Raw genomic sequence first — 72,089 nt, 5'->3', positions numbered from 1 at the left:
AGTGCATTTATAATTAATAAGGTATAACCGCCGGTTACGAGAATAACTCGCCGCGGGACTATACTATGTGGTGTGTCTATTAATCTTTAACCCGGCATGAACTGGGCAACCGAATGCATAACAAACATGTAATTCTTTTACAAGATTATATACAAATAATTATCCCAAGTTATAAAAATATTTTGTGCCATGTGCATTCAAATCAATTTTAAACATTTTCAAAATGAGTTAGTTAAATTGTATTTACCAGTGTAAACTGACGTATTTTCCCAAAAAGGCTAAGTGCAGGTACTACTCGTAATAGGCTTGTCTCTCCTAGCATCAAATAGAAGTCTCGCAAGCTTAGATGCCTGAAGTCTGTGAAAAAGTTTCCTTTTTATTCGATCCACATGTGGATCTGTTTCAACTGTTTGTGATGCTTAATATTACAATTTTATTCGGTTGAAATAAATCTTTCTTTTTGCTTCCGCTGTGCATTTAAATTTGTGTTGTTTGACTATGATGATATCAACTACGTCACGATACTCCCCACCGGGCCCATCGGTAATACGTGGAAATATCGAGGTGTGACAGATTGGTATCAGAGCCAACACTGAGTGAATTAAACACTAGCCTTTTTTGTGTTTAATCTCAGTTACACAAATTGCACATTCCTCGATCCTCGAGTCTAGACAAATAACATAGGACAAATTCTGTTTTTGTTTAATTTTGTCTTTTATCTTATATATATATATATATATATATATATATATATATATATATATATATATTCTTGTGTTATCTTTGTTTATGTTGACAGCTTTAACAATGCCGCCACGATTTAGAAAAGGGAGAGGCAAGGCCCCAGTGACGGGCCATGATCATGAAGTCGGGCCTTCTCACTGGTGCACACCCTCAATCACCATGAGCATCAGTCCCCAAGAGCCTTGGAGGACTTATGTTGAACCAGGGAGGCGATCCGTCTCCCTAAGCTCCTCACCATCCTACCTTCAATCTTTTGGGCCTCAGTCCGAAAACGAGCCCAACAACCCCCAACCTTCTTTCATACCTCTCCAGTGATCGAATTCGCACCACTATTTCGGCGACCCCACTCCTGCTTTTCAGAGCCGGTTCAACCCGGCTAACTACATTCAAGAACCCGTAGGTTTTAACCCATTGGGACCAGAGGATCATTTCTCCGGTGATCACGCCATGGATATGGACGAGGACACGGATCCCGTCGAACCAGCAACCGGGACCCCAAACCATCCCATCGAGATCTCTGATGGGTCCTCATTTCATGGATCGCCCTACCGCGGTCCGGATAGCTACCAGGCGAGATTCCCCCAGTATGAATGGTACTTTACACCTTCCTACCATTCATCACCTCACCAGCAGCAGCAGCAGTAACAAGAGGATCCCTCCGAGGATTCTCGTTTTGTGGCAGTCACTCCACCGCCACCACCACCAGTACAGCAGCTGCCTCCGGAGCCACCGAGGCGATGAAGATCGAATGCACGGATGTCCGTGCGAGGAGGTGTGCGTATCAGCACCCCTCAACCATCAAGTGGTAGTCACTACCCGCCACTCCAAGAAGAAGACCCGCAGATGGGGGGACCATCAAACCCCGTCTCGGAAGTAAACTATGCGCCCGTAGCGCCACCATTGGGTTTTGATAACCCAATCCGTGCATACGCCGGTTCAGCGGCGTATAATCCATTTAAGCAGCTGACCCACACCAACTACAACTATGCGGAGGTCGACCCGTATCAAGCAGCATGAGACTACAACGCTCTTCATCCAGAAGGGCCCTACGGTGGTCCATGGACCACTGGGTACCCACCTTATGTGTACCAGCACCCGCCACCTCCTCGACCTCTGTATCAGCAGCCGCCGCAGCCGCAACTGATCCCGACAGAACGCTGACAAGAGGTTCTCGATAGATTGGACCAAGTTGAGCGGGAACTTCAAGAAGACCGCAGGGAACGTCAAGGCTTCTTCAAGGGTTTGGCAGGCCTACTCAAGGGAAAGTCCAAGAGAAGGGATTTTTGAAGATCCTTGTTTATTTTATTTAGTTGTAATCAAGTCCCTGCGTGGACTTTTGTTTCTGTACTCAGCCCCTGCGTGGGCTTGTCTTTTTGTGTTCTGCCCCTGCATGGGCATGCTTTTTTGTTGACCTCTGCGTGGGTATGTTTGTTGTTTAAGCCCCTGCGTGGGCATGTTATTTCTTAAAAGTCCCGTATAGGGCAAAATTTGTACTGTTTGAATTGGTAATGGAATGGTTTAATTTTAATTTTCATATTTGTTTATTGTTAATTATATGCATAAACATAAAACATAAAATAAATGAAAATAACATTCCTATTAAAAGATCTACCATTATAATAAAATGGCAAAATCTAAAAAGGACAAGACCTAGCCATGTGTCATCCTAAGACAGGGCCAAGATGGTAGTTCCATAATTAGATTCAGATCCATATTAACATCTCAATTTAGGGTTGTTCTGCGTTTAATATTAAAAAGAATCTTAAAGGTAAAACCTAGCCACATGTCATTGCAGACATGGCCAAGATGGTAAAACCTGCACAAAAGATTCCAATTCTTGTTAACATCTGAAAGTGTGTTAACATTCTTGGCAAAATGTGATTCGATAAAATCGCATGAGTCATCTTTAAATTGGATTATCCCAAATTCCCTTATTTATATAATCATCCCTTAAGGATGAAGTGCCTACGGGCTATAATTAACGTCCTTTGGGACTAAAGACAGTGGTAGCCTACAACTCCCTGTCTAGAAAAGGTAATGAACTTTGATTCAAACCCTAATACCTCGATTCTGTGAAAATCCTGGTTATAAATTAAAACTGTCAATGTGACTAGGCTTTTATGCTAATATTAAATTGTAATATAGGATTGTAATAAAGGTCCTGAATATATAAATAATTAACAAATTAACCAAAAATGTCTATTAAAACCATGGTTAATAAATCATAAATGTTGTAAAACCTTTTAAATAAACCTTGTCCATTATTTCTTTTATGTAGCAAATAAAGCTACATGACTAGGTCAGAAGAGGTAAACAGTCATCCGATGGAAAACCATGATAACACTAAGATACATGTGACCGGGGCAGAACTGCAAGCGTTAATAGATAATGCTGTTACAAAAGCTATGGAGCGGCAGTATAGTGAATCTAGTGGGACTCGAAGTAGGACCCTATCCACACCGCCCTCTAAATCTGTTCCTAAAACCCATTCTGAAGCCCATAGCAAACCACCCTCTACCCAACCTAAGCCCAAGAAAGAGGATGTCCAACATTCCTCAAATCAGCACAACATTCCATCTAAGAGAATTGTGCTAAATCAAGAACCACGTGCTAAAGGTTGTACTTATAAATACTTTGTTTCTTGCAAACCCCGGGATTTCACTAGGGAGAAAGGGGCAGTGGATTGTATGACATGGTTGGATGAGATGGATACAGTGGTAGATATTAGTGGTTGTGCTGAAAGGGAAATTGTAAAGTTTGTATCTCAGTCTTTTAAGGGTGAGGCCCTAGCCTGGTGGAGATCGTTGATTTAAGCTACCGGGAAGATTCCGTTGTACAATATGACATGGGATCAATTCGTTACTCTCATCAAGGAGAACTACTGCCCTCAGCATGAGGTTGAAAAGATTGAGTCTGATTTCCTGGCATTGGTTATGAGAAACCTAGATTGCCAAGCTTACCTTACGAGCTTTAATACAATGTCAAGGTTGGTTCCTTATCTTGTGACCCCAGAACCCAAAAGAATAGCTCGTTTCTTTGGGGGATTAGCCCCAGAGATTAAGGCAAGTGTGAAGGCCTCTCGGCCAGCTACATTCAGGTCTACAGCTGATATATCCTTGTCCCTCACTCTGGACGTGGTCAGGCAAAGATCACTAAGAAACTCAGATGCTGAAAAGAGGAAGCGTGAGGATGACAACTCACGGCGTACGGATAAGAAAGACAAGGGAAATTCTGACCACAAAAAGGGTTCTGGATCTAAGAAGGATGGGCATCAATCGGGTGATAAGCCCAAGTGTAAAACCTGTAAGAAGCATCACTTCGGGAAATGCAGATATGAGTCAAAATCCCAGTCACAGCCAAAGGCATGTGGGATTTGCAAATCTTCTGAGCATAAGACTCTCGACTGCAAGAAAATAAAAGATGCAACGTGCTACAATTGCAACGAGAAGGGGCACATTAAGTCCAATTGCCCAAAGTTTGCGAAGAAGACTGAGGAGGGGAAGAAGACCAATGCTAGGGTCTTCCAGATGAATGCTCAGGAAGTTATTCAGAACGACAACGTGATAACAGGTACCTTCCTCATAAATGATGTTTATACAAGAGTAATATTTGATTCTGGTGCTGATAAGTCATTCGTAGACAATAAGTTTTGTGAATTGTTGAAATTGCCTGTTAAAGCCTTAAATGTGAAGTATGAGGTTAAGTTAGCCGATGGCACCATAGAAACAGCCTCAACCGTGTTAGATGGATGTGTAATATCCATTAGGAACCACTCCTTCCCGTTGTCCTTACTTCCCTTTAAGTTATCCGGTTTTGATATAGTAATAGGCATGGATTGGATATCGCATAACCAAGCCCAGATCGTCTGCAATAAGAAGCAAGTGGTGATCAAGACTCCGTCTGGTGAGCCACTTACCATTCAGGGAGATACCCAGTATGGACTGCCTGAGCAAGTATCTATGCTCAAGGCATCTAGATGCTTGAAGAAGGGTTGTGTCATTTATGTGGCACAGGTGACTATTTATGAGCAGAAGCCCAAGATTGAAGATATTCCAGTCATTTCTGAATACCCTGGAGTTTTCCCTGAAGAACTACCTGGTTTGCCACCAAATAGGCAAGTAGAATTCAGAATTGACATCATCCCCGGAGGAGCACCTGTTGCGAGAGCGCCTTATAGGTTGGCACCAACAGAGATGAAGGAATTAAGGACGCAGCTAGATGATTTGCTAGCCAAAGGTTTTATTAGACCTAGTTCGTCTCCTAGGGGAGCGCCAATCTTATTTGTAAAGAAGAAGGATGGATCAATGCGTCTATGCATTGATTACCGTGAACTTAATAAGGTTACTATCAAGAATAGGTATCCTTTGCCCAGGATCGACGATTTGTTCGATCAATTGCAAGGGGCAAGCTATTTTTCCAAGATTGATTTGAGGTCAGGCTATCATCAATTGAAGGTTAAAGATGAAGATGTACACAAGACTGCATTTAGGACTCGCTATGGTCATTACGAGTTCCTAGTGATGCCTTTTGGGCTCACAAATGCACCAGCCGCGTTCATGGACCTCATGAATCGAGTCTGCAAGCCTTATTTTGGATAAATTTGTCATCGTCTTCATCGATGACATTCTCATTTACTCGAAGAGCCAAGATGACCACGAGAAGCATCTCCGTTGCATTCTGAAACTACTTCATCAAGAAAAGCTCTATCCCAAATTTTCAAAGTGTGAATTTTGGCTTTGTGAAGTCCAATTTCTTGGACATGTTGTTAGTGAGCGTGGTATCCAAGTAGATTCCGCTAAGATTAAAGCTATTATGAACTGGCAAGAGCCGAAGACACCTACGGAGATTCGCAGCTTCCTAGGACTGGTAGGATACTACAGGCGATTTATTGAAAACTTCTCAAGAATTGCAGCACCCCTGACCTTACTCACTCGTAAGAATAGTAAATTTGACTGGGGGCCTAAGCAGTAAGAATCCTTCGACATTTTGAAGCAGAAGTTGAACAACGCTCCAGTGCTGACGTTGCCTGAAGGAATTGATGAGTTTGTAGTGTATTGTGATGCATCACACACCGGGATGGGGTGTGTGCTTATGTAAAAAGGCAAGGTCATTGCCTATGCTTCACGACAGTTAAAGGTGCACGAGAAGAACTACACCACCCATGACTTAGAGCTGGGTGCCGTTGTATTCGCACTAAAACTATGGAGGCATTACTTGTATGGAACTAAGTGTGTGATCTACTCTGATCACAAAAGCCTTCAACACTTGTTCAATCAGAAGGACTTGAACATGAGGCAGCGACGCTGGATGGGAAACTTTAAATGATTATGATTGTGAGATAAGATACCATCCTGGCAAGGCAAATGTAGTCGCTGATGCCTTAAGTAGAAAGGAGAGAGTGAAGCCTATAAGAATCAATGCCAAGAGCATTGAGATAAAGAATAGTTTGAATGAAAGGTTGTTAGCTGCACAGAAAAAAGCTGTTTTGGAAGCTAACTATCCTGAGGAAAATCTAGGAGTAACTGAAGAACAGTTATCCTATGGCAAGGACGGAATCCTGAGGTTAAATGGACGAATATGGGTTCCAGTTTATGGAGGACTTTGGGATGTCATCCTCCAGGAAGCCCACAGTTCCAAATATTTTGTTCATCCCAGAGCTGATAAGATGTACCAGGATCTGAAGGCAAATTATTGGTGGATAGGCTTGAAGAAGTCTATAGCTGCCGGTAGCTAAATGTTTGACGTGTGCGCAAGTCAAAGCTGAACATCAGAAGCCGTCAGGTTTGCTACAACAACCTGAAATTCCCACTTGGAAATGGGAAATGGTGACAATGGATTTCATCACCAAGTTACCAAAGACAAAGAAAGGAAATGATACTATATGGGTGATAGTAGATAGACTGACCAAGTCAGCACATTTCCTACCCATTAAGGAGACTCATAGCTCCGACATGTTAGCTCAATTGTACGTGGATAAGATTGTATCCCTTCATGGCGTACCAGTATCTATTATCTCTAACAGGGATACTAGGTACACATCTCATTTTTGGAAAAGTTTCCAACAATCTTTGGGCACACATTTAAGTTTTAGTACGGCTTACCATCCTCAGACGGATGGGCAAAGTGAGCGTACCATTCAAACTTTAGAAGACATGCTTCGTGCATGTGTAATTGATTTAGGTGGTAGTTGGGACAAGCACCTACCATTGGTCGAGTTCTCCTATAACAATAGCTACCATACCAGCATTCAGGCTGCGCCTTTTGAGGCATTATATGGTAGGAGATGTAGAACGCCTATTTGTTGGGCAGAAGTAGGGGAAACTCAATTATCAGGACCTGACATAGTCTTTGAAACAACGGACAAGATTGTCCAGATTTGTGACCGCCTGAAAGCTGCCAGGGATAGGCGAAAAAGTTATGCTGATAAAAGGCGGAAACCTCTAAAGTTTGAGGTTGGAGATAAGGTCTTGCTTAAAGTATCACCCTGGACGGGGGTAATGCGATTTGGTAAGAAAGGTAAGTTAAACCCAAGGTATATAGGACCATTCGAGATCACCGAATGTGTAGGAACGGTGGCTTATAAGTTAAACTTACTTGAAGAGCTCAGTGGTATTCATAATGTATTCCACATATGCAATCTGAAGAAATGTCTAGCTGATGAATCACTAGTCATACCACATACAGATATGCACATAGATGAGAGCTTAAAATTTGTGGAAAAACCTTTGTCGATTGAGGATCGACAGGTAAAGAAGCTTCGAAGGAAGCATGTACCTATTGTGAAGGTTAAATGCGATGCCCGTAGGGGTCCCGAGTACACGTGGGAGGTAGAGTCCACAATGAAAGAAAAATACCCTCATTTATTTCAGTAAATCTCGAGGTCGAGATTTCTTTTAAGGGGGTGAGGATGTAACACCTCGTAAATTTGTGTCCAATAATGTATCGACACGTGTCATGGACTTAAAACGTGTAAAGGAATACTTTAGAGGGACTAAAGTTGACAAACAAGGAAATTATGTGAATAAAAAGGGTTCAAAATGTCAACAATGGATAAATATACTTTAAAATAACCCTACATGATTCTTATACCCTTAAACGAATAGATCATGCATCATACGAAGCTAATTGTGAAAGAAAGTGAGGAATTACAAACTACAGGGGTTAAAAGTGTCAACATGTTTAAAATATACCTCTGAGTGACCTTTTAGCAAACCCGAAGATTTGTAATGATAAATTATACTCACTAGAATGTGTGATAAAAATTTCACAAAGTTTCGTTATCGTATGAGAAAGTTATGATAAAATTCGTATGCGAGGGGTTAAAAGCGTCAACGTTGAAATTTAAGGCCTTACGTGCCACACCCCCAAAATCCACTCGCGGAGTATCACCGCTTGGAGGCGTGACATGACCAGGATCAAGCCACCAATCATATTGAACATGTAAGTAATAAGTAAAAGTAAATGTAATTCAACCAAACCAATATGAAAGGTGTTCAAAACATAAGTGCAATATCAATGTTTAGCGGAAGCAAAAATATAAACCCAACATAAGTATGAGTATGAAATGTCATAATGTTTAATCAAAGCATTCGCGATCCTTGTCCACAACGACCGCGCCTCCCAGTGCAAGCTCCATGTATACCTAACGACCTGCAAGGCATGTAACAGAGAGTCAACAACTAGTTGAGCGAGTTCACAGTGGGTTGTTTAGTAATAGTGTTCATTTCGTAAAACGTTTGTTTGTTTAGTAACCCATGTATCGTTTATAATTACATCGCGGCCCTCCAGGCATGTTTGCGAAGATTAGTGGGGGTTTCCCATGTATTGTAGACTAGTTTTATTTGTATCGCGGCCCTCCAGGCATGTGTGCGAAGTTTAGTATCAGTATCGCGACCATTCCAGGCATGTGTGCGAAGATCAGTATCAGTATCGCGGCCATTACAGGCATGTGTGCGAATAGTAGTGGGGGCTTCCCCATGTATCACTAGTCTAGCAGTATCTATAAGTGACCTTTCCCAACCGAGGTCAGTAACTCATAATTCCCAATAACAACGTAAGTACAGATAATCATCCAATCCCATTCCCTACCCCGGGAATCCCATGCCTTGGTAAGAGTGTGAACTCACCTTGGTTTGCTCGGTTTGTTATTGTGCTTCTAGTGTTAATTAACGGTTAGGTCCGTTACACGCGACCTAAGGTACATTGCACATAAACTCAATGTAAGTGTTTACATTCAAATAAGGTTTACAATTCCCTGGTGTCCAAACAACTGTGTTCCGTGTGATAATTGTTTACAGATTGACATGGCATAGACTGCACATACATACAGTAACACACAGTGGCATGCAAGGTGTTCTTCATACAACTAAGAGGGTTTTAAACTTAGCATTATAAGCAAACTCGGATCCCTGGTGTTAACATTAAGCTCTAATACTTGTGTTTACAGTAAACTCGGGCACTTATATTTATATGAAACTCGGACTACACGCACACACATCAAACTTGGACTAAGCATCCTCTCATAAACTCAGACTCCCCTCTTGTCCATGTTACAAACTCGGTCCCCCCATGCTAACCATAAAACTCGGACATCTAGTCCTTGGGTGAAACTCGGACCAAGAAATCAACTAAAACTCGGACTAACAATCAACTAAAATTCGGACCAAACATCCTCTAAGTGAAACTCGGACCAAACAACCAAACAAAACTCGGACCAAACATCCTCTAGGTGAAACTCGGACCTCATAAGCAAATATCAAAACTCGGACCATGTGTGCATCAATAAAACTCGGACCATGTGTGCATCCATAAAACTCGGACCATGTGTGCATCCATAAAACTAGGACCATGTGTTTCTTTAATAAACTCGGAGGCAAGTGTCATGTTACAAACTCAGACTTGTGACTTCACAAAACCCTGACACTTAACTCCGAGTTAACAACATGCGTGATTTCCAAAACCAATTTACAGTTTTCAATGGAACAGTTACATTGCAGGTTACGATCAAAACCCTAATTTTCATACATTGGCAATGCTGTAATCTAATCAACAATCAAACACCTCTAATCATATCAGGCATCTTAATGTCAGACAAGTGATTACACAACTATTCACAAACCATTTCACAATAATCAGGGTGATCAATAAACACAGAACCATTGTTTGGAGAACTAGGGTTTGCATGAATCAAATAATCAATGATTAACAACAAATAATCATTAAACGTTTACCTTAGATTGATTCTAGATGGATTGGGAAATCAAGATTGATGCGAGAGAACTTGTGTAGCCAAGAATGATGAGAGAAATGGTTGTAGAGAGAATGATTTGAACTGCCGTAGAATGATTTGTGAGGAAGGTTTTAGGGTTAGGAGTTATTAAGGTTTCACTAACTACTCTACTCACCCCTAAGTATCATCTTTTACATAAAACACACACGCCACATATAATTTACAGTCAAGGCACAAAGTTCTCATGTAAGTCAAATAATGCATAAAGTAATGCATAGTTCCATGCAATGTTAAAAATTGTGCGACCAACTTAATTATGTTAAGTTAAAGCATTAACCTGAAGTTACGGGTTGTCACATTATCCCCAACTTGAAAGAAATTTCGTCCCGAAATTTAGCATGCGGTTACTGAGGAAGCTAGTTAAGTTGCATCGTTTATTAGTTTCCCTGGGGTGTCACATTACGAGTGATCACAAAGTTAACCGAGGACTTAACGGAGTTTGGTTAAGTCCTAAGACCCTTAAAAGTAAGGTTAGAAGGCTGAAAATGCAAATTTGGAGCTTAAAACCATGTTTACAAGGACCAGGGACCAAAAGTGCAAACTTGAAACTTGTTTGGCATGTTCTGGAAGGCCAGGCGGCCCGCGTAAGGATGCCCTATGGGCTTACGCGGCCCGCGAGAGCAGCACAGTGACAGAAACTTTGGACAGATGCCTGTTGAAGCTGTGTAATCGACTTTGGAGCCTGTAAGTTGATACCAGGGGCTGTGCAAATGGATTTTCATGCAATAGGGACAGTTGTGATGATCTGAATCCATGCATAGAGTTGTTTGGCATCATCTTGTTTCATCAATTTTGCTATATAAGCAACATTCTTATTGCAACACTTGTTCATTCATTTGCAAACTTTTCAAGACTCACTTCTGGAGCTCCTCTGATCAGCAACAAGGTTCCTTAGGCTTCCAAATCGTACTTAGGACTCTTGTAAGTGTCCTTAACCCTTTCTAATTTAGTTTAGCTTAGTTAATTAGCTAAAAGTCAAACCGTCGTAATTAAGGTTTGACTTCGAGATTTCTCATAATTTGTCCAGTCAAATCTCGAATTAAAAATACCCATGAGTAGGTAATTATGTGGGTAACAAACCCTTAAAAGGGTACTCTCTGATTCCCACTCTAACTATGTCAATTGTCGGGTCAAAGTTAACTTTAAAAAGTCAACAGAAAGCTTATTTTCAAATTAAGGAATAATTAGCAATGTAGAAGCCATGCAACCTGTTTTATCATTAATATACCTTGGTAATTAATGTAAGCACGTGTCTAAACATGTTCACCCCAACAATTTTCAGTTTAGGCTCGGTTTGGGACCGAAAGTCGCATAGTTTGACTTCTGCTTTGACTTTCAGTTCTGACCCGTTTAAGCATAGTTTAGAAATGCTTTAGAGCCTTAATAGGACCGGGTTTCATATAAGTATAACCCTCTGTGATTATACAACTTGGTTCATTAGATATCCGATTCATATGCATGTTTCCGTTATTTGCTTAAATGTTGACTATTATGCCCTTTTCACCTTAAAATGAGATTTTTTAAAAAGTAAAAGAGTAGAAACCTTCATTACTGATTTATAAACTTGTCCCTAAAATTTGACATCAGTTTGAGGTCTAGATTAGGAGTTATGCTCATTAGCGTAAATAAGAAGCTTTTTAGTAATTAAATGACATAATTAGCATATAGCATATCTAAACCCAATTTTTGATATCAAACTTTTTACCTACTGATATAAAATAACATTTTGGGATTTTTGGAGATTTTTATTTATTTTTAGGCTGAGCATAACATAGGGTTCTAAGCTTAATTCGGTTATTGCCGGTTTTGCCCTTTTTGGCTATAAAATGAGTTATACAAATCCTATTGATGCCAAACCTTTTTCTACTGATCTAATATGTTAAATAAAATATTTTGAGCCTTCTGGAAAAATAAAAATATTAGCTATTTATACAAAACCCGGAAATGGCTCCAAATCGCCTTTTTAAGCGTTTTTAACACATAATATGTATTAAAACTATTTTAAACCTATAAGGTTGACGCTTACTGATATTTTCAGTAAATTTTTATGTCTTGACAGTAAGCAAAAAGTTTTAAACTCAGATTCTCTGTTTTGCCCTTTTTAAGCCTATGTGAAATTACCAAAATGCCCCTATGGTGCATAGTATGGTTATAATTAATAAAATTCATATATGTATGATACCGTACTGTTATATTAAATTAAGTATATTTACTGATTTAATCAGACCTGTAACTCAGATTACTATTTAAACTCTTTTATAACCTTTAAAATGACCAAAATGCCCTTACAAGGCATAATTTGAGTTTAAAATCAGTTTGGGCATAATAGAAGATATCTTACTGATATCACAACATATTTAAGGCATATTAACTTAGGAAACCTGTATATGACTCTTATGGTTACCCGTTACGCATTATTCACGTCCGGTTCGGTTTATGTGACTAGTTTACATAAATTGACCAAAACGGGTCAAACCTTATCGTTTTTGTCTCAAAATCCAGAATGTGTTTAGTTTACCCATATTATACAAGTCCACAAACTTGTCGGGTCTAAATCACATTCTATTCCGGTTTTCGCTTATTCATGCGCGTGAACCATATCCTCCGTTAAAACTATCTGGTCTAAGCTTAGGCTAAATTAAAGACCCGTTAGGAATCTAATAGGTTATTAAAAACCTTCATTCCAGATTTAGGAGCCCAGTAAAAGCTATCTGTACTCGCTTGGTGGTATACGGCTGAGGTAAATTGTATAAATTTGCTTAGGTAAATACTTTTAACTTATTTTCCCTTATACGGGCTTGGGGTACGGTATATAAAATACCGCTTGGTCGGGCATTTGACTTTAATCGTTTGGTGGCTAAATATTATCAAGATTACCCGTTTAAAAAAATTGGTTTTGTTTGTTTAACGCCTTTGGGGGTTTAATGACCATGTCCCGGATATCCTTGGCATCATTCAAAGAATGGCCACGACCTTAGCACACGAGTGTAGGCGTACACCCGTCAGTGCATTTATAATTAATAAGGTATAACCACCGGTTACGAGAATAACTCGCCGCGGGACTATACTATGTGGTGTGTCTATTAATCTTTAACCCGACATGAACCGGGCAACTGAACACATAACAAACATGTAATTCTTTTACAAGATTATATACAAATAATTATCCCAAGTTATAAAAATCTTTTGTGCCATGTGCATTCAAATCAATTTTAAACATTTTCAAAATGAGTCAGTTAAATTGTATTTACCAGTGTAAACTGACGTATTTTCCCAAAAAGGCTAAGTGCAGATACTACTCGTAATAGGCTGGTCTCTCCTAGCATCAAATAGAAGTCTCGCAAGCTTAGATGCCTGAAGTCTGTGAAAAAGTTTCTTTTTTATTCGATCCGCCTGTGGATCTGTTTCAACTGTTTGTGATACTTAATATTACAATTTTATTCGGTTGAAATAAATCTATCTTTTTGCTTCCACTGTGCATTTAAATTTGTGTTGTTTGACTATGATGATATCAACTACGCCACGATACTCCCCATCGGGCCCACCAATAATACGTGGAAATATCGGGGTGTGACAATTTAATATAAATTAATTATTAATTTTACACTCATATCTTAACTTCATAAAAACAATTCGTATAGGAGATAATATAATATTTTGAAATTTTCATCAAATTTAATTATTTATCCTTGAAATTTAATATCATGTTATTCAATTAATATAAACATAATATAATCACAAATTTCAAATCACCGCTTATATTATTATTATTATTATTATTATTATTATTATTATTATTATCTAATCTAATTTTTTGTTAAAATAATATAAATATAAATATAATATTCAAACATGTATCATTATGTAATTTTATCTTCATACACGTGAATATTAGCCATAAACTATAAAAAAAAATTAATACCATAGTCCCATGTTAACATAAACATTGTGTATCCTCATTATTATTAATTTAGTTTTGGTATATAAAATTAGATTTATTCAACACGTGTAATGCACAAGGGTTTTTTTTAAAGATATAACTTCTTTTATATGTCACTCATGGTAACCATCTATTTTTAGTTTTCCCACCTAGGGCTGTTCACGAGCCGAGCCGAACCGAGCGGACCTTTGCTCGTGCTTGGCTCGTTTGCAAACCGAACCGAGCGGAGCGGCTCATTTAAAACCGAGCCTCAAATCAATCGAGCATTCTTCGAGCAATAAAAATTCCGAGCGAGCGTCGAGCGAAATTCGAGCGATTTGGACAACCGTGTCACCCGATTTAAATTTGCTAAGAGAGATAGTGACAATGTTGGGTCTCATGTTTTTATGTCTTTAAAAATATGCACATTTAATGGCACAATAGTTTTTCTTATTAGTAACAATGTTGTGGCCGACGAGGCGATGATCATATTGCACGAAAAATTACGTTGAGAGCAGCAGACGATCGACTTAGGGTAACGACATGAAACACTGAAGCGATGAACAAACTATCTTTTATCGGTTTATGGTTTAGCTTTTAGTTTTAATATTAATTTTTTTATTGGCGTGGTTGGGCTAGTATGTATAGATATAGTTGTAAGTTTGTATATCATTGACCAAAATCTAATAGAGTGGTACATATAAAACTATAAATTTAATTTATATTTAAGTATATATGTATGTGTAAGTGTGTGTATATATATAGGTGTGTGTATTATGTATAATTTATATTTGTGTATATATATATGTGTATATACATGTTTATATATGTATGTGTATGGGTATATGTATATGTATACTAATTAAAATAATAATTCGAGCCGAACCGAGCCGAGCGGACCTTTGCTCATGCTTGGCTCGTTTACAAACCGAACCGAGCAGAGCGGCTCGTTTACAACCGAGCGTCAAATCGAACGAGCATTTTCCGAGCAGTTTCCGAACGAGCGTCGAGCGAGCGACGAGCGACTAGCGATTTGAACGGCCCTATTCCCACCTATCTATTCTACTTAATTATCAATAATTAATTTAATTAAAAGATAATTATACAATTGAATTTAATATAAATTTAATTATTAATTTTACACTCATATCTTAACTTCATAAAAACAAGTCGTATAGGAGTTAATATAATATTTTGAAATTTTCATCAGATTTAATTATTTATCCTTGAAATCTAATATTATATGATTCAAATAATATAAACATAATATAATCACAAATTTCAAATCACCGTTTATATTATTGTTGTTGTTATTATTATTATTATTATTATTATTATTATTATTATTATTATCATTATTATCATTATTATTATTATTATTATTATTATTATTATTATTATTATTATCTAATCTAATATTTTGTTAAAATAATATAAATATAAATATAATATTCAAACATAGATCATTGTGTAATTTTATCATCATACACATGAATATTAGCCATAAACTATAAAAAAAATTAATACCATAGTCCCATATTAACATAAACATTGTGTATCCTCATTATTATTAATTGAATTTTGGTATATAAAATTAGATTTATTCAACACGTGTAATGCACAAGTTTTTTTAAAGATATAACTTCTTTTATTATTTACTATACAAAATTACATATATTAAATCCGTGTAATACATGTGAGTTTTAAAAATAAAAAATTTTATAAATATTATTTGGTGTATAAAATTAGTTTTATTAAACTTGTGAAATATACAGAGTTTTTAATCTTTCTATACTAATAAACAAAAATCATTTTTGGACACGTGTCATTCTCTGGTAATTGCTCACCCTTATTTTCTTATTCAGCTCTTTTATTAAATAATAATAATAATAATAATAATAATATTAAACATCAATTTAACTAAATCAATATTAAACATTAATTTAGCTAAATCTATTTATCTCTTTTGTTTAATTGATTTCTTTTTTAACTCTATAGTTTCAATCTTTAATAATTTTAAAAATCAATTTAACTAAATCAATTTATCTCTTTTGTTTAATTGATTTCTTTTTTAACTCTAAAGTTTCAGTGTTTGCCAATTTAAGTTTAAAGTTTCAATCTTTGGTATTTTAACCCATTTGATTAATTTGATTTTTCACTTCTAATTCAAAAGTTTTCATCTTTTGCAATTTAACCCATTTGATTAATTTGATTTTTCACTTCTAATTCAAAAAAACCGTTTTTTTGGGAAAAATCGGTTAAAACCGGTCCTAACCGGTTATACCGGTTATTGTTTTGGACCTCAAAAACCGGTTAGTAACTGGAACCGGTTATAAAAAAAAAACGATTTTTATTTTGGGTGAAAAAACCGAAACCAGTTTTTGAAAAAAACCGATTTGTACACCTCTAGGTCTGTTGCAACGTGCGAGTCAGATATCGACTTAGTTATTTTTTTCTCAGTTTTAAACACAGGCTCGTGGTCATGTGAAAAACATTTGTCTTTCATCTAACATGATATATAACTATAGAATCCTCCACCGCATTGCGACGGGTAGGGGTGTTCATCGGGTTAGTTCTTCGGTTATCGGGTTATTCGGGTCGGGTTCTTCGGGTTTCAGCGATGAAAATATATTATCCGATAACCAACCCAATTAACTATATCGGGTTCGGGTTTAACCGTTAATCGGGTTCGGGTTTATCGGGTCGGGTTTAATGGTTATCAGTTAACTTTTATCACCCAAATAGAAGAACGAAAACAAGGTTGTCCTTAAGGCTTAAATCATGATTCATGTTCTTCAATAAGTTCTAGATCGAACCATAGTTTAACACACATTGCATTGATACTTCAGATAACATTAAACCTCATTTGTTGCATACATAGTGTTTCATCACTTTGCAATTATTCTTATTAAAAGATTTACCCATTAAAAAGACCATGATTCAGATAAGAAAACGAGTGGCTGGCTGCCACTATCAACGATGAATTATTGAATAAAAACTATGCGCAAAATAACTATTATTTTATTAATTAAAATCGAAATAAAAAGAACAGGGAAAATGATTTGTGTAGAGGGAAAATATCTACAAGTGTTCCATCATCATTTAACGCGATTGTATAGTGTAATTTTATATACTTATTACTCTTGTAACAGAAAATTTCAAAATGATATGGGAATAAATAATAAAATACTAAGTGATGTAGCATAACATGTAGACTAGGGGTGTTCATCGGGTTAGTTATTCGGTTATTGGGTTATTCGGGTCGGGTTATTCGGGTTTTTCAGTGGTGAAAGTATTATCCAATAACTGACCCAATTAACTATATCGGGTTCGGGTTTAGCCGTTTCTTGGGTTCGGGTTAATCGGTTAAGCTAGTTCTGCGGGTCGGGTCACTTCAGGTCGGGTTCGGTTTTCGGTTATCGGTTAAAAAGAACACCCCTAGCGACGGGTGGTAAATCTAGTTATTTAATATACAAAATTATATTTATTAAACCCGTGTAATACACGAGGTTATAACCTAGTAAATAAATATAATAATTTAATTTTAGAAATACAGCAGGTGGGGACAAAGCATTAATTAATTAATTAACATTTAAAAAATGAAATAGTTTTGAATTTCAACGGAGAGAAGAATCAGTTCATAAACCCTTACCCTAGCAGCATAGCACCACACTTTGATCTTGTTGTCATCACTCACTGCTACTCATATCAACAACCCTTCTTCTTTCTTCGACCCATGGCTGCTCCCAACGGGTATGTTCTTAACCCCATCTCCAAGATTCAAACTTGATCATAGATTTCTGCTTTTCATTGGACTTACTACAAAACCCTAATTTCTTTTTTGGTATAGAATCAATTTATTCTCATCTTTCTTGATGTTGTTTTCTAGCTACATTTGTCGATTCGAATTTTGACCCTTTTCTTTTTACTGTTTATATATATTTTTTCAGTAACTAAGAGTAAAGTTTCATGCTTTATCTTAAAATAAATAAATTAACTTGAATTTGTTTAGTTTTGGTTGATCTGTAGGGTTTAGTTTGTCTGCTGCTTATAGATCCTCTGTGAAATGGTCATGCTTTCTGGGTGTGCTAAAAATATATATATTTTTTCTTAGAATATGTTGGAATATTTATTGTTGTTAAATGGGTTTGTGTCCTTTTTTTTTTTTTTTTTTTTTGCAATTTCTAGGAGAGGTCTCATGTTTAAATTTGCTTTCGCTGATTTACCTGATCCGGTTGGTTAGCAGGGTATTGGTGGGTCCCTAGAGTTCTAGTAACAGGTTCTCACGGTTACGAAAAAATGAGCTAGAGCTCTTCATTCTGTTGTACAATATCGGAATCTTTTATCTTTGAAATCAAACTGTAAATAAAATTTAAAATTGGGGCCTTTTGTCTTACTTTTTTGTGATTTATTTGATTCTTTATGGGTGTAGGACTGTAGGGCTACTTGGTTGAACTATTATATATTTCTTTAATCTGTATACTTTGTTGAATCATGAACAAATTGTTATATAAGATTTGAATTCACAAAGGTTGTAGAATCTACTGAAACTGTTGAGATCGGAGAAGAAAAGAGGCAAGGATCCGATCGATAACGTGATCTTCTTTTAAAGCTTAGTTTTTTATGGTATGTAGTGTATCTTTAGTTTTGGTCTGAATTTCCGATAAACATTTAAAATACATATAATTATAGTGTATAGTGTCACTACTTCAACTCAATGAGAAAATTGAAATAGAGAATTAACTAAGGACAGTCATTATTGCATTACCGCTCTAATATCTTTTCAAGTCGAGCGTGTCATTTAAAACATTCTTATGCCAGTACCATACTACCATGTATAAGACGTGACACGTTACAAAATGGAGAAAAGCGGAAAGTTGATGGAAATAGTTAGAAATCTAAGCAGTGTTACGAGGTGTTTCTTATCTATTTTCATTGCGATCTGTAATTGGATTTCATGAAGTTTTCTCAATTTGTGTATCTGACAACGACCCACCTATTCATTCCTATACGTGTGCATGCGCGTGTCCACACACACACACGCACGCACACTTGCATTTTGGAGATAATTGTTTGCTTATATGTTTCTCTCCTTTTTTCGTGATTATTAATCGGATTTTTCGAGGAGTTTAAACTTTTCTGGGGTGGTATGCAATCAGTTTAATTGTAGCAATTTTTGTAAAGTGAATTAAAAGTTGCTTGCTATAATCATCTAGCGTTTTCGTAATTGTTGTAGGCATTCGGTACTGTTGTCTATATTTGGTTATATATTATGAATTTGTAGTTGACATTATTTGTTTGCTGTTTCATGTGATATTAAACTCTGGTTGAAACGTTCTATTCCTAATGTACCAAAAATGTACTAAAAGAAATCATCTTATAAACTAATGATTTTTTAATTTGTTTTTGTTTTTTGGGTGGGTTGTTGCATACGTAATTTTACGTATATGGGATATATTAAAGAATCTGATATAGCATAAAAACATATGCGTATGATAAGTTGAAGTATAAAGTTTTTGTTTTAGCATTTCAATTGATGGAAGGAGGTTCATAGAGTTAATTGAGTCATTGGATGAATTCGTTTATCGTTACCACCTTGTAGCTTCCCATATAGTTCACATTGAGATCTATCTAAGATCTTCAGTTCATTTCCGCTATTTTAAAGTTTTATTTTTTCGTTTAATTAGTTTGAGAAGGCAAGTGGGTTCGGTTAGGTGATGTGAGGATAAATGATTACGGTACCTATAAGATCGATAATGGCGAATGGCGGACGTTGGTGTAGAAGAATGAAAAAGAACTATAAATGTTGTACCAAATAGGACACTCATTGCTAATTGCTATTTTCTTTTGTTCATTTAAGAAAGTAGTGTTCGCGCTAGCTATATTCTATTGCAATTGTTTTCTTTTATAGTATTAGCACTTGGGTTAGGGGTGAGCATGGGTCGGTTTTTAGGCCCTAACCGAACCATAAACGAAAGTTTCAGTTATAGGAGTTTGAAAAACGAACGGTTATGGTTAACCAACAGTTTGGTTATCGTTTCAAAAACACAATAATCTCTCATAATGCAAACCTTTTGATATTTGAACTCGTTTTTTTTTATATCGTAAGTAGAGGTAGTGAGCTAATATTGCAAATACAAATCTCTTTCTTTCTTGAAAATAAACAAAATAGTCCAGAGGTTAAAAGCCTAACTAGGAGATTATGCTGTTGCCCACGGCTTTTTAGCCTAGTGGCTGGCATCTTGGGGGTGGGGTAAGGCTTTGGGACCTATAGGTTCTGGCTTCGATTCCCACAAGGGGGGGGGGGGGGTTTCCCATATTTGTTGGGTTTCCTCCTGAATTGGTGTATAGACATTATGCCTAGTGTAAGTGGAGATGGATAATGATCAGGTGGTTCCGCTGGTGGCACGATGATACTCCAGTGGTCCGTCAGTGATCCAAATTTGCCGTTAAAAAGGAGATTATGTTGTTCTTTTCTTTCAATTAAGACTTTTTAAAGTCATTTTCTTTAAGTCTACACGTCTATAAGTTTATATGAAACACAAGTAGTACGGTTGTAATTTATGTAAGAAAAGTATAAATATTCTTATTTTGTTTAGTCAATGGCATTGTAGTCGTCCAACATCGCTTAGCAACCAAACTTTGGCTTTTTTGTATTCTATATAAAGACCTCCCCCGTTCGCATATTTTTTATATATTCATTGAGATTTGGTAGATTCACTCTTTGACATCTCGTTTGTCTAATCATTTGATCTCTACGGAGGTAATCTTCCTTCCTTATTCTCTTTGTATATGTGATGCTTTTTATTATGGTATTCGTATTCGTTTTTCATTATTTTTATGCATTATATTTTTAAAATATGTTTTTACTTTTATAATTTTCATGATTTCAATTCTTTGTTTCATTCTCTCTTTTTGTATGTATGTAACTATGTATATCTGCATGTACGTGTGATGGGATGTGCATACAAGCTTCATAAATCGACTTTATCGACTCTAATTGTGCGAATTTGTTTGGTTCAAAAGGTCAAAAGTTTAGTATTGAAGTAGAATCTTTATCTAATTGGAATTGCATGAGATGATGAAAGCATACACGTATCGGGTCACTGAGACCAATAAAAAATAGAAATTTATTTGATACAGTTACGATTGGGAAGACAGATATTGGGTGTGCATGGTTCGGTTCGGTTATTAGCATTAACTGAAACCCTAGCCAAAGTCATCGGTTAATCGGTTCGGTTTATTCGTTTAATTTTTCGGTTTCGGTTCGGTTAGTTTCGGTTAGTTTCGGTTAATAACCAAATCAAACAAGGGCTAAATTTTTTGCCTAGAAATACATGTAATGGAGGTATAGATATAAATGAATAGAGATATAAATACATGAAATGGAGGTATAAATACATGAAATGGAAGTATAAAACATGAAATGGAGGTATAAAAGCTAGAAATATATAAAAATATAAATGGTTAGTTTCGGTCAACCGATGGTACAAAAAAACCGATAACCTACTTTCCTATGTTGTCAAAGACGCAAGGCTCAGGCGAGGCGCATCGGCCTCGCCCGGAGCCTAGGCGCAAGAGAAGCGCACATAGGCTAAAGACATGGTTTGCCTCGCCTGAGCTCCGAAATTAGTAGTCCTCCTGAGCGAGGGCCCGGAACCTAGTGACATGGTTCGCCTCGCCTGAGCACCGTTTTTCCAAAAAAAGCCCATTTTTGCGCCTAAGCTACCACCAGGCGCTATAGGCTCGCCTCGCTGCGCCCGAGCGCCTGTTGCGCTTTTGACAACTATGCTACTTTCGGTTAATTCGGTTTCGGTTAATTTTGGTTCGGTTTTCGGTTAACAGTTCGGTTATTACTCACCCCTAAATTATATGTTATGCAGTTCAGAAGTTTGTAGTTTAAATTGTATTCTCTGGTAATAGGAGCTATTTAACAAAATAAGTGAACGGTTTGTGAATTGCAGATCTCACGTGGATTGGGCTGATCAAGTTCCGATTGCTGCAGCTCCTCTCAACTCTGTCCCGTACACGGGCCCACCTCTAGATCCTTCCCAGCAGACTGAAGTCGACTTGACTTTAAAGAATCAGCCAGCCATGGTTTATCTGCCTCAACCAACCTCTGCGAAAGAACTAAACGACGTGTTATCTGTCGCCAAAAATGGATTTGCGGCTTCTGGCAGTGCAGCAAGTGGAATTGGACCACTTATTGGCTCATTTGACATTTTCGAATCTGATGACGGTTTCCTGTTTCGCGTTGCTCTTCCAGGTGTTGTGAAGAATGAACGTAAGCACCTTCCCTACACAGATATCTTGATTGGTTAGAAACAAAGTTCAAGTACTACTTTTTTGTAGTTTGAAACTTTGAATCACTTGAGTTACAAACTTGATTGATTCTATGAGAGCGTTGACGTTCTGGTTTGCTCGGTTTTGTTGAAAACAACAAACCAAAGTTGTTAAGTTGGTGTGGGTCGGCCAGACCAGTTGGTTTTAGTGGTTTGCAGGGGTGCTAAACGGGTCGTGTTGGCGGGTTCAACCCGACCCGAACCCGAAAGTATTTGAACGAACCTGAACACGACCCGAACCTGAAAATCAAGTCATTCAAATGAACCCGAACACGACACGAAGATTCACGGGTTGACCCGAACACGCCCCGTTTAACCTAAGTTTTCTATTATTATTTTTTTCTGCAAGTTAGTATATTAAAATTAAATTTACTACAAAAAAATGCGAATATATATAATACAGTTACATTTAAATTATAATCTTATGTCAATTTCTCTTTTTAAGTTATAATTATGCATAAAATACACACCCAATTTAATTTCTAACAAAACATATTGTAAAAAAATATAAATGGGTTAAATGGGCCAACCCGAACCAGCCCCGTTTAGCTAAACAGGTTCGCGGGTCAATCTGAAATTGACCCGTACCTGTTTAGACTAAATCCAAGCCCGTGAATTTTGTGCTAGGTTTGTGTCGTGTCAAAAAGTCACACCCCTACTTGTCAATTTGGTTTTGGTAGTTTGGTGGTTTGAAATGTTTTTTTTTTTTGAGTTAATTACTGTTTTCGTCCCTGTGGTTTGTCAAAAAATCACTATTTTAGTCCATTAGTTTAAAAATTGCGATTTCAGTCCCTGTGGTTTCACTTTTGTAACCATTTCAGTCCATATGGTTTCACTTTCGTAACCATTTCAATCCATTTATTCTGTTGGTACAGGGACTAAAATGGTTACGAGGTGGACTGAAATGGTTACGAAAGAGAAACCACAGGGACTGAAATCGCAATTTTTAAACTAATGGACTGAAATAGTGATTTTTGACAAACCACAGGGACGAAAACAATAATTAACTCTTTTTTTTTTCTCAAATTCGTTAGTTTGTGTTAAGTAATTAAAATGATAAAGATGGTTTATAAATATAATACATACACACAACTGCATATTGCATAGATGAAAAAACATTAAACAAAAAAAAGGCTAAACAGCCGATTCAATATACACTGCCACTTTGGTTTGAGTGGTTCGGTCTGTTTCAACTTTCAACGGTTTATGAACACACCTAATTGATTCGTTTGTATTTACATTCTTCAGAGTTTAAATGCGATATTCAGACGGATGGAACAATCACAATCAACGGAGTAACCAACACCGGAGAGAAAAAGGTCAACGCCCACAACATGGTGTTTGAGATGCACACACAGAACCTGTGTCCACCTGGAGACTTCTCGGTTACCTTTGTGTTGCCTGCACATGTTGACCCTTCAACCGTAGAGCACGTGTTGGATAACGGTGTTCTCGAGGGTGTTGTTAAGAAGAAAGCGGCTTGATGATGCGGTCATCAGTTGTAGGTTTAGAAGAACATGTTTGTTGTCTTGATGTACATCGTTGTCGAAGGCTGTTGGCATGTTTTGTTTGTTTAAGGATTTGAGTTTTTGAGCAGCTGGACTTGAGTTTTTTTTTTGTTGTAATGTCTGCCCTGTTTATGGCATTTTTGGCCTCCTTGAACAATAGAAAGTGCAAGAAAGAAGTTTAGGATTGGAACATGTGATATTGCGTTTGAATTTGGTTGTTTCGACACAGGGTTGTGAAGGTTAAGATCATATATTTGGATTCTTTGCGCTTTCTAGATCAAGATCGCTAACTAGGTGCATGAGGCTTGAATGCGCGGCAGTGCGGGTCCCTCGCTCAGGAGGACTACTAATTTCTCCCATTTATACCCACCCTGCTCGAATCCCCAAAAATCCGTCTTGTTTCATAAGAAATAGGTGTGCAAACGAACCAAGTCGAGCCCGAGCCTTACACTACTCGAGCTTGGCTTGTCAGGCTTTGAAAAAGCTCGAGCTTGGCTTGATTCGAGCCTTGTATATAGAAGTTGAAGCTTGAGATCAACTTGAACTAATTTGAGAAAAAACCTTAAACGCACAAAAGCTTGACTCGAGCTTGTTTGCAAAACCTTAAACCGGCCAAAGCTCGGTTGGATATTAATTAGTAGATAGAAGTCTAAAAAGAATCAAGTTTAAACTTGTAACACCTCGAAAATATAAACCCTTACCTTGAAATTTTAAAGAAATAATAAACAAGAATTTACCAACTAGGAACATAACCTAGTTAAGTTCAAGTCCTAAAATAAGTCATAATAGGACTAAAACACCAAAACTTAAGGTTTTACCAAAATGGAGGGTTCAAACTTGTCAAAACTCAAACTATGTTACTAATAGTAACAAAACAAACCAAACATCCCAAAATTGGGAGTCTGGTCGATCAAGGAACAAGCAGGGGGCGACATCCCCCATTTCCAAACCCTAACTCAAGCAAATCTCTAAATTGAAGCCTCAAATCAGCCCTAAATCAAGTCTTGAACACGAATTAGTGATCCCCTTGTAGTGAGGATCACAAAGGTATGTAAAATCCTGATATTTTGATTCACCTTAAATTCTAGGTTAATGGTGAATAACTGAAATTAAACTTGAATATGTTATGCATGAAAGAATCTGGAAGTGATATGTTGTTTAGGGTTAAACCTAGATGATTAATTGTGAAAAATCATTGCATGATACTTGAAGAAATTATAGTCACCATTGTAGGTGATTTATGATGTTGTAAATATAAGACAAACACTAGGATTATGAAATTTATCTAGTGAAAAGCTGAATTGTATGAGGAAAATTCAGCTATTTGAATATTTGTATGTGTACAATTTGATTAATTAAAGTGAAATAAGATGTTAAATTCTAGTCATGAACCTAGTAATGAATGTAGAAAAATCTGACCCACTAGGTGTTTGTAGAAATGCCTAAGTGAGGATCTAAATGTGAAATTTGGATAAAAACGCAGATTTGATAATGGTCCATAATGATGTGATTGTGGTCATAAAAAGAGTTCTAAACATGTTGTAAAAACTGAATTTTCTAGGCAAAGAGTCCGGTTCATCTAGCGGACAAGCCGGAGGGAATTCACGAGGAAAAGACGCGCTCTAAAGGTACGAATCTATTGCTTCGTTACATTAAGGTTAATTACCGCTCTTATGTTATGGTGAAAAGCATGGCAAATAGGATAGAACATTGAGTCACGAAAGTGATTGTGCTTCTTAAACAAGTAAATGGGTCGAAACAAGTGAAAAAGCATGAAACCTTACATACCCGTAATGGAGTGTAAGTTTAACACCCAAACGGGTCAAACAAGTTATGGTAATAAACACGAAGCATGACTCTATTATATAATGCATATATTACATGAGGTGTAAGCCGTGTAGCGAACACCAATATCAAAATTAAAAGCCTTGTTCTTATTATAGGAGTTAAAGTTTGGATTCGATGCACGATCATAGTACGAACAACTAACTAAAAGTCTTGTAATTAAGAGTGTAAGCTAATTCCGTAGATATGCCCGCTTAAGAAATAGTTGAGTAATATTATAAGCAAAATACAAGTATGGAGAATTAGCCCAGCCGCTTAACAAATTACGCGAAGTTAAGCTGTTTCGGAGCATAAAAGAATCAGCAAAAACTGCATTTGAAACAAGGAAGTTTTGTGCAGGGCTTACCGTAAATTACGGTAGTACCGTAATTTACGGTGGCCTGCAAATCTGTTACGGTGGAATCCTACTGAATTACGGTAGGCTCCCAAATGTCCAGAAGCCACCGTAACTTACGGTATCACCGTAAGTTACGGTGGAGCCCAATTTGAATAAAATTGTTTTGTTCATTATCTTGATCAAGTGTTCGGACCTGATTCGAATACGTAAATGTCCAAGAACGATAACACTAATGCTTGTTTAAAATGTTAGTTTTCAGGTACTCAAGTGAAGGATGATGATCAAGCATAACTATCCGAACCGAACACTCTAGCAAACGCTTCCGCATATGATCTTTTGTTCTAAAAACTATGTAAACTATTGTAGTTAATATCTTGATTATGATTTCGTAAGAACTATACATGTATGTTGTGTTTAGTTTTGGGTTAAAATGATGAAAGTTTTTGTTAAGTCGTCATTTTGGCGTTAAATGCAAGGTTTTATGTTGTTAAATCTGGTAATATAAACTGGGTCTTACAAGTTGGTAATCAGAGCCCAAGGTTGCCAATAAGTGTTCGGTTCAAGCTTGATCAAGCATCTGGTAAGAATTATTGTGTAAGTAGATTTTGATAAAATAGAATTAAATCACGAACAAATATGCATGGAAAAGAGTGTGTAAACACACTCAAACACAAGAAAAGCATGAAACAAGAACAATTGAATCAAGAGTGTGTAAACACACTCAAACACAAGAAAAGCATGAAACAAGAACAATAGAATCAAGAGTGTGTAAACACACTCAAACACAAGAAAGGCATGAAACAAGAATGATTGAGTCAAGTCACGAACTTGATCAAATTAAAACAAGTAAAACGTGTGTTATAAATGAAATGTTTAACAATGTATGTAAACATTTCAGTATCAAAGATGGCGGGCGGAGGTGATAATGATGCGGTGCCAAGAGTCACCGAACAAATGAGAATAGTGATTGCCGAGGAGGTTGGGAAGGCGATCGAAAACAGTTTATCGAACTTCATTGATAAAATCCAAAATACGGTTTTATCAGTAGTAGAAGAGAGAATCAAGAAGCTAGAAGATAATTCGAATCTAGCAAAGGAAAAATCTGGGGAACGAAAGCCTTGTTCATACAAGGAATTCATAGCTTGTAAACCACCTATATATAATGGGGAGGTTGATCCAATCGTGTGTCAACGATGGATAGGCGATATCGAGGGAGTATTCGAGAGAACTCACTGCGATGAGAATGACTACGTAGCTTATGGTACGGGTCAATTAAGAGGTCAAGCAAAAGACTGGTGGGATAATAAAAAGAAGGAGATTGGAAGCGAAGCGGCCAAGGCCATGACATGGGAGGAGTTTAAGACGTCGTTTCTTAAACACCATAGTCCCAAAGCGGTCATAAACAAGATCAAGGAAGAGTTCATGCAACTCAGACACAAGGGTGAATCCATAGACAAGATCACGGGGATGTTTATGGACAAAATGAAGTTCTGTGACGATCTGATAACGAACGAAGAGCAAAAGGTTTATTACTACCATAACATGCTAAGCGCAGAATATAGGGAGTTCATAACCCCTTCAAAGTACGAGACCCTTACCGAGATTGTCAATGCCGCTCGGGAAAGGGAGATTGAGCTGAAAAAGAGTATAGAGCGGGGTGAACGAAGGGCACAAGACATAAATCCAAGCCCTACCAAGAAAGCAAGAACGAATGAAACGACGAAGAGATCAGATGCAAAAGGCGGTACACCGAGTTGCAAAATCTGCGGCAAGAATCATAAGGGTGAATGTCGCTTCAAAGATAAGCCTTGTCCCATATGTCGAAAAACGGGACATATGGCTATATCATGCCCGGAAAAAGTGACCGTTTGTTACAACTGTTACCGAACGGGTCACAAAAGATCGGAGTGTCCAGAATTGGCAGGAAAGAAAGAAGGGCAAGACTCAAAAGGTGAAGCCACAAAAGCCAAAGCAAGATCTTTCCAATTGACCGCTGCTGAAGCAAAGGTCGAACCTGACGTGGTCTCAGGTATATTCACTGTAAATTCAATTCCTGCACATGTGTTATTTGATACTGGTGCGAATAAATCCTTTGTTTCATATGGGTTTATTCGGCACCCTTCATTTGTTCTAACAAAATTACCTATGCCTTTAGAAGTAGAGATAGGTAATAACAAGAGCTTTATTGTTTGCGATGTATGTGAAAACTGTACGATAAACATTGATGACGAGGAATACGCAATAGACTTGATCCCGATGTCGATGGGAGAATTTCAAGTGGTAGTGGGAATGGATTGGCTATCCCGTTACCACGCAAAAGTGGTTTGTTACCGAAAGGAAATAACACTAACGTCCCCTAGCAGAAAGCAAGTTACGATATATGGAGAAAAGGGAGGTAACCCGGTGATATGCACAATGTTAGAAGCTCGCAAGCTCATGAAACATGGATGCAAGGCCTTTATGGTATATGCAAGCGAAACGGAAAAGGAACTCCTCAAAATTGGGGATGTACCGGTCGTGCGAGATTATGAAGACGTGTTTCCGGAAGAACTACCGGGGATACCGCCAGAACGGGAGGTAGAGTTCGGAATCGAGTTGATTCCGGGCGCGAAACCCGTGGCCAAGGCACCATACCGACTTGCACCGTCGGAGTTACAAGAATTGATGTCTCAAATTCAGGAGTTTCTTGACAAGGGGTTTATCCGACCGAGTGTGTCTCCGTGGGGCGCACCAGTCTTATTCGTGAAAAAGAAAGATGGCAGTATGCGCATGTGTATCGATTACCGGGAGTTAAACAAACTCACGGTGAAGAATCGATACCCACTTCCAAGAATTGATGATTTATTTGACCAACTACAAGGAGCAAGTTGGTTCTCCAAAATCGATCTCCGATCTGGTTATCACCAATTGAAAGTCAAGGAGGAGGACGTACCAAAGACGGCTTTTCGTACGAGGTACGGGCATTATGAATTCCTTGTAATGCCCTTCGGATTGACCAATGCACCCGCGGCTTTCATGGACCTCATGAACTGGGTTTGCAAACCCATGCTAGATAAGTCGGTAATTGTATTTATCGACGACATTCTGGTATATTCAAAGAGTGAAGCCGAGCACGTGTGTCATTTGCGGGAAATATTAGACACACTCAGACGAGAGAAGCTGTATGTGTCACACCCCAACCAATGGCGGAAACATCGGGATGAGACGAAGTGTGAAGATTGTTCGAGACATCATAACGCTATTTGTGACAATAATTTAATAATCCAAATTTCATTTCCAAAATAAATGTCAAAACATTACAAGAAAAGCAAATAACAACATTGTTCAACATAACATAAACAAAATTGATACAACACTTTAAACCTAAACGTCTAAGTGAGTATTTAGGCATCTTTGCTATCCGTTTTCATTTCATCATCATCAACCTGTAACATGTTTAAAAATACAATTCAATGCAAAAGCAAAGGCGAGTATACAAGTTTGGTACGTACATAGCATAAGTTAAAAAGTGTGATCAATTCCTCATGGCAAGCATATGATTCAAGATAAACCTTAAATATGGCATGTGTCTAACATATCAAACCAAGAAAACGCAATATGCTCAAGACATAACCTCAAGTTTACGGGCGGGTCGTTAATCCTATAGCGCTACATATGTCAAGGTTTGGCTCGTACGAAGTTAATGATAAGTTCAACACATAAGAATAACCCAAGTTTAAAGTATCAAGTCATCACGTATACAAGCATGTTATAGGAACGTTCATGTGTTTAACAAAGTGTTCATGTGTAAGTTAATAGGTAAACATGTTACACCCCAAAAGTGGTAAAAGTAAAAAGGGGGAAATACGAGTATACTCACGGTTTACAAGTGGTGACTTGAAATTCCGAGAGCAAGTTTGTAGATGAATTAGTTCGGAGCACCTTGTCCTTCTACACAAGGAAACGTAGGTGTGTGAGTTTGGCGTATAACGGAAGATTATAGATTCGGAGTTTTTAATATATAGAAAGTAACATAGGTGAAAATAATCATCTTGTACGCATAACTCTTGTTCTTGACACTATTGAAACTCAAAAGAGTTGGTATGATTTCATGGATTCTAAGATCCATTAGAGTCGTAACAAGGGCATGGTCATAGATGATGTAACGTCCACTTAACAAATAACTATTAAGTCATCATCAAGTCTTAGTTACTTAGATGTATACATATAGAATAACTTAGATATTATATAGTTTACAAGTCTTATGATTCAAGCATGAGGTAGGAGATTAATGTCTCCATTTAGGTACCTCTTTGTGTCATAGAATGCATACATGAGGTAGGAAGAACAAGCTTCCATTTAGGCACCTCTATTGTTCACCACTACACTTGTTGTTATAAACAACAAGGAGGGTCATGAACATACAAGTATCAAGGTATTAACAACAACTAATCTATAGCAAAACATCAAGTAATGAGTGGATTCTTATGAAGGATAGCCCAAGCTAATCCAACCATCACACATTCAACAAGTTTCACACTTGATCATTACTTGTGGGTAAAACCCTAATTAAAAACAGAAAGTTTATGAGGTTTTAACCTCTGATTTAGATGTCTCAACCTTGTTTTTAAGCTTAACCAACCATGGGATAAGTTGTAAGCATTAGGACATAGGTATGAGATGTGTTGGACACAAGTTGCATAGATTTAAACAAGTTTTTGATGAACATAAAAACAAACAGAAAGTTTATGGACTATTTCGGGGCATTTCCAGGTCTGATTTCTCCAAGGAGAAGTCTAGGAATCGAACCCCATGATTATACAAGCAAGTAGGAAAAAGAATCGAGTGAATCGGATAAGAATTGAGTGAGTTATGCTCATTTTCGTGAAGCTCGATGAATCTGTCCGAACTCTGATTTGCAGCAACGTTTTTTGAGTGATTGAGAGAGTTGTGAGGGTGTTTCTAAAGTGCAAAAGACTTGGAAGGCCTTGTGTATTTATAGGGAAGGGGTAAGGTTAATTTAGATTGTAATTAATAGGTTGTTGGTGGTTGAATAATAAAAAAAAAGAGACAATCAAGACAGCCATAAGTTGTCTGATCGAGACTGTCTTTAACAGCCATCAACATTCCTTTTTTTGTGACAATAGTTTAGGTACCATACATATTATATTGAGTTAATATAGTGAACACTTAACCTATTATTTAAACATCATGTGGTAGTAGTTTGAACCAAAAAAAAGATAATCAATTCAAGTTTGGTAGCTTCTGGTCGTTGATTCCATCCTTGTTATTTTCTTTTTTTTTTTTTCTTTTTTTTTTTTTTTTTGGCATTAATATGTAGTATAATAATAAATGAAATATTAATATATGATAATTACTAGACTAAATTGTGAATTTGGAATGGCTTTTTATAAGTAATATACTATTAATTCATGATTCATGATTAAGTAATATATGATATGTAAAATATATATGAAGTTAAGTAATAAGTATGCTTGAAATAAAAGTGTAGGTTGCGTATTGTGAACGTAGAACCAAGTGTTTGCACGTATATGATATCTAGAATCATGTATTAATTGTAAGTTACACATGTGTTTACAAGGGTACGAGTACGTATCAATTGTATAAAATGATTAAATGTTAAAGCATGTAAAAACAAATTAAGTATAATTCGTATGCAATAATTAGTTTTACTACGATCAATGTCTCATATTACAATGATACGAAACGAAATACGATATACAAAAGGAACAAGCTTCCAAAAATAAATATACAAGACACGTTTTCTAATTAAGGAAAGTACAAAGAAGCAGGGCGTTACAGTATGCAAAATTCACGAAGTGTGCTTTCTGGTTACGGGAAGTACAGTTTCTTGGGCATCTCATTAGTGCTGATGGAGTGCTAGTAGATCCGTCAAAGATAGAAGCTGTGTCGAAATGGAGCCCTCCAAGAAATCCCTCGGAAATCCGAAGCTTTTTAGGGCTTGCGGGATATTATCGGAGATTCATACAGGATTTCTCCAAAATTGCCTTACCATTGACCAAATTAACTCGTAAGGAGGAAAAGTTCGTGTGGGGCATTAAGCAAGAGGAAGCTTTCCAAACACTCAAGGAAAAGTTGACCCACGCTCCGGTACTGACATTACCGGAAGGGACTGAAGACATGGTGGTTTACTCGGACGCTTCTCAATTGGGGCTCGGGTGTGTGTTAATGCAACGAGGCAAGGTCATCGCCTATGCCTCGAGGCAATTGAAGATTCATGAAAATAAATATCCGGTTCACGACTTAGAATTAGCAGCGGTGGTGTTTGCCTTAAAGATATGGAGACATTACTTGTACGGAGTAAAGTTTACAATCTTTACCGACCATAAAAGCTTGAAATATTTCTTCGACCAGAAGGAATTAAACATGCGGCAAAGGCGGTGGTTAGAAACCGTCAAGGACTTTGATTGCGAAATACATTACCACCCCGGTAAGGCCAATGTAGTTGCCGATGCGCTGAGTCGCAAAACAGAATATACCCCGATACGGGTACGATCAATGCAACTGGTTGTGACTTCAAGTTTACTAGAACGAATTCGAGAAGCACAGAATGAAGCTGTAAAGGCGGAAAACTGGAAAAAGGAAAGAATTATCGGCCAAGTTAAGGACCTTGAGGTGGGCAGTCACGGCCTAAAGACTCGTTTTAATAGAATCTGGGTTCCTAACACATGTGGGGTTAAGAAGCTTCTACTTGATGAAGCTCATAAATCCCGTTATTCCATTCACCCGGGAGCGACCAAAATGTATCATGACTTGAAGCAAAACTATTGGTGGCCCGGAATGAAGCGGGACACTGTGAAATACGTGGAAAAGTGTTTGACATGCCTACAAGTCAAGGCGGAACACCAAAAGCCATATGGTAAACTTCAACCGTTAGAAATTCCGGTTTGGAAATGGGAGCAAATTACGATGGACCTATTGACCAAACTGCCTAAAACAAGTCGTGGTTTTGATGCTATTTGGGTAGTCGTGGATAGGTTAACTAAAAGCGCTCACTTTATTCCCATTCGTGAGACTTATACATCTGAGAAAATGTCGGAGGTTTACACCAATGAAATCATAGCAAGGCATGGGGTACCGATATCCATTGTGTCAGACAGAGATACCCGGTTTACTTCGAAATTCTGGCGTGAATTCCAAGAACAGATGGGAACTAAATTGTTCCTTAGCACTGCTTACCATCCACAAACGGATGGGCAGAGCGAAAGAACAATACAAACATTGGGTGATATGCTGCGGGCTTGCATTATTGACTTTGGGGGTAGTTGGGATGTCCATTTACCCTTGGTCGAATTCGCATATAACAATAGCTATCACGCGAGCATTAAAATGGCCCCGTATGAGCTATTATATGGCGGAAAGTGTCGGACTCCGGTATGTTGGGGAGAAGTGGGTCCGCGAGGGCTAGCACCAACTGATATAATCCGAGCTACAAATGCGAAAATCGACATAGTTCGGGCACACTTGAAAGCGGCTCAAGACCGGCAAAAGGCATACGCAGATAAAAGAAATAGGCCAATTGAGTTTCAGGTTGGCGATATGGTCATGCTAAAGGTTTCCCCATGGAAGGGTATTATTAGATTTAGAAAAGGGGAAAGTTAAGCCCGAGATTTATTGGGCCATTTAGAATCACTGAACGGGTTGGTAAAGTGGCTTATCGACTTGAATTACCCGAAGAGTTGAGTGGAATTCATAGCACATTCCACGTATCACATCTTCGAAAATGTTTGGCCGACGAAACTGCTCATATCCACTACGATGACATCGAGGTGGATAACAGCCTCAACTATGCAGTAAAACCAATTGCGATTTTAGATCGTAAGGAGAAAAGTTTGAGGAACAAGATAATAAACCAAGTCAAAGTCAAATGGGAGCACAGAAAAGGGTCAGACACTACATGGGAGTCCGAGGAAGAGATGCGACGACTCCACCCTACATTATTTGGTACGTAATTCGGTTTCGGAGACGAAACCCTTTTTAAGGGGGGTGGACTTGTAACACCCCGAAAATATAAACCCTTCCCTTGAAATTTTAAAGAAATAATAAACAAGAATTTACCAACTAGGAACATAACCTAGTTAAGTTCAAGTCCTAAAATAAGTCATAATAGGACTAAAACACCAAAACTTAAGGTTTTACCAAAATGGAGGGTTCAAACTTGTCAAAACTCAAACTATGTTACTAATAGTAACAAAACAAACCAAACATCCCAAAATTGGGAGTCTGGTCGATCAAGGAACAAGCAGGGGGCGACATCCCCCATTTCCAAACCCTAACTCAAGCAAATCTCTAAATTGAAGCCTCAAATCAGCCCTAAATCAAGTCTTGAACACGAATTAGTGATCCCCTTGTAGTGAGGATCACAAAGGTATGTAAAATCCTGATATTTTGATTCACCTTAAATTCTAGGTTAATGGTGAATAACTGAAATTAAACTTGAATATGTTATGCATGAAAGAATCTGGAAGTGATATGTTGTTTAGGGTTAAACCTAGATGATTAATTGTGAAAAATCATTGCATGATACTTGAAGAAATTATAGTCACCATTGTAGGTGATTTATGATGTTGTAAATATAAGACAAACACTAGGATTATGAAATTTATCTAGTGAAAAGCTGAATTGTATGAGGAAAATTCAGCTATTTGAATATTTGTATGTGTACAATTTGATTAATTAAAGTGAAATAAGATGTTAAATTCTAGTCATGAACCTAGTAATGAATGTAGAAAAATCTGACCCACTAGGTGTTTGTAGAAATGCCTAAGTGAGGATCTAAATGTGAAATTTGGATAAAAACGCAGATTTGATAATGGTCCATAATGATGTGATTGTGGTCATAAAAAGAGTTCTAAACATGTTGTAAAAACTGAATTTTCTAGGCAAAGAGTCCGGTTCATCTAGCGGACAAGCCGGAGGGAATTCACGAGGAAAAGACGCGCTCTAAAGGTACGAATCTATTGCTTCGTTACATTAAGGTTAATTACCGCTCTTATGTTATGGTGAAAAGCATGGCAAATAGGATAGAACATTGAGTCACGAAAGTGATTGTGCTTCTTAAACAAGTAAATGGGTCGAAACAAGTGAAAAAGCATGAAACCTTACATACCCGTAATGGAGTGTAAGTTTAACACCCAAACGGGTCAAACAAGTTATGGTAATAAACACGAAGCATGACTCTATTATATAATGCATATATTACATGAGGTGTAAGCCGTGTAGCGAACACCAATATCAAAATTAAAAGCCTTGTTCTTATTATAGGAGTTAAAGTTTGGATTCGATGCACGATCATAGTACGAACAACTAACTAAAAGTCTTGTAATTAAGAGTGTAAGCTAATTCCGTAGATATGCCCGCTTAAGAAATAGTTGAGTAATATTATAAGCAAAATACAAGTATGGAGAATTAGCCCAGCCGCTTAACAAATTACGCGAAGTTAAGCTGTTTCGGAGCATAAAAGAATCAGCAAAAACTGCATTTGAAACAAGGAAGTTTTGTGCAGGGCTTACCGTAAATTACGGTAGTACCGTAATTTACGGTGGCCTGCAAATCTGTTACGGTGGAATCCTACTGAATTACGGTAGGCTCCCAAATGTCCAGAAGCCACCGTAACTTACGGTATCACCGTAAGTTACGGTGGAGCCCAATTTGAATAAAATTGTTTTGTTCATTATCTTGATCAAGTGTTCGGACCTGATTCGAATACGTAAATGTCCAAGAACGATAACACTAATGCTTGTTTAAAATGTTAGTTTTCAGGTACTCAAGTGAAGGATGATGATCAAGCATAACTATCCGAACCGAACACTCTAGCAAACGCTTCCGCATATGATCTTTTGTTCTAAAAACTATGTAAACTATTGTAGTTAATATCTTGATTATGATTTCGTAAGAACTATACATGTATGTTGTGTTTAGTTTTGGGTTAAAATGATGAAAGTTTTTGTTAAGTCGTCATTTTGGCGTTAAATGCAAGGTTTTATGTTGTTAAATCTGGTAATATAAACTGGGTCTTACAAGTTGGTAATCAGAGCCCAAGGTTGCCAATAAGTGTTCGGTTCAAGCTTGATCAAGCATCTGGTAAGAATTATTGTGTAAGTAGATTTTGATAAAATAGAATTAAATCACGAACAAATATGCATGGAAAAGAGTGTGTAAACACACTCAAACACAAGAAAAGCATGAAACAAGAACAATTGAATCAAGAGTGTGTAAACACACTCAAACACAAGAAAAGCATGAAACAAGAACAATAGAATCAAGAGTGTGTAAACACACTCAAACACAAGAAAGGCATGAAACAAGAATGATTGAGTCAAGTCACGAACTTGATCAAATTAAAACAAGTAAAACGTGTGTTATAAATGAAATGTTTAACAATGTATGTAAACATTTCAGTATCAAAGATGGCGGGCGGAGGTGATAATGATGCGGTGCCAAGAGTCACCGAACAAATGAGAATAGTGATTGCCGAGGAGGTTGGGAAGGCGATCGAAAACAGTTTATCGAACTTCATTGATAAAATCCAAAATACGGTTTTATCAGTAGTAGAAGAGAGAATCAAGAAGCTAGAAGATAATTCGAATCTAGCAAAGGAAAAATCTGGGGAACGAAAGCCTTGTTCATACAAGGAATTCATAGCTTGTAAACCACCTATATATAATGGGGAGGTTGATCCAATCGTGTGTCAACGATGGATAGGCGATATCGAGGGAGTATTCGAGAGAACTCACTGCGATGAGAATGACTACGTAGCTTATGGTACGGGTCAATTAAGAGGTCAAGCAAAAGACTGGTGGGATAATAAAAAGAAGGAGATTGGAAGCGAAGCGGCCAAGGCCATGACATGGGAGGAGTTTAAGATGCCGTTTCTTAAACACCATAGTCCCAAAGCGGTCATAAACAAGATCAAGGAAGAGTTCATGCAACTCAGACACAAGGGTGAATCCATAGACAAGATCACGGGGATGTTTATGGACAAAATGAAGTTCTGTGACGATCTGATAACGAACGAAGAGCAAAAGGTTTATTACTACCATAACATGCTAAGCGCAGAATATAGGGAGTTCATAACCCCTTCAAAGTACAAGACCCTTACCGAGATTGTCAATGCCGCTCGGGAAAGGGAGATTGAGCTGAAAAAGAGTATAGAGCGGGGTGAACGAAGGGCACAAGACATAAATCCAAGCCCTACCAAGAAAGCAAGAACGAATGAAACGATGAAGAAATCAGATGCAAAAGGCGGTACACCGAGTTGCAAAATCTGCGGCAAGAATCATAAGGGTGAATGTCGCTTCAAAGATAAGCCTTGTCCCATATGTCGAAAAACGGGACATATGGCTATATCATGCCCGGAAAAAGTGACCGTTTGTTACAACTATTACCGAACGGGTCACAAAAGATCGGAGTGCCCAGAATTGGCAGGAAAGAAAGAAGGGCAAGACTCAAAAGGTGAAGCCACAAAAGCCAAAGCAAGATCTTTCCAATTGACCGCTGCTGAAGCAAAGGTCGAACCTGGCGTGGTCTCAGGTATATTCACTGTAAATTCAATTCCTGCACGTGTGTTATTTGATACTGGTGCGAATAAATCCTTTGTTTCATACGGGTTTATTCGGCACCCTTCATTTGTTCTAACAAAATTACCTATGCCTTTAGAAGTAGAGATAGGTAATAACAAGAGCTTTATTGTTTGCGATGTATGTGAAAACTGTACGATAAACATTGATGACGAGGAATACGCAATAGACTTGATCCCGATGTCGATGGGAGAATTTCAAGTGGTAGTGGGAATGGATTGGCTATCCCGTTACCACGCAAAAGTGGTTTGTTACCGAAAGGAAATAACACTAACGTCCCCTAGCGGAAAGCAAGTTACGATATATGGAGAAAAGGGAGGTAACCCGGTGATATGCACAATGTTAGAAGCTCGCAAGCTCATGAAACATGGATGCAAGGCCTTTATGGTATATGCAAGCGAAACGGAAAAGGAACTCCTCAAAATTGGGGATGTACCGGTCGTGCGAGATTATGAAGACGTGTTTCCGGAAGAACTACCGGGGATACCGCCAGAACGGGAGGTAGAGTTCGGAATCGAGTTGATTCCGGGCGCGAAACCCGTGGCCAAGGCACCATACCGACTTGCACCGTCGGAGTTACAAGAATTGATGTCTCAAATTCAGGAGTTTCTTGACAAGGGGTTTATCCGACCGAGTGTGTCTCCGTGGGGCGCACCAGTCTTATTCGTGAAAAAGAAAGATGGCAGTATGCGCATGTGTATCGATTACCGGGAGTTAAACAAACTCACGGTGAAGAATCGATACCCACTTCCAAGAATTGATGATTTATTTGACCAACTACAAGGAGCAAGTTGGTTCTCCAAAATCGATCTCCGATCTGGTTATCACCAATTGAAAGTCAAGGAGGAGGACGTACCAAAGACGGCTTTTCGTACGAGGTACGGGCATTATGAATTCCTTGTAATGCCCTTCGGATTGACCAATGCACCCGCGGCTTTCATGGACCTCATGAACCGGGTTTGCAAACCCATGCTAGATAAGTCGGTAATTGTATTTATCGACGACATTCTGGTATATTCAAAGAGTGAAGCCGAGCACGTGTGTCATTTGCGGGAAATATTAGACACACTCAGACGAGAGAAGCTGTATGCAAAATTCACGAAGTGTGCTTTCTGGTTACGGGAAGTACAGTTTCTTGGGCATCTCATTAGTGCTGATGGAGTGCTAGTAGATCCGTCAAAGATAGAAGCTGTGTCGAAATGGAGCCCTCCAAGAAATCCCTCGGAAATCCGAAGCTTTTTAGGGCTTGCGGGATATTATCGGAGATTCATACAGGATTTCTCCAAAATTGCCTTACCATTGACCAAATTAACTCGTAAGGAGGAAAAGTTCGTGTGGGGCATTAAGCAAGAGGAAGCTTTCCAAACACTCAAGGAAAAGTTGACCCACGCTCCGGTACTGACATTACCGGAAGGGACTGAAGACATGGTGGTTTACTCGGACGCTTCTCAATTGGGGCTCGGGTGTGTGTTAATGCAACGAGGCAAGGTCATCGCCTATGCCTCGAGGCAATTGAAGATTCATGAAAATAAATATCCGGTTCACGACTTAGAATTAGCAGCGGTGGTGTTTGCCTTAAAGATATGGAGACATTACTTGTACGGAGTAAAGTTTACAATCTTTACCGACCATAAAAGCTTGAAATATTTCTTCGACCAGAAGGAATTAAACATGCGGCAAAGGCGGTGGTTAGAAACCGTCAAGGACTTTGATTGCGAAATACATTACCACCCCGGTAAGGCCAATGTAGTTGCCGATGCGCTGAGTCGCAAAACAGAATATACCCCGATACGGGTACGATCAATGCAACTGGTTGTGACTTCAAGTTTACTAGAACGAATTCGAGAAGCACAGAATGAAGCTGTAAAGGCGGAAAACTGGAAAAAGGAAAGAATTATCGGCCAAGTTAAGGACCTTGAGGTGGGCAGTCACGGCCTAAAGACTCGTTTTAATAGAATCTGGGTTCCTAACACATGTGGGGTTAAGAAGCTTCTACTTGATGAAGCTCATAAATCCCGTTATTCCATTCACCCGGGAGCGACCAAAATGTATCATGACTTGAAGCAAAACTATTGGTGGCCCGGAATGAAGCGGGACACTGTGAAATACGTGGAAAAGTGTTTGACATGCCTACAAGTCAAGGCGGAACACCAAAAGCCATATGGTAAACTTCAACCGTTAGAAATTCCGGTTTGGAAATGGGAGCAAATTACGATGGACCTATTGACCAAACTGCCTAAAACAAGTCGTGGTTTTGATGCTATTTGGGTAGTCGTGGATAGGTTAACTAAAAGCGCTCACTTTATTCCCATTCGTGAGACTTATACATCTGAGAAAATGTCGGAGGTTTACACCAATGAAATCATAGCAAGGCATGGGGTACCGATATCCATTGTGTCAGACAGAGATACCCGGTTTACTTCGAAATTCTGGCGTGAATTCCAAGAACAGATGGGAACTAAATTGTTCCTTAGCACTGCTTACCATCCACAAACGGATGGGCAGAGCGAAAGAACAATACAAACATTGGGTGATATGCTGCGGGCTTGCATTATTGACTTTGGGGGTAGTTGGGATGTCCATTTACCCTTGGTCGAATTCGCATATAACAATAGCTATCACGCGAGCATTAAAATGGCCCCGTATGAGCTATTATATGGCGGAAAGTGTCGGACTCCGGTATGTTGGGGAGAAGTGGGTCCGCGAGGGCTAGCACCAACTGATATAATCCGAGCTACAAATGCGAAAATCGACATAGTTCGGGCACACTTGAAAGCGGCTCAAGACCGGCAAAAGGCATACGCAGATAAAAGAAATAGGCCAATTGAGTTTCAGGTTGGCGATATGGTCATGCTAAAGGTTTCCCCATGGAAGGGTATTATTAGATTTAGAAAAGGGGAAAGTTAAGCCCGAGATTTATTGGGCCATTTAGAATCACTGAACGGGTTGGTAAAGTGGCTTATCGACTTGAATTACCCGAAGAGTTGAGTGGAATTCATAGCACATTCCACGTATCACATCTTCGAAAATGTTTGGCCGACGAAACTGCTCATATCCACTACGATGACATCGAGGTGGATAACAGCCTCAACTATGCAGTAAAACCAATTGCGATTTTAGATCGTAAGGAGAAAAGTTTGAGGAACAAGATAATAAACCAAGTCAAAGTCAAATGGGAGCACAGAAAAGGGTCAGACACTACATGGGAGTCCGAGGAAGAGATGCGACGACTCCACCCTACATTATTTGGTACGTAATTCGGTTTCGGAGACGAAACCCTTTTTAAGGGGGGTGGACTTGTAACACCCCGAAAATATAAACCCTTCCCTTGAAATTTTAAAGAAATAATAAACAAGAATTTACCAACTAGGAACATAACCTAGTTAAGTTCAAGTCCTAAAATAAGTCATAATAGGACTAAAACACCAAAACTTAAGGTTTTACCAAAATGGAGGGTTCAAACTTGTCAAAACTCAAACTATGTTACTAATAGTAACAAAACAAACCAAACATCCCAAAATTGGGAGTCTGGTCGATCAAGGAACAAGCAGGGGGCGACATCCCCCATTTCCAAACCCTAACTCAAGCAAATCTCTAAATTGAAGCCTCAAATCAGCCCTAAATCAAGTCTTGAACACGAATTAGTGATCCCCTTGTAGTGAGGATCACAAAGGTATGTAAAATCCTGATATTTTGATTCACCTTAAATTCTAGGTTAATGGTGAATAACTGAAATTAAACTTGAATATGTTATGCATGAAAGAATCTGGAAGTGATATGTTGTTTAGGGTTAAACCTAGATGATTAATTGTGAAAAATCATTGCATGATACTTGAAGAAATTATAGTCACCATTGTAGGTGATTTATGATGTTGTAAATATAAGACAAACACTAGGATTATGAAATTTATCTAGTGAAAAGCTGAATTGTATGAGGAAAATTCAGCTATTTGAATATTTGTATGTGTACAATTTGATTAATTAAAGTGAAATAAGATGTTAAATTCTAGTCATGAACCTAGTAATGAATGTAGAAAAATCTGACCCACTAGGTGTTTGTAGAAATGCCTAAGTGAGGATCTAAATGTGAAATTTGGATAAAAACGCAGATTTGATAATGGTCCATAATGATGTGATTGTGGTCATAAAAAGAGTTCTAAACATGTTGTAAAAACTGAATTTTCTAGGCAAAGAGTCCGGTTCATCTAGCGGACAAGCCGGAGGGAATTCACGAGGAAAAGACGCGCTCTAAAGGTACGAATCTATTGCTTCGTTACATTAAGGTTAATTACCGCTCTTATGTTATGGTGAAAAGCATGGCAAATAGGATAGAACATTGAGTCACGAAAGTGATTGTGCTTCTTAAACAAGTAAATGGGTCGAAACAAGTGAAAAAGCATGAAACCTTACATACCCGTAATGGAGTGTAAGTTTAACACCCAAACGGGTCAAACAAGTTATGGTAATAAACACGAAGCATGACTCTATTATATAATGCATATATTACATGAGGTGTAAGCCGTGTAGCGAACACCAATATCAAAATTAAAAGCCTTGTTCTTATTATAGGAGTTAAAGTTTGGATTCGATGCACGATCATAGTACGAACAACTAACTAAAAGTCTTGTAATTAAGAGTGTAAGCTAATTCCGTAGATATGCCCGCTTAAGAAATAGTTGAGTAATATTATAAGCAAAATACAAGTATGGAGAATTAGCCCAGCCGCTTAACAAATTACGCGAAGTTAAGCTGTTTCGGAGCATAAAAGAATCAGCAAAAACTGCATTTGAAACAAGGAAGTTTTGTGCAGGGCTTACCGTAAATTACGGTAGTACCGTAATTTACGGTGGCCTGCAAATCTGTTACGGTGGAATCCTACTGAATTACGGTAGGCTCCCAAATGTCCAGAAGCCACCGTAACTTACGGTATCACCGTAAGTTACGGTGGAGCCCTATTTGAATAAAATTGTTTTGTTCATTATCTTGATCAAGTGTTCGGACCTGATTCGAATACGTAAATGTCCAAGAACGATAACACTAATGCTTGTTTAAAATGTTAGTTTTCAGGTACTCAAGTGAAGGATGATGATCAAGCATAACTATCCGAACCGAACACTCTAGCAAACGCTTCCGCATATGATCTTTTGTTCTAAAAACTATGTAAACTATTGTAGTTAATATCTTGATTATGATTTCGTAAGAACTATACATGTATGTTGTGTTTAGTTTTGGGTTAAAATGATGAAAGTTTTTGTCAAGTCGTCATTTTGGCGTTAAATGCAAGGTTTTATGTTGTTAAATCTGGTAATATAAACTGGGTCTTACAAAACTTAAAAATACACAAGTCTTGTTAAGGCTCAAGCCTAAATGTGGTTTGTTTGAGGCTTGGCTCAGGCTTGATAAGACTCGACTCGTTTCAAGCTTTCTATCAATCCGATCTCGAGTAGCTCACGATAAGCTCAGCTCGTTTTACACCCCTAACAATAACTACTTACAACACTCAAAAAGTAAAGGCGATTTATGATTCTAACCCAAACTCCCCAAATCTTACTAGCCTTAATGTAAGCCCAAACCAACTTATTCCCACACTCCACATGATTTAAAAGACCACTAATAATTGGAAAGGAATTTCAAGTACCATTTTAAATCTATAACTAATCTATCATGTTTAGAATATTCACCCACATTATCAAGAAGATTGTAATATTTCTAAGCATCACACCCTGTAGAACCATGCAATGCAATTATTACTATAGAGCTTGATCATCATTTCTAATGGGCAATTTGTTTAAATTCTAAGGGTGAAAACACCATACTTCGTTTTTTTAACAATAAATTTCTTTTAATTTCTATCGTCTGTTGGACTTGAACACAAAACCTCCCCTTTTCGAACGCCACTGCCGCTTCACGTTTTCCGGCAACAATAACCTCTACCCTGCTTCACGTCTGTTGGTTAGTTTAATGTTGGTGGTTGGATGGTTTATATGGTCGTTTAACATATGTTAAAAGATAAATGAATGGAAGTTTGTAATAAAATGAGCTTTGGCACGCTAGTCAATTCGTTTCTTTTCAACGGAATCATCACAGGTTTGAACCCGGCTAACTGCAAATGTTTTTGCCATTCATTAAACTAAGATTTTTAACTGGGGTTAACTTTTTGGACTGAAATGGCACGTTTCTAGAACGTTGGGAAGGAAAATGACGCATTTTTTAAAATGGAACTGAAATGACAAAAGTGAACAAACCACAGAGATAAAAATGACAGTTAACTCTATATTCAATTTACAATTCCATCGTGTAACCGAATAATGAATTTTCAGATAAATAATTCAAATTCTATCCTAATTTTAACGGATTCTGTAATCTGAACGACCCATCAGAATATACTATTACAGGTTTACCACATACTACTAGAGGTGTCAATTGTGGCGGGTTGATGAATTACGGGTTGGCAAACTGAAATGTTCAACCAAACCAAACCAAACCCATATTATTTTTCGTGTCCAAGATCTCAACCCTAACTCGCAAGCACAATTTGATCAACCCGAACACATCCCGTTTAAACCATTTTTTACTTTATCATTTAGACCCGACCCGAAGTACGGCTTGATTTGATTTCCAACCAAAATGGATACTCAGAGGGACAGAAACTAAGAACCGACTGTAGAACAAGTAGAGGAAAGCTCTGCAAATTTTCAGGTAATTATGATTAATCTATTAAAGTTAATGCCTTTTCATATCATTTTTTTTTTTAATTTTTCAGTTACTGTCATCAATATTTGCTTCTGTTGATCGTATAATCATTGGAAATGGTTTGTGATTTCATTTGAATCTGTATTGTGGATGAACTGCTGCTTTTGATTGTCAATTTAGCTTATTAGAAAAAGAACAAAATATTAGGGTTTTGTTATTGGTTGGTTCTATTCTTTTGTTTTTAATGTTTAGTTATGTTACGTGAAGAATAATAGTTTAGGGGTATTTTACTAATTATTAGTAGTTTAGGGAGTCTAATGTAATTGTTTGGGTTATTTACTTATTTATTTATGTACGCAATATGAAGGAATGAAATCAGATTTGAAGTTTGAAATTCTCCTATCTTCTCCAAATATTCTCCTAGTTCTTCTCTTTTAGGGTTTAACCCTATCAAGTTATAACCTTGCTGTATGATATGTGCAGGTTTAGTTTCAATTTTTAGGCCTCAGATCTATAATTAGAGATGCATTTTGGTTTATGAAGTCAAATTTGTAGAATTTAAGAATTCTGAATTGATGAAATGAATGCAAGTAATTCGAATCGATTTCTTGCTTAGTTTAAGACCATCTCGACAAGCTTGAATTTCGGTTTGCTTGCTTGCTTGCAGCCCTACTGTCGTTAAATTATATATCAAATAAACATTCAGCATGTTTCGGGATGATGAAGCATAGTTGTTAAAAGCCATCGCCTCTTGCGCCTAGGCCCATTTTTCAGGCGAGGCGAGGCAGTTGCGCCTTAAGTCGAGGAAATTGTGCTTTAATTCTCCGAGTGATGGTTCAGGTGCACATTCCGATGAGATTCCTAGATTCCGGAGAGTTTCCGGCCAAATTCTCTAAATTCCGGCAAGATTCTAGCCTATGCAGTTAATGCGGAAAAATATCGGTTATTGGTCAAGGACCGATATTTGAGATATCGGTTATCGCGGTGAGATATCGGTGGGATATCGGTAATTTATAATATCATGCATAAATATATATATCTTATAAAATTGCATAAATAGATACCGGTTATCGCGGTGAGATATTTGGCTAGAATCAAATTGAACTTTTCGGTTTGTTTTCTTAGAATGTCAAGCCAGAATAGCGGAACCTCTTCATTCAATTCAAGGAACAGTCGCAGGGAACGATATTTGGCTAGAATCAAATCTGTACTTTTATCTAAGGAAAACTACTTTTCGACACTAATAATTTAGAACTTTAGATACTAAATAGATGATATAAAGTGTTATATAATAGACTTTGTGTATTTTGTTTAAAGAATAGTATTCTTTTTCTAATACATAATATATTTTTTTATTTTTTTCATCATGCGCTTTATTTTTCTCAGGTCCTTGCTTTTTTTGCGCTTTGCGTCTATGCCCCAGACGAGGCCTATGCGCCTTGAGTGCGTCTAACGCCTTTAATAACTATGTGATAGAGTATGTTCATAGTTATTAAGAGCCATCGCCTCTTGCGCCTAGGCCCAATTTCCTAGGGAGGCGAGGCAGTTGTGCTTTGATTCTCCGGGTGATGGTTCATGCGCAGATTCCGGCGAGATTCCTAGATTCTTGAGAGTTTTCGGCCAAATTCTCTAAATTCTGGCAAGATTCTAGCTAGATTTCTACTTTTATCAAACGAAACTACTTTTCTACACTAATAAACTAGCATTTTATAACTTTTTGTACTAGATAGACGATATTAACTGTTATGTAATAGCTTTAGTTTATTTTATTTGAAGAATAGTATTAATTTTCTATTATATAAAAATATTTTCAATTTTTTTTTGTTGTACGCTTTTTTTTTCTCAGGCCCGCGCTTTTTTTTGCGCCTAGGCCCCAGGCGAGGCCTATGCGCCTTGAGTGCGCCTAACGCCTTTAATAACTATGAGTATGTTAATAAGATCTAAAAGGTTTTGCGTATACAATGAATCTTTCTGATATGGAAGTGAGGAAAGAAAAAAGATAGATGACAGAACTTGTAATGTTCCAATGATAATTTTATAATATTTGGGTGGATTTTGACCTAGTAGTTTTGCTTCAGGTGGGATTTTACTGGGTATGGTTGTATATATTTTGACCCGTTTGACATGTTTTCCTGTTAGCAAGATTGAAAAAAGTTACGTGTTTCACCCATGGTTTTAAAAAAACGGTTATCCTGTTAGCAAGATTGAAAAAAGTTACATGTTTCACCCATGGTTTTAAAAAACGGTTGAGGCGTGCGCCTTGAGGCGCGCGCCTCAAAGCGAAATGGCCAAAAAACGATTCAAAGGCGCGCCTCAGGGGGTTTATACTTTATGTACGCCTCAGAGGGGCTGAGGCGCTAAAAAGGCTGCGCCTCAGGTGCGCCTCAGGGGTTTCTGATATTTGTTTTTGATGTTTTTGTGTCAATTTCAAGCAATTTATGTCTCTTTTTATGTGTGTTTTTTATTATTTTGATGAATTTGATGATGAATTTAGTTAGTATTACTATTTTTATAAGATATATAATATTTATATTTATTTTTTAACTCCGCCTCGGGCTTACGCCTCGTGAGGCGAAGGGAAAACGCCTCGAAACTCGTTTCCGTTTTTTTAAACCTTGGTTTCACCATCAAAGATAAAACATAACCTGAATGGAGTCATAGAGGGTCATGTGAGCATATGACATTTCAGATATAAATCGAGTCTAAACTTTCTTTCAAGTTTAGGGATTACCGTTGTGTTAAAAAGAGAATGTTAACGCCTAAAACTAAATGATATAAAATTTTAGGAGATAACTGATAACAAACATCCATGTATGTTAAAATTGGCCTTAAGTTTAGATGCAGTGGGATTGGTTGACCTGCAACACTTTTTCGTCTTTTTTTCTTCAATTATATAAATACTAAATATTAATCCATTGACTATGATTATGAAACCTTCGATCTATTTAGCTAGACTTTTTTAAGCTGGTCCGTTTGACCTGTTTTATCAATAATTTATTAACCCAAATTGACCCGTTTTTCGCATAAATTGACTGAAACTCACCTTTGCATTTTTCATACTGGTTGGATTCTATTACTGCCTTTGATATATATTATACGATATGATCGCTCCGCTAAACTTTTTATGGTTTCTTTCATAATTTTACTATCAAGTTATTATATCATAATTTTGATAATTCAGTGCTTGAAGTAGATTCTAATATAATATGATATCATTGGGCTGCAGGGGTGAGTCGGTTATGGCTGTCTCCTTTGATTTGCAGACATTCATTCTGCGTGCTCGGGTGTTGAAGCTGTATAGACAAGCTATAAGAGTTGCTAAAAGAGCACCTGCACACAGTAAAGGTGAACTTTTTTATGCAACAAAATAATATAATTCAATTATTATATAAAATTTCAACATGTTTATATAATAATCCCATCAAAGACTGAAAAATGAAAGACTAACCGGTCACGGGCCACCACTTTTGTCAAACGGATAGGATTCATTCGTGCGGATGAATGATTCCTTCGCACGAATGTGGCAATCCTGCTCACGAAACTCACTCGTCCGTTCAAAATGAAGATGTCATGTTTGTTTTGAAAGTCAACCGAGTCTTTTTATAAATGAGTTATTATATTCTTTTATAATACAAGCAACATTGTATTCCTAATTGTATTTACCGTTCAACATAGTTCGCATCGTTTTCTTGGAAATCAGATAATTTCTTTCGTATAAAAGTTAGGGGTGTAAACAAGCCGAGCCCAAGCTCGCCTAAGTTTGAGCTCATTTAGTTCATATATAAAGCTTAAGCTCGGCTCGTTAATGATTTTTCAAGCTTAGACTTGACTCAGGCTCGGCTCATTTATCATCTGATATTTAGTTACTGATATATGTGTGCGTGTATATATAATTATTTTTATATGTACTTCTAATTATAATTTTTATGTATAACAAAATTTATATTATTTAGTTATTTTTACGTTATTTTATATATATAATAATATTTGTTACGCAATTGTATATTTGTTACATAAAATGAAATTTATAATATTTATATAAATATTAGGCACGTTTAGGCTCGTGAGTCTCGTCAAGCTCGGTGTTTGCAGCTCAAGCTCATTAATTAAATGAGCTCCAGAGCTCAGTTAAACTCGGCTACATTCGAGCTTTAAGCGAGCTGATCTTAAGCAGCTCCAAACACACGTACAATATGACGTTACTTTGATAGTTTGATGGTTTCTAAGAGTTACGATCGAAATAATCCAGGTGAACTGATGCAAACAATCAGACAAGAGATGGAGAAAAACAGGGATTGCAATGACAAACAGAAGATTCGTTACTTAATTAGCGAGGGAATAGAGAGACTGAAGGGTTTAGGTGAGATGCTTGATATGCAAGGCCGTTGAACACGAGTTTTACTTGAGAAATTAGCGAGTCCGAATTGTGGATCAAGCGGTATAGATGAACAGAAGGGTTTTTCTATTAGAAACAGGCGCGTTGAATCGAGTAAACTTGACATTCACTAAATAAACGTTTGATGACTTTGAATCATAACACTGCTAAATACAAAAGGAGATTGGTCAGAAGTATTTGTAATGTTTTGGATTGTATCCGAGTGATACCAATTTATCGAACATTTTCGAAGTGAGTCCGTGAGCAAATCAGTTTGAAGATTGTTGTTTGTCAAACCAACGATGAGTGTACAGTATGCATTATGATATGATCAACATATAATCTTGATTTAAAAAAGCGCCCGTAAGAGTGGCATCGTTTCCAACAATGTGAGGCGATGGGTACATGAGGCGCACCTCACATGAGGCCATGGGCAGATTTGTGCGTGTAGCTTTTTAGGTCGTACACACAGGCTATATATTAAATTCTATATAATAGTTATTTATATCTAAGTTTATGCATGCAACGGTAGAATCCTATCGTAACCGGTGGCGAAGCTTGAAAATAAAGTTTGGGGGGTCGGAAGGACCTAAAAAAAATTTCTATCGCGTAGTTTCGAGGTGTATGTTCGGGCCGGACGTCGGTGATTCGATTCGGGTCGGGTTGGGTCAAACATTAATATCAAATAAAAAACGTTCTCAAACATTAAAACGGACCAATTTCACCCCTAATTTCAACCTAAATCACATAAATTACAGCCCTAAATTAAACCTAGAGATAAAAAAACACATACATTTAACCTTATGAAGATTGAAGAAGTCGAACAAGAGTACAAGACCACAACAACGAGCAGTGTTTTGGCTTCTGTTCTCGAACAAGAAACTAAAGTCGAACAGTTCTGGAAGACTGGAACATGCGTTTTTTTCTCCCCTTCTGCAGTTCTGGATTGTGGCTTCTCTTCTGGTCGATGTCCCAAAGTAAACGATTTTTTTTTTTTTTTTTTGATAAGGTGAGCTTTTAAGTTGGGCTATATAATGATTTGATTTGGGTTATATAATATGCATTCTAGTATTCTATCAAATATAATGATTTGGGCTATAATATTTGAGCTAATTAAATATTTTATTTGGGCTATATAAATAAAAAAAAGAGTAAACTTCCGTTTCGCTTCCTGTGGTTTGGTCACTTTAACGGTTTTGCCCCAAACCTTTAAAAATAGCCATTTTACTCCCTGATGTTTTGGTTTTGTTGCCAGTTTGCTCCCTGCGGGGAGCAAAATGGAAACACAAACAATTTGGATGGAGTTAGAGGCGGGGAGCAAACTGGCAAAAAAACCGAAACATCAAGGAGCAAAATGGCTATTTTTAAAGGTTTGGAGCAAAACCGTTAAAGTGACCAAACCACAGGGAGCAAAACGGAAGTTTACTCTAAAAAAAAATTAAAACCGGATGGTCGAAAATGTATATACCTAAATTTTTTTTATAAAACCGGGGGGTCGAAAACGTATATACCTACAAAATCCTATACGAAACGTACATATATAACACTATTGACCGAAAAGTTCGAGGGGTCGGGCGCCCCCCCCCCCCCCTTAAATCCTGCGCCCCTTATCGTAACTAATATTTTTTTTTAACGACCAACAAAACCGCAATTTATTATAAACAAAAACGCCGACCAGCTAATGCCAAACCATACACCAAAAGCAACAGACAAAAAACAACAAAACAAAACTTAAACAAAAGCAACAAGATCAAATTTCTTCCGTCTCCCAAGACAAATTACTCTACTTTGAATGGTGCTTAATTCAAAGGAAACTAAGCGCTGTTGACTCCTCAATCACGGCTGCTACCTGAGGTGGCTTGCTTTTGAAGACCGTATTATTTCTTGTTCTCCATAAGCTCCACAAAACTTTTAAGATGACTGCCTGATACACCTTTCGTTGTTTATTTGACCCGTTAAAGCTCTGATGTAGCTATAACAAATCATGGAAGTGGAATGCATAAATAGAACGTGGACCGGGACCCGTTGGAATTGTTCACAACCACCCTTATTTTGATGCTTTTTACCGAGAATAAACTTGTTGTGTCGAGCTCCCATCTCCACCGGTTGTTGCCGGGTTGGAGAGATACCAAACCCAGCAGCGCACGAATATCATTCAACTCTTGCATCTCCAGCTGAGACCTATTAGCTCGTCTCCAATTCCAAACAAAGTTCCTTCTAAGACGGTCTAAAGACTTGATAACCTGAATGGGGCCGGTATAAAGAGTAGTATGTTGGAAGTGCAATCAAAACCGACTCAAGGAGAGTGATTCTACCCCCTATTGAAAGTTGTCAGGCCTTCCACAAGGGTAGCCAGCTACGGAATTTATCCACGACTGGGGCTGACGACGGGGGTAGCCCAAAGACAAATAAAACCATTAATATGCAAAGAGCTTAAAAGGTTGAAAGGTTCATCGGATGAAAAGCTGCATAATGAGTGAATCGAGGAACAGTAACTAGTCATGTCCACCAACTCATCTCACCAACTCACGCTCACCAACTCACAAAGTCAGAGCAGGTCTGTACAGGCACACCCTATTAACCAGGGGTCCAAAGCCTTGAACCTCAAAAGGGGAAACCCTCCATAAGCAAACAGGTCTCACTAGTATAGTCCATACCATTTCGAGAAGTGTCTTCCACTATAAGAAGACAGCTCAATAACACTTCAGGGACATTCCGAAAAGCAGAGAGATTCCTTAATCTCTTGTCATTTGAAGAGTTCTTGTCACTTCCAAATAACTCTTCATCAGATTCATCTCATTCGTTCTATTTGCTTTCTTTTCTTGATCCGAGTCAACCTTGGAGAAAGAACTTCAAAGCAAATAACTTAAATATACTAGTGAACCTCCTTCCACGTTTTGCAAACGTGGAGGGACCCCGCGACCTGCGTTAGGCAAAATCAAACCTTTCAGCCCCTTTGCCTGACCAGTCCAGCTACCATCCTTGGTCCCGTATTTGTTGCATCAACAAGTTGGCGCCCACCGTGGGGCTACGCCGCTGTTTCTCCTCAAAAGAGACCTGGTACGTGTAGCTCCTTCCATTCCAAACCACTATGTCAGAAAGTGGATCTCCGGGAGAGGTCAACCAGATCCCTAACACCTCTACCCCGGGAAGTGGTCAAGCTCACACAACAATAACAACGCCTTTTTCAACTCCGGGGAGTACACCCGAGTTCCTCACCTTTAACACACCAACCCCATCCAGATCTGGAGCTCCGTCTCCCAACGTTGGTGTGTCTGACACTCCGACACGCGTTCAACTTACCCCCGAGGGGGTCGCTCATAACTTCCTTGAGCTGAGATCACTTCTTAACCAACATGTGAACAGAGAAAGGGAAAAGGGTGTAAGGATTCGTCTAGATTACGACGAGCCTGAGCCAACGTTATCTCCTGGACCACCTCTACCACCCTTCGTTACAAGAAGTGAAGCCGGTCCTAGCAACCCTTCAAACCCGCACCCTTATCTGTCCACTGTGACGAACCCCACTGTTCATCCCATTCTCTCTTCCCAACCAACTGTTAGTGGTACCCCTCTGGGACACGAGTTAACACTCGACCAACTCCTACAATCCCCGGTGACCAGTTGTCCCACTTCTCTGAATACCACATGGGAGCAGGCCCTGTCCGTGCTCCCTTTAGCACGAAGTGCTGTTGCCAGCACCCCTCTTGGGGTAAATTGCTCGGTTGGTCCTGGAAGCCTTCAAGGTTTCAATTTCGTGCCCAATATGATGTCTCAGATGATGGCCCACTTCCCTTGGCAGCACTTCATCAATCAAGTGTTGGCCACCCAGGGAAACCAAGGCAATAATAACAACGGAGGCACGAGACCTGAAGAGGACTTGGCTAAACCTTACAAGCCAAGCAACCTTTCATGCTTTTCAAGACAGATAGCTGATTATGACTTCCAGTCAAAAATCAAAATGCCTGCCCACATCAAAACGTATGATGGGACCGAAGACCCCGAAGATCATCTTCAAATCTTTACTGGTGCTGCTCGAATAGAAAAATGGTCGAATGCTGAATGTTGCCTAATGTTCATGCAAACCCTCATTGGGTCCGCTAGAATTTGGTTCAACGACCTACCTGCTCAAAGCATTCGAAGCTTTGATGATCTCAGCAGAGGCTTCCTGGCAAACTTCTCCCAACAAAGGAGATGCGTTAAAGACGCGACTGTAATCTTCCAAATAAAACAACGAGATGATGAAAGCCTACGAGCATTCATTGAACGGTACAAGAAAGAAGGGCTAACCTACGTGGGGGCTGATGAGAAAATGAGGGTTGCCGGTTTTATGAACGCCATAACCTCCAAGTATCTCACACGAGATTTCAACAAATCTCTACCCAAAACCTTGGAAGAAGCCCTTGAAAGAGCTGAGGCTCACATCCGAGGAGAAGAAGCTGTAGATATCAAGGAACAAAGGAAAAGGGGTTCCGGTTGGCGAAGCAGCAGCCCAGCCAGAAAGAGAGGAAACTTTAATTCTTACGACAGACGCTCAAAGGGTTCAGACCCTCGAAGGGTTGAAGGGCGAAACCCTCCAAGCAGGGATAAGAGTATGAGTTTCACTCCTCTCACCAAAACCCCTCAAGAAATCCTGGCAACGGAAGAGGTCAAGCAAAACTTCAGACCTCCCAGGCCTCTTCCCAAAAGTAGGAAAAACGAGAACTCCACTCAGTTCTGTGAATTCCATGAAGAAAAGGGACATCACACCAACGACTGCTTCCAGCTGAAAAAGAGAATTGAAGAAGCTGTCAAGTCAGGGGAACTTGCCCATTTGGTCAAGGGAGTTCGAGACAAGATGGCCGAAAACAAAGGGAAGGAAGTAAACATGGTATGTTCTGACGAAAAGGTCCCTTACAAGAAGCGACGGTTGGAGGATTGGGAACTTCAGTGTGTTTGCTTCCCCCCAACAAGGAAGGACCCGCTCCCTGGTCCCCTTGTGGTTGAAGCCATCGTGGGTACCTTACAAACGTGCAAAGCATACATAGACACGGGAGCAGCCACTGAAATCATGTTCGAGAAGTTTTTCAATCAACTAAGCAATGAGGAGCGTTCAAGGCTTCAACCCTCCGGGACCTCCATAAAGGGTATCGCTGACATAACCCTAAAGCCTTTGGGGCAAATAACCCTTGATGTTTGTCTTAAAGAGGGATCAAAGGAAAGAACCCAATCACTAACATTCGTGGTTATCAACATCCCTTCCAACTACGACGTAATCATAGGGAGGCCCGGACAATGTGCATTTTACATGGCTGTGTCTGTTGGCCATGGCACTGTCAAGTTTCCAACCGAGAGAGGGATTGCAACCCTTCAACCCTCTCAGGAAGCTTACCTGATCGAAGGAGAAAGTTCTAATGACGAGAAAAACAAGCAGGGGTTAGTCATCAACCCTAAGTACCCCGAACAGCGGATAAGGGTCAATCCCAACCTCTCTCAAGATACTCTTTCATACCTTGAAAAGCTGCTAAAACATCACAGCGATGTGTTCGCCTGGTCTCCCGAAGACATGACCGGGATCCCTCGAAGCATTGCTGAACATGAGCTAAGAATACCACCGAATGTCAAGCCAGTGGTTCAAAAGAAAAGAAGTTTGGCACCTGAAAGAAGCCTGGCAGCTTGCCAAGAGGTTGAAAAGCTTGTATCAGCTGGCATCCTCCGAGAGGTTAAGTATCAATCATGGATTGCTAATCCTGTCATGGTCCGAAAACCCGACAACTCTTGGAGAATGTGTATAGATTTCAAGGACCTTAACAAAGCTTGTCCTAAAGATTGCTACCCGCTCCCAGAAATTGACCTTAAGGTTGATTCCCTCACGGGATACCCGTTCAAATGCTTCCTTGATGCATACAAAGGCTATCACCAGATCCTCATGAAAGAAGAGGATGAAGAAAAAACGGCTTTCCACACAGACAAGGGCATTTTCTGTTACCAAAAAATGCCTTTTGGTCTCAAGAACGCAGGAGCCACTTACCAACGACTCGTCGATAAAGCCTTCGAAAGCCAAATTGGAAGAAACATGGAAGCGTATGTCGATGACCTGGTAATCAAAAGTAAAACGGAGTACCAGATGCTTGATGACATCCAAGAAACCTTCAAGAATCTTAGAAAGATCAACATGAAGCTTAACCCGGAAAAATGTTCGTTCGGATTTGATGAAGGAAAATTCCTGGGTCATATTGTTGGAAAACAAAGCATCAAGGCCAACCCCAACAAAGTGAAAGCTGTTCTCGAAGCTAAACCACCAAGAACCAAGAAGGAGGTTGAAAGCTTGAATGGGAAGCTTGCAGCCTTGAAGCGTTTTACCTCGAAACTGGCCGAAAGGTCCCTACCGTTCTACAAAACGCTCAAGAATTGTTCAGATAAGAAAGATTTCAGATGGACCGAGGAGGCTGAGGAAGCTTTCAATCAAATGAAGCAGCACCTTGCTTCACTGCCAGATATTGCAGCACCTGAAACCGGGGAGCTCATATCGGTGTACCTCTCAGTTGCCGACGAAGCCATCAGTGCAGTCCTCACCATTGAAAGGGACAAGGCTCAGGTACCCGTCTATTTTTTCAGCAAAACTTTAAAACTAGCTGAAACCAAATATCCTCCCCTTGAAAAACTAGCCCTAGCCTTGGTCCAAACAGCCAGAAGGCTTAGAAGATACTTTCAAGCACAACCTATACAAGTGGTCACTGACCAACCTGTCAAGAACGTGCTTGAAAAGCCTGAAAACTCAGGAAGATTGGCAAAATGGGCAGTGGAACTAGGTGAACATAACATCACCTATGTCCCACGAAAAGCAAACAAAGCTCAAGTTTTGGCTGACTTCCTAGTAGAAGTCCCAAGCCAAAAGACCGAAGAAGTAAACACCACAACCACTGAACCCTCCAACCCTGAAGCCTGGAAACTGTTCACCGACGGGGCTTCAAGCGTTGAAGGGTCAGGAGCCGGTGTAATCCTAATCAACCCTGAGGGGCTAGAATTCACATATGCTCTTCGTTTCAACTTTCAGACCACTAATAACGAGGCTGAATACGAAGCACTGATCGCTGGCCTCCGGCTAGCCAAAGAAATGAAAGTCAAAAAGCTTGAAGTGTTCACTGATTCGCTACTAGTATCAAGCCAAGTCAATGACAGCTATGTCGCCAAGGAGCCCAACATGAGAAGATACAAAGAAAAATCAAAGGAATTAATGAACACCTTCCAGGCATGCAACATCAAACAGATTCCAAGATCCCAAAACAAAAAGGCTGACGCCTTAAGCAAGTTAGCGTCCCTCACATTCGCCCACCTCACAAAAAAGGTGTTGGTTGAAGTGTTGAAGGCTCGTTCAATTGACGAATTGGAAGTACAAGATGTGGTCACCGAGGAAGATCCAAATTGGATGACTCCCATAAAGAAGTTCCTTCAAAACAACGAACTACCAAGTGATCAAATAGAAGCTGAAAGGGTAAAGATCAAAGCAAGACAATATGTGTTGCAAGGAGAAATCCTCTATAAAAAAGGATACCTTGCACCATTGCTAAGGTGTGTGGGCCCTGAACAAAGCAAGTATTTGGTTAAAGAAGTGCATGAAGGAATATGTGGAGCTCATTTCGGAGCTAGGTCGGTGGTTGCAAAACTCATGAACTTGGGATACTTCTGGCCTTCAATGCATCGGGATACCGTCGAGCAATTGAAGAAATGCGATGCCTGCCAAATCCACTCCCCAATACCAAAAAGTCCAAAACATGACTTGGTCCCCATAACTTCAGCATGGCCATTCCATAAATGGGGAATGGACATAGTTGGACCATTCCCTCCAAGCAAAGGGGGAGTAAAATTCCTGTTGGTAGCAATTGATTACTTCAGCAAATGGCCAGAGGTCAAACCCCTTGCCAGAATCACAGGAAAGCAAATCATAGACTTTGTATGGGAGAACATCATATGCCGCTATGGGCTGCCAGGGGTAATTGTGACCGATAATGGGAAACAATTCGCTGAGAAACCCTTCAGCCTTTGGTGCAAAGAGTACAGGATCAACCAAATCTTCAGCTCAGTGGCTTACCCGCAATCAAACGGTCAGGTTGAAAGGACCAACAGAAGCATAGTGGAAGGCATCAAGACAAGATTGGGGAGATATGAAAGTAATTGGCTGGAAGAATTGCCTAGCGTTTTATGGGCAATCAGAACAACAGAAAAAGCAAGTCACAGAAAAACACCTTATAGCTTGGTATTCGGATCCGAAGCCGTAATCCCCGCTGAAATAGGAGTTGTAACCCAACGAATTGTCAACATGGATCCCGAGGTAAACACACAAGAGACCATGTTGAACTTACAACTCTTAGAAGAGGCCCGGGATCAAGCAGCAATACAAGAGGCCAAATACAAGCAAAAGATGGAAGCATATTACAACAAAAAGGTCAAGAACGAACGATTCAAGCCAGGAGACCTAGTCCTCAGAAACAATGAGGCCAGCAAAAAGGAAAACCAAGGAAAATTAGGCCCAAAATGGGAGGGGCCATACACCATCCTCGAAGCACACAAGGGTGGATCCTACAAGCTGGGAGATCTAGAAGGCAAAAGGCTCCCAAGGCACTGGAACGGAAAAACTTTAAGAAAATTCTATGTTTAGAAAGTTTGGTTTGTGGCAAAACAAAAACCTTTTGTAAAAGCAAATGTTGCTTGAATGAATGAAGTTACTTTATCAAACTTGTCTTTCTATCCTAATATCAGGTTGAGAACCTAGCAAAAAACTCCATGGCAAGGGCCATGTAAGGGGATGAGCTCCCAGGCCATATCGCTCAATAGGTTCAAGGGTTGAATGGACCTATATAAGGGGTGAGTTCCTAAATCAATACAACTCCATGAGACTTATCAAAGAAAAACCATAGTGTCTCATAGACAGGTTTGAACAGCCTACACCAATCGTTCCTTAAGTCTAAAAAATGTACCCAATAATCAGACTTACGAAACCAAACAAACCACAACGAAATAAAAGAAAAGGATAGATACTACGTCTTGATGATAAACACTAAGGCAAAGTGACTGCAGCACTGAACCCTTTAAAGTGTAAAAAACATAAAGACAAAGTAAACAAAGACAAGGCAAGAAAATAAAAACAAACAAGCCTATCAACCAAACATACAAACCAAATCAGAAGCTACCCAAAGATCAACCAACAGGTACCGAGCTTGAAAGGTTAAAGGCTTCAACCCACCAGCAACTGTACAAAAAGCCTGAAGGGTTGAAACCCCACAAAACAAAACCAAGCAAATGGAACCAACAAAAACATCAACGACAAACATCATGTCATAAGTTAGAAAGGCCATAAAAGACCTTCATAAGACAGTTAAAGCAAGCCCTAGTGACTTGCAAATAAAACTAATGTTCAACAGCCATATAGGCCCAACCAACCAACCATGGGAACCTTAAGGGTCCCCAAAACCTAAACATTGTTTAAAACATTACAAAACATAAAATGTTTGCTAAGAAAGCTACGAATAAATGTCAGTTATCAGAGGGCTTGGAACCTTCACCCTTAGACTTTTTAGCTTTCTTTGTCTTCTTCACCTTCACAACTTCTTCACCACCAACTGCAGAGGTTTCCAAACCAGCATCTTTCGAGGTTTCAGGCAGACTCGAAAGGGTATCATCACTGTCCCCGGAGTAAGACCTCTTCTTTGACAAGGAACCCAAAACCTCAGCACAAACCTTCTCATTTAACCCCTCAGGCTTCAACCCCTGTAAAACAGACAAAGGCTTACCAAAACAAGAGGATACCTCATGAATAAAGGGGTAGGTTAGCCTCTCCATCTGCTCAACAGAAGCCTTGAAGACATCAGAAGCCTCAGGGCGAAACATGGGTGATTTCTCCAAAGGTTGCCCAGATTCATGAAGTTTATAGCCAGCAGTAAGGCCTTGATGCTTCCCCAGGTTCAGCAGCTTTGTGTAAACATCACCAAGGGCAGAGTTAAATTCCTTAGAGTGCAAAAGATAAGTCACAACCTGCTGAAACCCATGCTCGATCAACCACTGATTATCCGCAGTCACCTGACCAACGGAAGCCTTCAACCCCTCCTTTTCTTCACGAAAAGCCTTCTGCTGGACAGATAAGGCCTCTCGGTCAGCCTTCAATTTCAACAAATTTGCTTCAAAACTTTTCCTCAGGTCACCCATCTCAATGGCATGCATCTTCTTCAGATCCTCAATCTCCTTCTTCCAAGCTGCCTCCTTCTCTGCAAACCCAGCCACTTCCTTCTTCATCGATGCAAGGGAGGATTTCATTTTGTCTTTCTTTTTAGAAAAATCCTCATACTCCCGCATCCTTTGGCGAAAGCGTGTAATCCCTTGGGGAAGCATGGCTGCAAGGTTGCAAGTAGTTAAAACCATGCGAGATAACATAGTGTCATCATCCATCTCAGCAATAGCTTCACGAACGGAAGGAGGAGCAAGATGACTAAGAGCATCTTCACAAACAGCAGCATCCTTAAAAGTGTCATCATTCTTAACCAACCAAGTAGGCACATAAGTGCCCTCAGGGTTCAACCCTTCAACGTCTCTGCTCGATGATTCTTGAACAGGGGCAGCAACACCCTTCTTCCCTCGAACCTTCTTACCACGCACAACTAATTCCTTCTCCTTCTCCACCTCCACTTCAGCCTGATCCTCAGAAGCCTCGATATCATCACTCAAATCCACTGGCTCAGTGGAAGTGGATTGAGGAGCAGCTTTCAGTAAACGACGAGATAACCGGCGAGTTGAAGGCTTGGGAACATTGGACTTGGTAAAACCCTTCGCATTTGCAACACTGACATAACCTGAACCCTCAAACCTCTGCTCAGAGGTCCTCACAACAACATTTTCACCAGGAACAGTCGGAGCATCTTCAAAAACCACATCGGACGTATCGTCACTCTTGATGAAGTCCAAAGCAGACATAACTGCCAAAAAACAAATAAAGAAAATAAGTCACAAACAAAGTAAGATGAAAAGGTATAAGGGAAAAAATGCATACCAAGGCCATTTCTCATCAACACCGGATCCCGATCAACTTTTGCCCAAATATTACTAACCCCTAAAAGCACTAACAAATGTTCGGGAAAAGGGCGAACCCTCGAAGGGCACCCCCGAATGGCTGAAAGAAAGGCATCATTCAAATCAGACTCGGAAGGCTCCGGATCGTTGAGAACAGCATCCGGATGCCTCCACACCATTTTGAAAGGAATAATGGATTCAGAAACCCAGAAAAACGTATTCTTCCATGATCCAAGGGTTGTAACCATGGATGAAACAAGACAAGTATCAACCTTTGTGTTCTCAAAAGTAAACCAATCACCATTTTTGGCTAACCGGAAGAACCTCCGAAAGAGCAACAATGAAGGATCATAACCTAAAGCACGACACAGCACTTCAAAGTGCAAAACCCTAGCCATTCCTTTCGGATGTACTTGCCCAAAAGACACTCGATAATATTCAAGCAAATTTAGAACAAAAAACGAAAAAGGGTAACGAAGATTAGACCACTCAAAATGCCGACAATACAAAGCAATAAAACCAGGAATCGGTTTGTCAACGGGAGCATCGCAAGCAGGGGCGGTCGGATTAAACTGTTTATCGATACCATATTCAAGGCAAAACAGGTCTACCTCCTCTTGTGTCAACCGAGAAAATGACCTCGCTAAATCCTTAAGGGCACCCATGATCGAAAAAAGTAAAAGTGAAAACGGAGAAGAAAACTAACCTGAGGGAGGAAAAACTGTGAATGATTGAAGGGAAAATGATGAAGTTTTGTAATTGTAAAAATGAATATAAGAGTAAAGTAAGGGTATTAAAGATAAAAATAAAAATCTCTGCCAATCCGCCGCCTGACACCTGTCCAATCAACTGTCAAATCGATTAAATTTCAAAATTCAAAAAAGTAACCGCCTCAAACCCTTCAAGCCTCCAAACAACGAACCCTTGAAGCCTTTAAAAGACATGCATAAAAGTCAGAAGTCTTTGAGCCTAATACCCCAAAAACCTCTGACTTGGGGGGCTGACGACGGGGGTAGCCCAAAGACAAATAAAACCATTAATATGCAAAGAGCTTAAAAGGTTGAAAGGTTCATCGGATGAAAAGCTGCATAATGAGTGAATCGAGGAACAGTAACTAGTCATGTCCACCAACTCATCTCACCAACTCACGCTCACCAACTCACAAAGTCAGAGCAGGTCTGTACAGGCACACCCTATTAACCAGGGGTCCAAAGCCTTGAACCTCAAAAGGGGAAACCCTCCATAAGCAAACAGGTCTCACTAGTATAGTCCATACCATTTCGAGAAGTGTCTTCCACTATAAGAAGACAGCTCAATAACACTTCAGGGACATTCCGAAAAGCAGAGAGATTCCTTAATCTCTTGTCATTTGAAGAGTTCTTGTCACTTCCAAATAACTCTTCATCAGATTCATCTCATTCGTTCTATTTGCTTTCTTTTCTTGATCCGAGTCAACCTTGGAGAAATAACTTAAATATACTAGTGAACCTCCTTCCACGTTTTGCAAACGTGGAGGGACCCCGCGACCTGCGTTAGGCAAAATCAAACCTTTCAGCCCCTTTGCCTGACCAGTCCAGCTACCATCCTTGGTCCCGTATTTGTTGCATCAACAGGGGCCAAATTCCACACCAAGTTCATGTTGCCACCAACCAGGAGCCCCAGGTGAACAAAAGGCAGTGAACTCAACCAGCTTTGCACCCGAAACCCATAAGCACATTATTTAATGCATATTCCCCAATGCCTTGTCCCTGCGTACGTGATGCACTGATGCATATGCCTTCACGTGTCGCCTCAGTACGCCTCACACTTTTCAAAACAGAGCATAGAGTTTTTTTTTAACTTTTTATAAAGAGTAATTTACAAAAATCCTCATTTATGTATGCTACTTATTGCAAATTGTGTCATTTATCTTTAATAAGTACAAAAACCGTATTCAATGTTTGCAAAGCCTTGCACATTATGTCCTTTAGCCCTAACTCAGTTTGTTTTTATGGTTAAATATGACCAAATGGACCCCATATAGGGGTACTTTAGTCATTTTACCTTAAATGTTAAAATAAATAATCATCTCCAACCCCCACCTGCCACCACACCCCACAAAAAATGTACACTCAGGTCTAAAACGCAATAGGTTTCACATGGCTATGTTTTTCTTTTAACATGGCCATGCCTTTGTTTTAATATGGTCATGCCTCTGTTCCAACATGATCTCTGTTATTTCACTCCAAGTTCTAAAACGCAATAGGGTTTTAACATGGTAATGTTTATGTTTTAACATGGTCATGTCTTTGTTCCAACATGATCATATTTCTATTTTAACATGATTATGTTCTTTGATGTTCTTTTACACTCTAGTTCTAATACGCAATAAAACCCAAAATCAATATTTTGTACTACATATTCTAAAAAGCAAAAAAGTTTAACAAGGCCATGTTTATGTTTTAACATGGTCATGCTTTTGTTTCAACATGACCATGCTTCTATTTTAGCATGATCATTTTCTTTGCACTCGAGGTCGTAAAACGCAATGAAACCCAAAATCAATATTTTTCACTGCAGCTTCTAAAAAGCAATGCTTATGTTTTAGCATGGTCATACTTTCGTTCTAACATGACCATGCTTCTATTTTGGCATGATCATGTTCTTTGCTTGTAAAACGCAATGAAACCCAAAATCAATATTTTACACTGTAGGTTCTAAAAAACAATGGAGTTTTAACATGACCATGTTTATGTTTTAACATGCTCATGCTTTTGTTCCAACATGACCATGCTTCTATTTTAGCATGATCATGTTCTTTACACTTCAGGTTGTAAGACACAATGAAACCTGTTGATGCAACAAATACAAGACCAAGGCCTGTAGCGATATCTCTGGGTAAAAGGGTTCAGGGGTTAGATTAGCCTAACGCAGGTCGTGGGGTCCCCCCACGTTTGCAAGACGTGGAGAGAGGTTCACTAGTATTGTTTTTATCCTCCTTAGATCTTGAGCTGATTAGAAATCAACCCAGAAAGCGATCGTTGGAGAAGAAGAATTATTTAGTGCGAAGAAGAGAAACAAGCATGAAGCTAGTTCTCAAGAGGGAGAAGGAGAATCAGAGAGTTAGGGTGATATCTGCTGATCCTGGGGTGTTTTGTATGGTGAAATGGCCTGCATTTTATAGGGGAAGGTGTTTCTCAAAGGAGAAACCCGTGACTAGTGAATCTGTGCTTGCAGTGAGGGGTTTGCCCATTTTGGGGGTTGAAGGGTTTGGACCTGCGGACAAAAGGGTGTGCTCTCCCACATGGTCTGGTTGCAGCTGGGCAGGAGGTTTCACACGTTAAGTGTTGATGTGACAGGACACTGTGCTTGTCCTTTTTACTGTTCATGACCGTTGGAACATTTCCGAACCTTTTAACCTTTTAACCTTTTAAGCTGTTGTGTCTCTAATCAGTTTATTAAGGTTTGAGCTACCCCCGTCATCAGCCCCCCAAGTCAGAGGTGTTTGTGATGTAAGCTCAAATGCTTCTGACTTTTACACATTATTTTTTATTGCTTAAAGGCTTCAAGGCTTTAAGGCGTTTGAGTTTTGAGATTTGAATTTCAGAATGATAGTAGATGTGATAGGCTTCAAGGTTTTAAGGCTTGAAGGCTTTAAGGATTCAACTTGTCTCACTCAAGAGGAAGTTGAAGCTTTTTGTAAAGAATGGGGGATCGATCTAAAGTTTAATCCGGTGGCTCTGGGTTTTGGCAAATCGATCGATTAGTGTCCCGTTGGTTCCATTGCTCTTTATTGCTGAGTATTCCAACTTGCGTCATCCGTTTTCAGTCTTTGTTCTGAATGTTTTAGAGTATTATCGCGTGTCGTTTGGTCAGTTATACCCTTAAGGTCTTGCTAGGGTTTTACACTTTGATGTTTTATGACCCATCGTTGTTGTTGTTCCGCCGTTTCTTCCAGTTAGCCAAGAACGACGATTGTTTTACCTTTGAAACATCTCAGGTTGATGTGTGTTTAATTTCGTCTATGGTTACTACCTTCGGTTCTTGGAAGTACCGATTTTTTCTGGATTTCTGAGTTCATTGTTCATTTCAGGCTTGTTTGGAGGCATCCTTATGCTGTTTTGAATGAGCTTGAACCTTTCAAACACGAGATAGATGGTTGTTGAAGTTTATTAGGGGGTGTCCTTTCAGGCTTTGTCCTTTTCCCGAACATCTTTTAGTACTGATGGATGTTAGCAAGTTGTGGGACAAGCCGGATCGTGACCCTGTGCTCGTGAGAGATGATCAAGGTATGATATTTTGTATTTTCTGCTTATGTTATATTTTATTTGTTGCAGTTATGTTTGCCTTAGACTTTATCAAGAGCGATGACACATCTAATGTTGTGTTTGGAGATACCGAGGCTACGTTAGACGAAGATGTTGTTGTTAGGGGCACTGAACATAGGTTCGAGGGTTCAGGCTATGTGAACGTTCCAAATGTCAAAGGCTTTACTAGGTTCGGTGCTTCCAAAGCTTTTATTCATTGTTTAACCCGACGTATGTTAAAGGTACCTGACCATCCGTCGGCCTCTGAGCCAGTGCAACTGCGTGATGTTATAGGGGCTTCAAACATTTGGACGTTGGGGTTGAGGAAAAAGCACGAGGATTTGTCCTTGGTGATTAGTAAGGAGAGTAAAGCAGCGGGTAAGAAGCTTGTAAGCTTGAAGGGTTTCGGGAAAGGTGGTGAAGGTTCCACCAATGTTAATCCCGAAGAGGTTTATGTGCCGGATTGGAAGGCCATAGTTGGTAACAGCTTTAAGTATTCATCCATTTGTGAGGATGTTCTTACCCATTTTGCTCCTCCTATTGTACGAGGTTTTTGCTCGTCTATGAACGACGACCTGATGATCTCGAAGGTGATGATGGGTGCTTGCAACCTTGTTGCCTTGCTTCTAGAGGGTGTATCCCGATTTCGCAAAAAGATGCAAGAATATGAAGTCTTTTCGAAAAAGAGGGATGAGATGAAAGCTTCAATGGTTGTTTTGAAAGAAGCCGAGGGCTATGCTGAGAAGGAGAAAGCATTGCTGTTTGAAGATTTGAGTAATTTTGTTCCCGCACAAGACTGATATGTTTGAGTTGGAAAACGCTTGGAGGCTGACAAGGTTTAAGTCAGGATCGATAAGGCTGCCTTGGAGGTTCAGAAAAAAGAGCCTTCTTAGAGGAGAAAGAAGGGTTAAAGGCTTCATTTGCCCAGGAAACTGGTGATAATAAATGGCTCAATGAGGATGGATTCCAGCAAGTGGTTACTTATCTTCTCCATTCGTCAGAGTTCAAAAAAGTCTTGGGTGATGTGTACATCGAGCTTCTTGCTCATGGGAGACACCAAGGTTTGTTTGCTGGTTACAAATATTTGTGAACCTAGGAAGCCTTAGAAAAAATCTTCTCTTTTTCAACACAAAGCCTTCAAAGTATTATGGAAACAGTTTTTAAGATAGAGCATTTGATTTACTCTTATGTGGGAGAAGTCTCCGAGTGTTTTGGTAAACCTTTGCCTGTTTTGCAGGAGCTAAAACTCCAGGGCCTTAATGAGGCTGTTTGTAACGAATTGTTGAAGTCCTTCTCGAAGAAACGTCCTTGCTTTGGAGATAGTGAGGAAACGTGTTCTGAAGGTGGTGAGGGCTCAAAGGGTTCAAGCCTTGAAGCCTCCGAGACAGCGGGTATCATAGGGAGGAAAAAGAGGAAGCTTAAAACACCCAAGATGATGGGGTTTCGAATAAGGATGATGCAGCAAAGTCTATCATCTCTGATGCTGCCAAATGAAGAATAAACTTTAATTCATAGCTTTCTTAGCTTGTCGAACAATGTTACGAGTTGTTTTCTTAGACATCTTTTTGTTTTAAGGGAACCATTTAGGTCCTTTGGTGGTTAAAGCCTTGAAGGCTTGTGGACAATGTTTTATGTTTGATGGCAAGTATGGCACTTGCTATCTTTAACTTATCTTGCTATGTTGTTCTATTTATTCCCTTGTGTTTTCATTGGTTTTGTATTTTTTGTCTTTGTTTTGGGTGGTGCATCTTATGTTATTTATACCTTAAAGGGTTTAGTGCTGCAGTCACTTAGCCTTAGGATATTTTTAACAAGAAGATACAACCTCTATCCTATGTATGACATTCACTTAGAGTCTTTTTGGTTCGTAAGCCAATGTTGGGGCTTAAGGAACATTTGGTGTAGGCTGTTCAAACCCGTCTATGAGACATGATTTTTAAGATTTCTCTGAGTCTCATGGAGTTGTATTGATTTAGGAACTCACCCTTTATATAGGTCCATTCAACCCTTGAACCTATTGAGCGATGTGGCCTGGGAGCTCATCCCCTTACATGGCCCTTGCCATGGAGTTTCTTGCTAGGTTCTCAACCTGATTATAGGATAGGAAGACAAATTTTGATTCATCGTTCATTCATTTCAAAGTACTTTGATTACTAGGGGAATAGAACAACTTTGGAACTATTTGTAACACGTTTTGGTTAAACATGGAACCTTTTAAGGTTGTTGCCATCCCAATGTCGGGGAAGCTTTTTGCCTTGCGGACCTGTCAGCTTGTATGATCCCCCTTTGTGGGCTTTAAGGATAATGTATGGCCCTTCCTACTTAGGACCATGCTTTCCTTGGCTTTCTTTCTTGCTGGCCTCATTGTTTCGAAGCACAAGGTCCTCAGGCTTGAAGCGTTCATGCTTCACCCGTGTATTGTATATGATTCTTGCTTTTTGTATGGCTGCTTAATCACGAGCCTATTCGAGTTGTTCCAAATTCAACATCGTCTCTTTCTTATTTGGCTCGAGGTCGATGTTAAATGTTCTTTGTGTTGTTACTCCGATTTCAGCTAGGATTACAGCCTCTGATCCAAACACTAGGCTGTAGGGTGTTTTCTTGTGGCTCGTTTTCTTGGTTGTTCGAATTTCCAATAGCACATTGGGAAGCTATTCGAGCCAGTTGTTGTCGTATCTTCCTAATCGAGATTTAATCCTTTCAACAATGTTGTTGTTTGTCCTATTAACTTGGCCATTGGATTGTGGGTAAGCTACCGAGCTGAATACTTGAGTTATTCTGAACTCCTTGCACTAGGAGCTAGAAGGTTTCTCGGCAAACTATTTCCAGTTATCCATGACTAGTACCCCTGGGAGCCCAAAATGATAGATTATGCTTTCGAAATCAATGACATGTTTCCCTGAGATTTTTGCCAATGGTTTTACTTCTGGTCACTTGGTGAAGTAATTCACGGTTACCAATAAGAGCTTGACTCCTTATTTGGCTAGTGGGGATGGACCAACAATGTCTATACCCCACTTGTGAAATGGCCAAGCCAAGGAGATGGGAACGGGGTCATGTTTGGGGCTTTTGGGTACCGGAGCATGTAACTGACAAGTTTCACATTTTCGCAGTTGTTCGGAGGTATCTCGATGCATGGAAGGCCAAAAGTGTTCGAGGTTCATCAACTCTGACACTACCGATTTTGGGCCACAATGAGCTCCACATATCCCTTCGTGAACCTCTTTGATCAGATATTGGCTTTGTTTTGGGCCAACGCATCGAAGTAGTGGTGCAAGGTATCCTTTTTTTCTAAAGGATATATCCTTGTAACACATACTGCCTTGACTTGATACGAACCCTTTCAGCCCTAGTCTGGTCATTAGGTAATTCATCGTTTTTTGGGAACTTTTCAATGGGAGTTATCCAATTTGGCCCTTATTCGGTGATCACATCTTGAAACTCGTGTTTTTTGGATGGATGGTATTTTTAATACCTCAACTAGTATCTTCTTGGTGAGATGTGCAAACATAAGAGATGCAGGCTTGCTTACTGCATCAGCTCTCTTGTTTTGAGATCTTGGAATTTATTTGATGGCACATGTTTGAAATGTGTTAATCGATTCCTTTGATTTATTTTGGTACTTATTCATGTTGGGTTTTGTTTCTATGTAGATGTTATTGTCTAAGCTTGAGAGAGTCTGTGAGGACTTGAAGCCTTTTGACACCCATATTTTTTGCAAGCTTGAGCCTAGCAATCAATGCTTCATACTCAGCTTCGTTGTTTGTAGTCTGAAATTCAAGACGAAAGACATACGTGAATTCCAATTCGTTGGGATCAATTAGAACTAGCCCTGCTCCTGACCCTTCAATGCTGGAAGCTTTGTCGGTAAAGAGCTTCCAGGTATCAGGGTTGGAGGGTTCAGCTGCAGTTGTATTAACTTATGTTATGGCTTCTTTAGGGACTTACAAGATGAAGTCAGCCAAGATTTGAGCTTTGACAACTTTTCTCAGGACATAGGTGATTTTGTGTTCACCTAGTTTCACAACTCATTTGGCTAATCGTCCGGAATTTTCTTGTTTTTCAAGCACATTCTTAATTGGTTAGTCAATGATCACTTGTATCGGGTGTGACTGAAAGTACCTTCGAAGCCTTCTAGCCGTTTGGACTAGGGCTAGAGCAAGTTTTTTTTTTTTAAAGAATATTTGATTTCTGCTAATTTTGAAGTTTTGAAAAAGTAAACGGGTATCTGAACTTTGTTTCGTTCAATGATTAGAGCCGTACTTATGGTATTTTCACCAATCGAAAGGTAGATAGAGGTCGTTCCTCTTATTTCCGGAGCCAAAATGGCTGGGAGTGAAGCCAAGTGTTGCTTCATTTGGTTGAAGGCTTCCTTTTAAGGTAAAACGCTTCAAAGCTGTAAGCTTTCCATCGAAAGTCTTTCTTGTTAGCACATATTTTAAGGGTTGGCTTTTATGCTTTGTTTCCCTATGATATGCCCTACAAACGAGCACTTGAATGGATTAAGCTTTCATGTTTATCTTTCTCGAGGTTTGGAAGGTTTCTTGTATGTCATTGAGCATTTGGTATTCCGTTTTGCTTTTGATCATCAAATCTTCAACATAAGCTTCTATGTTCTTGCCAGTTTGTTCGGTAAACGCTTTGTCAACCAGGCGTTGATAAGTGGCACCTGCGTTTCTTAAAACAAAAGGCATTTTTTGGTAGCAAAATATACTTTTATCAGTTTGTAATGCGGTTTTTTTTTTTATTCGTCTTCTTCTTTCATTAGGATCTGATGGTAACCCTTTTAGGTGTCAAGAAAACACGAGAAGCCCGTGAGTAAGTTAACCTTGAGGTCTATCCAGGGCAGCAGGTAGCAATCCTTTGGGCGTGCTTTGTTCAAGTCTTTAAAATCGATATACATTCTACAAGACTTGTCGGGTTTTTAAACCATTATCGGATTGGCCACCCATGATTGATACTTGACCTCTCGAAGGGTTCCGGCTAGAACAAGCTTTTACATCTTTTGGCATTCTGCAAGGCTTCTTTTAGGGGCTTGACTCCGTTTCTTTTGTATAATGGGCTTAACATCAGGTGGGATCCATAACTCATGTTTCAACAATGCTATGAGGGATGCCGGTCATAACTTCGGGGCATCAAGCAAATACATAGTGCAAGAGCAACTTTTCAAGGTATGAGAGGATTTCATTGTAAAGGTTAGTGTTTACCCTTATCCTCTGTTGAGGATATTTTGGGTTTATGTTCAACCCTTGTTCATCGTCTTCGTCCTTTCTTGAGCTTTCCCCTTCAACCACAAAAGCTTCTTGGGTAGGTTGAAGGGTTGCTATCCCTTTTTCAGTGGGAAACTTCACAGTGCCTTGACCAACTACAACTGCCATTCCGAACACACCTTGCCCTGGCCTTCCTATGATGATATCATAGTTGGAAGGGATATTGATCACCGCAAAAGTGAGTTGTTCGGTTCGTCCCTTTGTTCTTTCGCTGAACAAACATTAGGGGTTATTTGGCCTAAAGGCTTGGTAGGTATGTCTGCAATACCTTCGATGGAGGATTCAGGCTGTTGAAGCTTTGAACGCTCATCGTCGCTGAGAGGGTTAAAGCGTTTCAAGTTTTTCATCAGCTGAGAGGGTTAAAACATTTCTCAAGCATGATTTTGGAGGATTCAGACTGTTGAAGCTTTGAACGCTCATTGTCGCTGAGAGGGTTAAAGCGTTTCAAGCTTTTCATCAGCTGAGAGGGTTAAAGCTTTGTTTTCAAGGTCGACCATGTTCACTTCCTACTTTTATTCTTCAACCATTTTGTCCTTGACCCCTTTAACCAAGTGAGCAAGTTCGGAGTTGACGGCTTTTTCGATCCTCTTTTTGGGTTGGAAGCAATTATTGGTATGGTGACCTTTCTATTCGTGAAACTCACAATACTGGCTTGATTATTCCAATCTTTTGTTTTTTGGCAAAGGTTGAGGAGGGCAGAAGATGTGTTTTACCCCTTCGGTTGCCAAGATCTCTTATGTAGCCTTGGTTAAGGCTGTAAAGTTTATGGTTTTTTCTTGGCTTGGAGGGTTCCGGCCTTCAGGCCTTCTGGAATCCGAACCTTTGAACCGTTTGTCATAAGAGCCATACTAGAAGCTCTAGTTAAGAGTCTTTTATTTTGTTCTTTGATGTCTACAGCTTATTCTCCTCGAATGTGGGCTTCAGCCCTTTCAAGTGTTTCTTCAAGGGTTTTGGGCAGACATTTATTGAAGTATCTTGTGAAACATTTGGAATTTAGCATTCATGAACCTTGCAACCCTAATCTTTTCATTGGCGTAAGTTAAATCTTTCTTCTTGTAACTTTCGATGAAGTCTCTGAGACGTTCATCATCACGTTGTTTGGTCTGGAAGATTATCGTGGCGTCATTGACATGCCTCTGTTGTTATAGGGAACTTTTGCTAAGATCGTCAAAGGTCTGAACGCTTCGTCCAGGAAGGTCATTGAACCATATGCGTGAAAACCCTTCAAGGGTTTGCATGAACATGAGACAACATTCGGAGTTGGGTCATTTTTCAATTCTTGCAATCCCGGCGAAGATTTGGAGGTAGTCTTTAGTACCGTGATGGCATCTTTATCTGGGTTTGAAACTTGTAATCAACGATTTGTTGGGTGAAGCAAGACAAGTTTGTTAGGCTTGTAGGGTTTTGAGAGGTCTTCTACTACCCTTGAAGCTGGGTAACCGCTTGAGGTACCCTGGTGAGTGGTTGGCACTTGGTTGATGAAATTAAGGTCAAAGCCTTGAAGGCTTTCTGTGTCATCATCCACTTTTCACGTGCTGCAAAGGAAATTTTTTCCATCATCCGTGTCATCAGCTAGGGTATAAGGTTAAAGCCTTAAAGGCTTTCTGATGGTACTCATGAAAGATGTCATCATCTGTGTCAAAAGGTTAAAGCCTTAAAGGCTTACTGTATAAGGCATTCCCATGGATGTGTTCATGACCCTACCACGAGCCGAAGGCAGGGTGGCCATGGCTTGTTTTCACGAAGTAGCAATGGGAGGGAGAACACTTGAAGTTGGTGACTTACCATAATTGAGTAAGAGTGGTTTTATGCCCCATAGGTGCACCGGTTGCAACAGGTTGGTAGGTAAATAAGGGAAAAGCAGTTGGACTTGGCCTCCCAAAAGCTTAAAGGCTTGAGTGGTTGGTCTGCCACACTAGGACCAACTTCAAGGTAAGATGTGGCTGAACGTGAGCTGCTAAAAGGAAGAGATGAAGAGCCATGTGATAATGAGGGTTCAGATTCCTCATAATTTAGTCTTATTCTCACCCTTTTTTTCCTTTCTAAGCTCACATGCTAGTTGAGAAGAAATCTCAGTTGTAAGAAATTTCTAGCTACTCACTCGGGTGTTAGATCTATGTGTTCCGGTGTATGCATTACATCGATTTGAGTAGGTGCAACCCCTGACCGAGATGGGTTTGTGTTTGAAAAGAAGTGAACTCTGGGAACATATCCCGTTGGAGTACTTTCAGGAGTAGAAAGAGGTGTAGATAAGACCGGTGAGATCCGACCCGAATTTGGTGTTAAATCGGTGTTGTTAGGCACCTGATTTACCTGACAGAGAGACTCGCTTTCAGACATGATGTAAAGAGAAAATGGAGCTACACAACTGGTCTTTAAGATAAAGTTAGCGGCGTAGCCCCACGGTGGGCGCCAACTTGTTGATGCAACAAATACAAGACCAAGGCCTGTAGCGATATCTCTGGGTAAAAGGGTTCAGGGGTTAGATTAGCCTAACGCAGGTCGTGGGGTCCCCCCACGTTTGCAAGACGTGGAGAGAGGTTCACTAGTATTGTTTTTATCATCCTTAGATCTTGAGCTGATTAGAAATCAACCCAGAAAGCGATCGTTGGAGAAGAAGAATTATTTAGTGCGAAGAAGAGAAACAAGCATGAAGCTAGTTCTCAAGAGGGAGAAGGAGAATCAGAGAGTTAGGGTGATATCTGCTGATCCTGGGGTGTTTTGTATGGTGAAATGGCCTGCATTTTATAGGGGAAGGTGTTTCTCAAAGGAGAAACCCGTGACTAGTGAATCTGTGCTTGCAGTGAGGGGTTTGCCCATTTTGGGGGTTGAAGGGTTTGGACC

At 39.2% G+C, this 72,089-nt stretch overlaps 3 protein-coding genes and 3 long non-coding RNA genes across 7 annotated transcripts; 5 read left to right on the top strand and 1 right to left on the bottom strand.

Moving 5' to 3' along the window:
* Window positions 1–17,565: 17,565 nt before the first annotated feature.
* Window positions 17,566–23,994, top strand: LOC110865996 (alpha-crystallin domain-containing protein 22.3). The gene is made up of 3 exons (XM_022115349.2): window positions 17,566–17,705; window positions 21,917–22,236; window positions 23,543–23,994. The coding sequence occupies exons 1-3, from the start codon at window positions 17,689–17,691 to the stop codon at window positions 23,776–23,778; spliced, it is 573 nt and encodes a 190-aa protein (XP_021971041.1). The 5' UTR covers window positions 17,566–17,688; the 3' UTR covers window positions 23,779–23,994.
* Window positions 23,995–24,688: 694 nt separating this feature from the next.
* LOC118479818 lies at window positions 24,689–26,454 on the top strand. The gene is made up of 3 exons (XR_004860935.1): window positions 24,689–24,849; window positions 25,364–25,430; window positions 26,237–26,454. It is a non-coding gene; the product is annotated as an uncharacterized LOC118479818 (long non-coding RNA).
* A 7,758-nt stretch (window positions 26,455–34,212) lies between these two features.
* LOC118479817 lies at window positions 34,213–35,978 on the top strand. The gene is made up of 3 exons (XR_004860933.1): window positions 34,213–34,373; window positions 34,888–34,954; window positions 35,761–35,978. It is a non-coding gene; the product is annotated as an uncharacterized LOC118479817 (long non-coding RNA).
* A 5,118-nt stretch (window positions 35,979–41,096) lies between these two features.
* LOC118479816 lies at window positions 41,097–42,832 on the top strand. The gene is made up of 3 exons (XR_004860932.1): window positions 41,097–41,257; window positions 41,772–41,838; window positions 42,645–42,832. It is a non-coding gene; the product is annotated as an uncharacterized LOC118479816 (long non-coding RNA).
* Window positions 42,833–44,032: 1,200 nt separating this feature from the next.
* On the top strand, window positions 44,033–48,948 carry LOC110865997. 2 transcript variants are annotated; one of them, XM_022115351.2, is made up of 3 exons: window positions 44,033–44,283; window positions 47,504–47,622; window positions 48,527–48,948. In XM_022115351.2, exons 2-3 carry the CDS (start codon window positions 47,517–47,519, stop codon window positions 48,664–48,666), a joined length of 246 nt encoding a protein of 81 aa, XP_021971043.1. In that variant the 5' UTR covers window positions 44,033–44,283; window positions 47,504–47,516; the 3' UTR covers window positions 48,667–48,948. The 2 variants fall into 2 exon arrangements, with proteins under 2 accessions (XP_021971043.1, XP_021971042.1); XM_022115350.2 differs by lacking the exon at window positions 44,033–44,283 and adding an exon at window positions 44,738–44,760.
* Window positions 48,949–58,083: 9,135 nt separating this feature from the next.
* LOC118479642 lies at window positions 58,084–60,647 on the bottom strand. Its single transcript, XM_035974277.1, has 5 exons — window positions 59,670–60,647; window positions 59,132–59,595; window positions 58,436–58,783; window positions 58,186–58,366; window positions 58,084–58,100 (listed from the first exon to the last, which is right to left on the bottom strand). Exons 1-5 carry the CDS (start codon window positions 60,352–60,354, stop codon window positions 58,084–58,086), a joined length of 1,695 nt encoding a protein of 564 aa, XP_035830170.1. The 5' UTR covers window positions 60,355–60,647.
* Between the last annotated feature and the right edge of the window lie 11,442 nt (window positions 60,648–72,089).

The sequence above is a fragment of the Helianthus annuus genome, chromosome 6, assembly GCF_002127325.2.
Source record: "Helianthus annuus cultivar XRQ/B chromosome 6, HanXRQr2.0-SUNRISE, whole genome shotgun sequence".
Classification (NCBI taxonomy): domain Eukaryota; kingdom Viridiplantae; phylum Streptophyta; class Magnoliopsida; order Asterales; family Asteraceae; genus Helianthus; species Helianthus annuus.
This window is presented reverse-complemented; position numbering and strand designations above follow the sequence as displayed.

Excerpts from the sequence above, each read along its gene's own strand:
- LOC118479642 (XM_035974277.1), bottom strand. The coding sequence starts at position 60,354 with ATGGGTGCCCTTAAGGATTTAGCGAGGTCATTTTCTCGGTTGACACAA. Across the intron at positions 59,596-59,669 it reads GTTGATGAGAAATGGCCTTG|TTATGTCTGCTTTGGACTTC; the intron begins GTATGCATTTTT and ends GTTTTTTGGCAG. Across the intron at positions 58,784-59,131 it reads ACACTTTTAAGGATGCTGCT|GCTGACCGAGAGGCCTTATC; the intron begins GTTTGTGAAGAT and ends TTGAAATTGAAG.
- LOC110865997 (XM_022115350.2), top strand. Across the intron at positions 47,623-48,526 it reads AGCACCTGCACACAGTAAAG|GTGAACTGATGCAAACAATC; the intron begins GTGAACTTTTTT and ends GAAATAATCCAG.
- LOC110865996 (XM_022115349.2), top strand. Across the intron at positions 22,237-23,542 it reads AGGTGTTGTGAAGAATGAAC|AGTTTAAATGCGATATTCAG; the intron begins GTAAGCACCTTC and ends TACATTCTTCAG.